A 71,365-nucleotide genomic window follows, 5' to 3' on the forward strand; every position below is an offset into this window, starting at 1 on the left:
TTCTAGTCAGGTTGGGTTTATTCTTGATTCCTTGGGATTTTCTATGTGGATAATTACGTTGCCTGTAAATAGAGAAGGTTTTACTTTTTCCTTTCCAAACTTTGTGCCTTTTATTTCTTTTTCTTGTTTTATACATGCACTAAGGGCTTCAGCATAATATTTAATAGATGTGTTAAAAGCAGTCATCATTTCGTTGTTTATTCCCCATCTTAAGGGAAAGCATTTAGTTTTTTTACCATTAAGTATACTGTTAGCTGTAATTTTTTTTCAGAATTTCCCTTTATCAAGTTGAAGAACTTCACTTCTATTCTTAGTTTGCTGAAAGTTTTTTTCATAAAGAAATTAAAATTTTTTTTCAAATGCTTTTTCAGCAATATTGAGATGGTTATTTGATTTTTTAACCCTGTATTCTGTTAATGTGGTCAGTTACATTGATTGATTTTTGAATGCTGAATCAACCTTTCATTTCTGGGGGAAACTCCATTTGGTCATGGCACATTATTATTTTTACATATTGCTGGTTCCAATTTGCTAAAATTTTAAAAGAATTTTTGCATCTATGTTCCTGACAGATATCGATCGGTCTGTAATGTTTTCCTTGAACTGTTTTTGTCAGATTTTGGTATGGAGGTTTATTTTTTAAATTAACATTTAATTTTAATCAAACATATGCATAATTTAAAAAAAAACAAGTAGTGCTAGAAGGCCTATGTAGCAATTAGAATTAGTTCCAACTATAAATAACAGAAAAACCCAAACCATTTGTGTCAAGCTGGTATGGCCACTCCATTTTGTCTTCAGAGATCCAGACTCATTTTCTTTTTCTGCTTATCCTTAAGGTCACTTCATATTCCAAGATGGCTGCTGGAGCGCCGTTCATCAGGTCCATGTTCCAGGCCATCGTCAAGAGAAAGGGGAAGAAAAGGACAAGGGTGTCTGCCTCTCACTTTTATAGAACCTTTCCAAAAGTCCCACAGGACCCTTCTAATTATGTTTCTTTGGTCATCATTTTATCATATGGCCACATCTAGTTGCAAGGAAGGCTGGGAGGTACAATTTTTCAGCCAGGTATTTACTAAAGAAGAAGAGGAGGATCGATGCAAACTTTATGCTGAGTCAAAAAGGACAGGAAACAAAAAGAGTACATATTGTATAATTGTGTTTATATGAAACTCTATCCAAATCTAATTTATAGTGACAGGAAACACACTATTGATGGCAGGCCAGGACTGAATGCGATGGGGTACAGGGAAACTTTTGGGGATGATAGGAATGTTCTGTAACTTGATTGTGATGATGACATATAAACTTGTCAACATGAATCCAAATGTACACTTAAAATGAGTGCATTTTTGTGTATAAACTATACCTCAATAAAGTTAATTTTTGTAAGTATGGAAAATCCCTATACTTACAAAAATGTAGTGTTATAACAAAGTACTCTTAAATTTTGTTATTTTCCATCAAGTGGCCTTTTATTTGCTGATCTTTACATGATTGAAATCAGAATGCACATAATGACTACGGATCTTGCTTTTTTCACTTAATATTACATCATAAAAATTTTCCATGTTGCTACATTAATTTTCATAATCACCATTTTAAATGACTCTACCATGCTTTGAAAATTAAAAATGTAATATATACTTATAGCAAAAACAAAATTCAGAAATACCAAATAGCACACAGTAAGAACAAAGTCTCCCCCACCCCAAATCTGATCTTCAAATTCCCTTGCTTAGAAGCAGTGGACAATCCAGTTCTAGTATGTATGTTCAGAAATATTCTATGCACATAAGGTCATATATGTGAACATATTTCCCTCTCTTTTTAGACACAAATACGACAATATTAGATACTTGCTTTTTCACACAGCATATCTTTGATACCATCTCAAGTTCACACATTGAGACAGAGCTCTCATTCTTTTTAACCACAGAATACTATTCCATGAATAGATATTCTACAATTTACTGAACCAGTATTGATAAACAGTTTTCCCAGGTTTTTTTTTTTCTTTCTATTACTTATACCACAAGATGCAATGCTGAAGTTTTGACTCAGCTATCAAGTTACAGGAGATGCTACATTCCAAGGAAAGTGCTCAACTGTATGCAAAATTTGCCACAAAAGTAGCTGAAATCTGGTTACATGACTATTGAAAGCTTTCAGCTACACTGAGGACATAAAAGGGTGGAGAGAGAAGAGATTGTGAAGGGATTTGTGAGGGCATCCTGAAGCCAAAGTGATTTTTAAAAAGTCATTAATTCAGAATAATTGAGATAGAGAGGGCAGTCTGAATTTTTAAAAACTAAATTATTTAAATATTGTAAAGCACAAGGGCTTTTATTTCTTTCAAGGATATGTATTATCACTGAGTGGAGTGACAGAAGGTTAAAAAGGAGAGTCCCATGAATCTGCCCCAAGTCACGTGAAGGAAGCACGATTTGAGAACCACTGGTCTGTTTTCCTGTTAGACATGAAGAACCTCAAAACAGCTTGGAAATGTCCAATGCTTTCCCACAGATTAGGGGGCTACGACGGGTTATCTCACTCATTTTTCACTTGACAATCAGGGCCATTTTTAGGATTTCCTCTAGCCCCCCTTTAATGCATTCTCATATGCATTGAATAAATGAACAAATTGTTGAATTCATTTGCTTAGAAATTAGTTTCCTCATCGATTGTGCAAAAGCACACTTTGGTCCCACTGCTATGTTGTCGCAAAGTCTGTGTTCTGCCCACATTGATGATACATTCCTAAGACCTAAGCCAATTCTGACATCAGTTTCCTTCTTGTGGCCCTGCAGGACATGCATTACTCAAGGTTGGGGGAACGTGTGTTCCTGAACAACACTGGGCAATCATTTTTGTTGCCCATTTATTATCACCTCTCCCTGCCCTTGTCATGTGGGGGTGGGGGTGGGGATGGGGATGCAGGAGGATTGACAGAGAAGTTCAGAGGCTGATTTTAGCGGCTTCCCAGTAAATTGCTGTATGGCTTCTCCCTGAGTCATCAAGACAGGGACGAGCGTGAAGGAGCAGGGTTTTCCTGCCAGTATCTGTGTTCTCTCTGGGTGTGAGCAGACATGAATGGCTCTGGTAACCAGACCCACAGCTGCCGCTCCATTTGCATTATGATTTATAAGGCTGGGTCCTGGACACTCAATGGGGAGGCATTTTCCTGGGGTATTTAGGTGAGGAGTTGTTTGACGTGATGACGGTCAGGGAACTTAATTTGGGGCTGTTTCCTCATTTCTGCATTTCTACTGCTAACGCAGTCATAGCCATGAAGCTGGAATATCTACCTAGGGTCCACCTTATAAAGAACTTCATATAGAGTCCTTGGCGTTGCAGAGGAGAGGACATAAAAACAACTAGTAAACACCGCCCTGGCTTTTGAGGAACTGACTGAGGAAGGAACAGAAGCAAAGAAAGATCCTGAGAACACTCATGAAGGAACTTCTGTGCAAATGCCGAGGGGGCATAAGGGCACAGGGTGGTGACCATGTAGAGAACAGAGGGTGCTATGGCCTGGGGTAAAGCGGAGGGGAATTAGCTGTGTCCTCTAGGGAGTTACTTAACTTCTCTAGGTTTCAGTTTCCCCTAGAATAGCATCTGGCTCTAATTGGCATCTGTCACAATTATTATTATTGTAAATAAGATGAAACTGTGGACCAACCAGGATGCTGTCTTGCATATTCTTGCCCACTGAGATTTCCGCTGTGAGGAAGGCCTGCCCTGAGCTCCCTCATGCCTTCAACCTTCGGGTTTTCACTTTGAGATCTACAATACCAGTGAATGGCTGGATGGAGCTCAAGGTGCCACCTGCAGCCAGCAAACAGGACAGACCAGAATGAGGCTGCAGGGTCCACTTGAGGGGAAAACTTGGGACTTCAGCCTCAGGGACAGCATCACTAACTTTCATCCCCAGCCAGCTGGCTGTAACGTGTTGGCAGAATGAGAGGCTGCATGGCGTGTAGTTAAAAGCACAGAGCCAAACTGGGTTCCAGTCTCAGCAGTCACCAGTTGTCTGACCGAGGGCAAGTTATTTAACCTTTTTGTGCCTCCGTTTCTTGATCTGTCTATGGGGATAATAATAGTACCTACCTTGTAGGGTTGTTGTAAGAATCACAGGAGTTAACACATGTAAGATGCTTGGAACGATGTCTGGCACAGAGTAATCACCATGGAAGTGATAGCCATTCTTATTTAGTAGAGCTCCTTGGGAATGAAATTCTGAGTTTTGTCACTCTCTGATAAGTTTTGAGGGGATGACGAGGGTAGTGTGAGGAGGGGGTTGTGGCTGAAGGACTGAGGACAGCCAGTGGGGCAGGCAGAGCCTTTCTCCCTAGTCCGGGGGTCTTCAGGGAAGAGGAGGATAAATATGGCGGCCAGGAGGGAGGAGGACATGCCTGTCCAAAGTCACACAATTCCTCTAAAGGACTCTTACTAGTTTTCTACAAGCATCCACAGGGAACTCGGGGCCCTTCCCAGAACGCTATCCCTTCCTACAGATGGAGAATGGCTGTGTCTCTGTGACCCTTGTGGGGACCAAGCCTGCCAGATGCAGCCTGTGCTTCCCAACCGGCTGGCCAGCCCCTCGGCACGTGCATGGGTGACTAAACCTTACCATGGCGACATCTGGCTTTTCCTACCATGATTTTTCCTCCTTACCATTTCCTTCTTTACTTACAAAAAAAAAAAAAAAAAAAAAATCTTGCTGTGTCATATCTATTTTTGTAAGTCACTTTAGGTTGTTCTTGGAATAGGCAGAGACGAAATAAATAAACTAGTTCCTGGAGTTCTTATTTACCTTTCTCGAGCTTTATATAGTAGCAATTTTCAAATATATTTTTTCAGAGGAATCCCTTTCTAAAAACGGAATATTTCATAGAAGCCTTACATATGTGTTACACATATGAGGTTAAAGCAGGGAAAAGAACTCCAAGACCCCAGTGCCTGGCCACCCCCTTACCACCTGAGGCGTTCTTTCCAAACCCTAGCTCTGAGGACCCCTGGTTGTAAACCACCAGTCCGCTCCATGGAAACCCTAGTTCAAAGCTTAGTATGTCATTTTGATGCAAAAATAAGGAAGTGAAATGGTTTCTTGTGACCTTTGGGACAATTTCCTAATTATTGGTGCACACTAACTGCTAAAGAATGAATACTAGTTAATATCTAACAAGAAAGAAATAGGAACAAAATCAAAAGTCCTGTTTTGTCTCCTGTTAGATAAGATAACCATTGTGAGGTTAGGTAACAATGAGGCCTTAAGTACCACTGATGGAATTTAATAGTTAAATGTGGGTTCTTGATGTGACAAGTATAAGGAAAAAATTCAAAAGTAGTTTTTCATCGATGACCAACACAACCTGTATATCAGCTACTTCAGTTGCCCCCACACCAGTGAATTTCCCATTCCTTAAAATGCCTGTACTTCCCATCTCTCTCCTTTTAAGCTTAACTCTCTCCTCAAATTTCAGTTCCTTTGTGAAGCCTCTTGTGATCTACCTAGTAGTCCAAACCCTATAGCACTTTGTCACACGCAGGCTGCTCTGTATTAGGATGGAGGTCTGGCTTCCTCATTGAGGAGGGGATGTGCTGTCTGAGTCGCTTTGCACCCAGTGGTCAGTTTTCATGAGGGCAGTGGGCACCTGCTAACTGCTACTGATATTCCCTAATTCTTCCTGGTAACTAACACAGTGCCTGTTTCTTAAAAAAAAAAAAAAAAATTTAAAAGTTATATGCCTGTGTTGGTGTAAAGAGAGCTATATTACTATTACACATTAAAAAATTTTCTTTAAGCCTAAAAATTCTTTTTTTTCTTCTGATTTAAAAAAGAAATTAAACATTTTTGTAAGTCCCCCAAAGCATTGTGGGCCCTTGCAGATATATAAGGCCTACTACTTACTGCTATGTGGACTTAGGCAATTCATTCAACTTCTCTGGGTTTTGCTTTCTCATTTGTAAAATGGGGAAAATAATAGGACCCAATCTGCAAGATTAAATGTTGCCTAATACTTATTTTGTATTGCACAGTTAAAAATAGTACACAATGGACAAAATCTTAATTTCTTCTTGTGCTCCCATTCAACCTCAAATCTAGTTTTTTATTTCGTTCTTGGCAAAGACGGGCTTCCTATTTCAAGGGAAAAGCACAACAAGAAAACAGACAAAACCAAATCAAAAGCTTTCCGAGTCATCCAGGGACTCTTGCTAAACACCAACTTGATGAGTTCACAGTAAATGAATCAGAGACTCATGGTTTAGATTTCCGTCTCAAAGTCCAGAGAAGGAAACAGGAAGGCGTGGACTTTACAGAGCAGCTGGCTATATCAGCCTTACTCTGCCAGCTGAGCAAGAGATCAGCATGTCCCAGAGCCCCTCAGACACCTTCTTTCTCTGGGCTCCACTCACATTTCTCATTTGAATGTGTCCTCCTCCAGAGAATAGATGCCATCAAGTGGCCCTGACCAGAAACCAAAGAGTAACCAGAGCACCCCAAACCCAAGATTTTGTTATTGCTTAATCCTTGACTTCCATTCCATTCATTCCCTAGTTGCAGACAAATAGGATTTCTAAGAAAGATTTGGGGGTGGAGGTGGTAGATTTGCTCTGCGTGGATGATGTTTTCCAGGAAACTCAGCTAGCTTCCTGAGAGATGTCATATACTGGAACATTCCCAGTGGCTGGTAGGGGAACTCTGGAATGACTCAAGAGAAGACCTGAACCAGGAAAGGGTGGGTCATGTCCTAAAGCCACACCCTCCTCTAACTTTGTCAAACTGCATCTGGTTTAATTAGAGCTTCAGCCCCTCCACCTCCCAAACCAGGAAGCTTTCCAAGATGAACCAGAAGGCCCTTCCACTCCAAGTCACCCTCACACCTCTAACACACTCATTTGCATATGTGGTTAGCTTTTTATTGACACCTGAGTGACCGGTGAACAGCTTCAGCGGGCCCTCTGATGGACTTGAATGAGTTGGATCACAGCTTCTTTAAAGATCTGCTTGGAGATGCAGCAGATCTTTTTTTTTTTCTTTTTTTTTTCAGTTTCTGTTGTTTTTGTTTTTGTTTTTTTTATTAGTTTCAGGTACATAAGACAAAGTAATACTTAGATGTTTATCATTTATATGCCTCACACTGTGTGAACCCCCCCACCTCCATCCACTATCCCTCTGACATCGCACAGAGCCATTACATTTCCACTGTCTCTATTCCTAATGCTGTACTCCACTTCTTGTAAGTATATACATACATATATACATACATACATACATATATATATATATATATATATATATATATATATATATATATAATTATAGTCGGCATTCATTATTGTTCAGCTTCAGGTGTACAGTGCAGCAGTGCAGTGATCAGGCATCTACATCATCCCTGAGGTGGTCTCCCACATGGGACAAGTGTCCATCGGATACCCTACAAAATCTTTACAACATTATTGATTACATTCCCCAAATTAATTTTCAAAACCCCGTGGCCACCTTGTGGTTAATGACTGTTTTCTAAACCCCTCACCTTCTCCCCTATCCCCACCCCCACTCCCATCTAGCAACCCTCAGTTTTTCCTCTATGTCTCCAAAACTGTTTCTGATTAGTTCATTCACTTATTCTTTCTTTAGATTCCACATATAAGTGAGATCATATGGTATTTGTCTTTCTCTGACTGACTTATTTCACTTAACCTAATGTTCTCTAGGTCCATCCATGTTGTTGCAAATTGTAAGATTTCTTTCTTCTTTATGCCTGCGTAATACTCCATTGTATAAATGTACCACAGTTTCTTAATCCAGTCATCTACCAATGGTCATTTCGGTTGTTTCCATGTCTTGGCTATTGTGTATAGTGCTGCAATAAACATAGGGGTGCACAAAGATTTTTGAATTAGAGTTTTGGATTTCTCCGGATAGATACCTAGGAGTGGAATTGCTGGATCATAAGGTAGTTCCATTTTCAGATTTTTGAGGTACCTCCATACTGTTTTCCATAGTGGCTGCACCAATCTGCAATCCCACCAACAGTGCACAAGCGTTCCCTTTTCTCCACATCCTCGCCAGCACTTGTTGTTTGTTGATTTATTGATGATAGCCATTTTGACTGGGGTGAGGTGGTATCTCATTGTGGTTTTTATTTGCATTTCTCTGATGGTTAGTGAGGTTGAACATTTCTTCATATGTCTGTTTGCCATCTGTATGTCCTTTTTAGAAAAATGTCTCTTCATGTCCTCTGCCCATTTTTTAATTGGGTTTTTGTTTTTTTGGAATTGAGTTGAGTGAGTTTATAAAATTGTGATATTAACCCCTTATCAGATATATCATTGGCAAATATCTTTTCCCATTCAGTATGATCCCTTTTTGTTTTATTGATGGTTTCCTTTGCTGTGAAAAACTTTTTAGTTTAATGTAATCCCACATGTTTATTTTTTCTCTTCCCTCACGCGAGGGGATATATCAGTAAAAATCTTACTCCGGGTAATGTCTGTGAAGTTTCTCCCTATATTTTCTTCTAGGAATTTTATGGTTTCAGATCTTACATTTAAGTCTTTAAGCCATTTTGAATTTATTTTTGTATATGGTGTAAGGAGGTGGTCCAGCTTCATTTTTTTGCATGTGTCTGTCCAGGTTTCCCAGCACCATTTATTGAATAGACTGTCTTTACCCCACCGTACATTCTTGCTTCCATTGTCATAGGTTAAATGACCATATAGGCATGGATTTATTTCTGGGCTCTCTATTCTGTTCCATTGATCTATGTGTCTGTTTTTATGCCAGTACTGTGCTGTTTTGATTACTGTAGCCTTATAGTGTAATTTGATGTCAGGTATTGTTATACCTTGGAGATCCAGTTTGGTTGAGCCCCTAGAGCCAATTTGTCAGTCAGTCAATACACGTGGAGTAATTGGGCACAACCAGCAAGGCCTTTTGCCAGGCACTGGTTAGTGCAAGGTGGTGAGTGATGATGAGGAAAGACCTGACACTTAGAGATCAAGCAGTCAGGAAAGACATAAATAGAAATCCTAAGAGCTCCAGACACAAACATCTACAAACTGACTTGTTAACCTGTGTGGCAAGAGTTCCACGCTGTCTTAATCTAAGGGTCTGCAGGCCAAGGTTCTTTCCCCTCTGCACAAGCAGGCCTTTAAACGGAGCACATATTCTCTCCAATGCTGAGTGGAAACAAAACAACCTTGGCACCACCACCCACCCACTCTAGACATCCCTCCAACCCTGGGGAGCAGAAGGGGCTCCCCGGCCTAACGGAGGCTACAGTAGTCCCCCTTTACTTGCCGTTGTGTTTTCCAAGGTTTCAGATACCTGTGGCCAACCATGGTCTGAAAATATTAAATGGCACATTCCAGAAATAAACAATTCATAGTTTTAAATTGGGCACGGCTCTGAGTAGCGTGATGAAATCTCTCGAGATCTTGCTTTGACGTGTGGGTACGTGATCCCGTGATCGGTCCCTTTGTCCAGCGTATCCACACTCTGTACACTCCCCGCCCATTAGTCACTTAGTAGCCATCTTGGTTATCAGATCAACTGTCATGTTACCACTGTGCTTGTATTCAAGTAACCCTTACTTTACTTAATGATGGGCCCAAAGCTCAAGAGTCGTGATGGCGGCAATTTGGATACGCCAAAGAGAAGCCGTGAAGTGCTTTCTTTACCTGAAAAGGTGAGTGCAGTTCTGTAAGGTATTTTGAGAGAAGGAGAGACCACATTCACATAATTTTTATTACAGTACTTTGTTATCATTGTATTATTTTATTATTTGTCATTGTTGTGCATCTCTTACTATGTATGCCTAATTTGTAAATTAAACTTTATCATAGGTATGTATGTATAGGAAAAAACATAGTGTATACAGAGTTGGGTACTGTCTGTGGTTTCAAGCATCTGTCTACTGGGGGTCTTGGAACACATCCCTTACTGATAAGGGGGGACTGCTATTTAAGGCTATCGCTCTCGTTGCTCAGAACTGGGCACCCTGCCCCACCGCAGAGAAGGGGAGGGGGCACCCCGTAATTGCCTAGCAGGTCTATGTAAGACCCTACCACCCGAGGAAGACAAGATGGGGGCAGAATTGTAGCCAGAGGCTGTGCTTTGTGGTGACCACTATGACCCGCTCTAGTTACTGTGCATCCGGTGAGGGCCTGTGCTGGGTGCTTCTGAGCACAGACATATATAACATAGCCTTCTGGCCATGAGACATCCTACAGGAAAAGTCAGCCCCAAACAGCCTGTATTGAGTGCCAAGTGCCTGGTGCATACAGTAAGTGCCAGAGGAAAAGAAATAATAATGGTAACATTTATTGTGCATTTACTGGGTGTCAAAGCACTATTCTAAATGGTTCATATGTATTTAATTTTTCCAACAACCCATGAGGTGGGTGCCAGTATTATTCTCCTTTTATTGATGAGAAAAAACGAGGCTCAAGGAGATTAAAGAACTGGCTCAGTGTCATAAGTTTTAATGGTGGCTCATAATTTGAACTCAGCACTCTACCTCACCAAGTGCGTGTGCACAAACATACCTGTACATGTGTTTTTGTTTTGTTTTGTTTTTTGGGTTTTTTTTTTTTTGTAAATAATGGGAAAGGACTTTGGGAAAGAGGTAACGGCAGGCACAGACTGACTCCTGTTTGTAACTTATTTTTTATATAAAGAAGGAACTTCGATGGCTGAGTTTTAAAGTAGGAGCATGTCTTAATAGCGAAGAGATCATTGTTGATGTTTTGTTTTGCAATATTTAAGATCCTCAAATTGTGAGCATGCTGAAACTATAATGTAGGAGAGCAGTGGGCTGAGACTGGCTGGCTGGGAGGGGGAGGAGCTGGGGGGGTGGAGAAGAGGAAGGCAGTGCAGGGGAGGGGAGAAGCAGCTCTCCTGAGCGGTGCCAGGGAGTTGCTGTGGAGTCCCAGCCCACTGCACGTCTCGTGTGCCCTGGTGCGGCCCCCACGCTGGGGACAGGGAGGGGGAGGGAGGGAAGGGGGATTCCGGCGGCGGGTGGAAGAGAGAACTCCACAACCGCTTTCCGTGCCCTCGGGTGGGGGTCCTTCTTGGGGCAGCCCTGACCTGGTGGATCCCATCCCCCAAGGGTCTTGGGTCTTGGTGCTCGGAGATGGTGTCAGGCAGGACCCCGAGTCTCCTGAACCACAGCGCCATCTCGTGGCCACTGACAGGTCTCTCTCGGACTCCTCTGGCTCCGGACCTGGCACCCTCCCGGTCAGTGTCGGTGGGCTCCAGTTGGCTTTCTCCTGGGGCAGGGAGCCCAGAGGGGAAGTTGACCTGGGTGCCGAGGCCAGGACCAGATGTGCCGGACTCTGAGAACTGTCTTCGCAGCGGGTAGCATAATGGAAGGAATGATCCTTAGAGCCGGGCAGGCGAGATCCCCGCCCCTTGCTTATGAGCTTTTGTTTCTGAGCCTCTCCAGGCCTCAATTTTCTCATCTGTTAAAGGGCATGATAACGCTGGGTAGAGAATAAATCGCGCAGCCTCTAGAACACTAGCTTCAAGCAGTAGGAGCTCAATACATTACTGCTGGTACCCTCGTCCTCGGACACCACAATAGGTCTCAGTGCTGCTGAAACATGCTGGCAGATGGCAGGTGTTGGCACGCATTGCAAACTGGTAGTGATGCCTTCTTAGTGCCAGCTTAATAATGGGACAGCCCTAGCACTAAATATTTGCCTAGTTTCATCAAATATAACGGTCCAGTTGGCTTTGAAAACCGTGTAAAAATAGCTGGCTATTTTGTTCGTCAGCCCAGGGGGATGCTCCATCGTCTCCAATTTCTCTTGCCTCCATATCTGCTGTAGGAAGCGCTCTTGGAACAAAACCACCCTGCTTCTGAGAGGCATGACAGCAGTGAGGGGAAGGACAGTAGTGAATGGATCGCACAGGCCTGGAGTTCACTCACCAGGTAAGGACCTGGGACAAGTCACTAACGTCTCCAAACCCCACGTTTCTCACTTGTAAGTCAGAGATATTAATACCCACTTCCTTAGGCTTTTTGGAATTGAATGAGATATCTGTGTAAAACATTTAGCTAAGTGGATTTAGCATGTATCAGCACCACCAGCCAACTTATTAAAATACTAGCCCCTGGGCCCCACTAAATCAGTATATCCGAGGCTCATGAATTTGCGTTTCTAATTTGCATCTCAGGAGCTGTTGGTGTAATCTGTCCAGGAACCAAACTTTGAGAAGGACTAATTGAGCACATACTATACCCTGAGTGGTCATTGTCATTCCCCAGCCACCCAAGTATAAATCAAAAGGGAGAATGAGGGGATATGGCGGAATGTTCACCCAAATCCAATCAAATAAAAGCTGCAAAGCTAACATCTAGCTAGAAATAAGGACAGTGCCATTTACCAAGTGTTAATTGAATGTCTTCTCTACGGTACTTTCATGTGCTTTGTTGGGCAGTGCTTCACTCACATGCACCATCTCATGTGATGCTTCTGAAGTATATGATGGTCCTGAGGCAGGGGCTCTCAGAAAGGCTGAGTGGCTTGCTCAAGGCACAGAGCTCTGGGAGGCAGAGCACAGACTTGGTTGGAGTCGGCTGACTGTGATTGGGACCTTCAAGCTGCCGGTCAAGCCCCTGAGCATGCTTGTGGAGGCTGGGTGGGCCCGTGTCACACCTGCCTTGGGCCCTGCCCTCTGATGGCTTCCATCTTTTCTGAATTCTCTGCCCAAGCACTCTCTCTTAACCAGCTCACCCTGCTCTGGGGTCAAGTGCCGAGTGGTCTTCCCTTACCAGGCTCATTGGCTCTGTCTTCTCTCTCACAGACACTTGGTCCTTCCAGAGCACAGTTTGTGTCCTGACCTCTGGCTCTTTCTTCTGGGCTCCAAGGCCTCCAGCAAAAGGAGGAGGCCCTTGGGGTTTGCGGTAGAACCAGGAGGCTCATCCTTGGCAACCAGCCCTACCCAGGCCCTGATCTCAGAAGGAGTAACTCCCTTCCCGTGCTGGGCGTCTGAGAGGCCACAGAGAATGAGCCTCAGTGGTGAGCCACTTTCAGGCCTGCAAGGAGTTGCTGCCCTCCCCCACTCAGTCTGGAGCATTAACTGCATGGACTCCGGGATGCCAGGCTTCCCCCTTCCAGGCCCCAGATATGCTTTAGTTTTTATGGGTGGTAGAAGAAACATGGCCTTTAGAGCAAAAAGACCTGATAGGAAGCAACCTCCGATCTCTGCTACCAAACTAGCTATGGGGACTTAAAGAAGTCTCTTACTGTCTTTGCCTGTGATTGTTTCCTCATCTGCAAACATGGGCTGAGTAGGACCCAGCTCCCAGAACTGCTGTGTGGCCTGAATGACATCTGTGTGTTCAAGATGCTGGCAGCTAATGAGCAGTTAATAACCCCATTTTCCTTCCTTTGACATTTATCTGCCTATGGTGAGCCGGTCCCTGGGGGTGCACAGGCCAAGAGCCAGCCTGCTGGGAGCTTCCACCCCACGCCCTTGCCCAAATAGGGCAATGGGGGAGGTCTGTTACTAGATCTGCTGGGGGTACTGGGTATGGAGGAAAGCCTGCTGGTCCAAGGGATGGGCACCCAGTGTGTAAACTCTGTAGCACGGTGACTAAAGTCTACTCCATGCCAGCTGGGCTTGAGTCAGAGCTAATCGCTTGCTAATGGTTTTCAGAGCTTTGACTTGGAGATGTGGAGAGCAGGGTGACTCATTCCTGTGCCAGCCAGGGAGTCTGGAAGCTCCTCCATCCAGCAGTCTCTGCTTTCAGCACCTTTTGTTTTATGTTCATTTATTCATTCATTCCACAAATACTTGTCAGGAACCCCAGGTATGCTGGGCCCTGGGAACACAGGCCTGGGTGACGCAGACAGACTTGAAGGGGAAAGGACTAAAGATGGGTTGCCTCCCACCCATCCCCACCTCTCCTTGCCAGACCCTGAGTGAGGATGGGGGTAGAGGAGTAGGAGCTTCCCTCCAGGTTCCCAAGGCTCACCTCCCTTTGTCGTGGGGTCACAGAGAAGTCCTGATGGAGGAGAAGTTTCTGAGGTTAATTGATCTGGAAGTGGCTCCGGCAAGGATATGGGATGAGGAAAGAGGAGTCGTCAAAGTTGGTGACTAAGAGAACAGGTACCACTGATGGACAGAGCCACGGAGTTGGCTTGGAGGGGAAAGGGATCAGTGTGGTCTCAATTTAAGTGCTCTCTTGAGTTTCTTTTCTTTTAGGAGATGAAAAGGGAGTCAAGATGCCCAGGGTGGGGATATTGGAGGATAAAACTGAGGATTGAGAGAGGGCAAAACACCCTCACAGAAGCACCCAGAATATATTTGACCAAACATCTAGGTAGCCCGTGGCCCAGCTAAGTTGACACATAAAATTAACCATCACACCACTCCTGTTCCTCTCATGTCTGCCCTCTTGAAAACATCACAAAACTCATCCACCTTGGAATATTAGGGGGCATTTTGTGTCTCAGGAATATTTACATTGTCTCTCTAATGGTGGGATTTCAGAACAAATTTCCCAGGCAAAGGAAGTGTGATTGGGGCCACAGCTGGTGGGGTGGGATTTGGGGGTGGGGGGAGTCCTTCCTGAAGCCCCTGAAGAAATCACAGCACATTGGTATTTCTGCCAGCTAGCTGCTTTCCTTGACCCATATTCCCACTCAGTTTGGTTCACTGCTTTCAGCTTTGCAGTGTACAAAAGTTCATTTCTAGCCTCTCCCTCAGGTTCTCTTTGGCCCAAGAACAGCTGCAAAAAAAAACAACTGTGAAGTAGAGTAAAGTACAGGGAAGAAAACAATGCAAACGCCCTCCTCTGTGAGAGGAAGAGGACCTGGCTGCCAGGCCAGTGGGGAATCAGGAGGTCCAAGAGACGCAGGGAGCCTGGAAAGGGGAGCCCAGGGTGAATGTGTGTGTGTGACTGTGTGTGTGTGTGTGTGTGTGTGTGTGTGTGTGTGTGTCCTCACAGAAAGAGCTGCCGACCGTCTTACCTTCCTCAGGCTCTGGCGTTTCAGGGGTCTCTGGCCACAGCCCTGCCCAAACCCAGCCCTTTCTTTTTTGCCCCCTTGCCCACGACTCTCAGATGCCAGGATCCAGTCTCTGTCCCCGTGCTGCCCAGCAGTCTTCAGGGTGTTGGGGAACCTGCGCTGAGGTAAGACCCAGGAAACACAGGTTCTCCGTCTGGTTTGGCCTCTGCAGATGCCTTCGATTCCTCTAGTACAAAGGGACTCAAAGCTGGTGCACCTCCCAGGTCTCTTCCAGCTCCAACAATGTGTGATGAATTATTTTGGAAAACAGTGAAATTCAGTGAATCCGTGTATCAGGATGTTTCAGGTACAAGTAACAAAACGCTTGGAATCAAGAACTAAGTGATGGAGGCTTTCATCACAGGAAACCCGCAGATCAGAGGGAGGTGGTTACAGGATTGGTGTGGTGTCTCTGAGAGATCACGGAGGACTCCGGCTCTTCTACCTTCTCTCTCTGCCTTCTTCACGGCTGCCACTGTCTCCTCTCATGGTGGCAACAGGGCTGCAGTTTCTCCAAGCTCGCCTTCTCATGTAACAGCTTCTCAAGCAGGAAGACAGGGGGGAGGGGTGAAATCAGTGAGGAAAATCTTTCCCAGAAGTTCTTAGCAGTTTCCTCTTGAGTCTGTTTGGCCAGAACTGGGTAGTAGGTCTAGCACTAAACCAATCAGTGGGCAAGGAATTGGGGCTGACTGATCATGACCCGTCCACATAGGCAGGTGGGTGTACGAACAAATGAAAACTTGGGGCTCTGTTCGTAAGAAAGTGGGTGGGTTACTCAGAGTGCCTGCCACAACCAGGGGGATGCCAGTACTTGTCATTGGGACACAGGTTCAGAGATTCCAGGTGTCCCAGGAGTGTTGGTCGGCTTGAGTGTTGGTGGCCAGCCTCTGCTGTGCCAGGAATGACTGGGCATGGCAGGTACCTATTGTACCTTGGCTCACTGCTGTGGGACCATGCCCATATTATACCAGGTGCTCACGTTCATTAAGAGCCTGGAACCATAACTGCTCACTATAAATATCTGTTCCCACCCACTCCTGCACAATCATAAGATATAATTGACTAATAAGACAATTGCCGATTACTCTTCCAGAGAGATCATCATTTTAAAGGGGAGAGACGGTGTTAAGTCCAAGAGTAAATTTTCCGGTATAGAATCTTGAAAATGTTTTGGGAGGTGGGGAACAGGACAGGTCTTCTAGCCCCTGACAATTATACTTACAGGCTTTCCTATCACAATAGAAAATTTAAAACCCTTTACTTCTTCTTTCTCCCTTGTCAATGATCCTTTGCCTCCCTCTCTTTTAAAAATCAGATTGGGCTGATTCTATCATGCGCAAACTACTGGTTAATCTCAACTTATATTTTATAGAATATAAGTTAGGTCATCTTAATGTATATTAGGTTGATTGATTATATATATATATATATATTTGCTGTGCTCCTAGTGTGGACTTTATATGATATTGACTCAAATCTCATTGGCTTGGGATAGGGGTGATAGGATGTAGTGGTGAGCTGCAAAGCATTGCTAATGGCTTTGGCATGCCTCCATGATGACCACGGCTGTACTCCATAATCCCACACCCATGGGATGAAGCCTCAGGTGGAGGTGGGTCTCAGGGGAAGGTGGCAGGGAGAACCCGGATTGTCATGAATAATGAAAGGGTGTCTCCATACATGAAGTAACAACAAAAGTAGTTTTGTTTATGTTCAGCAGGAGGTATGATGGCTGATTGTTCACTTGATTTTATGTTTTGTTTACTCAATTTTCTCTAAAATCTTTAGGAATTTGATTATTGGTTGTGGGAGAAGCATGGAGGGGGAGAGGTGAACTGTGGGATTAAGTAGTATTTTACAGTTCAACTTTTGTATTTCTGCCGCATAGTGTGGCAGTGTGGCTTCACGAGAGAGGATGGTCTTTGGACTTGATAGGCTTCGTTTCAGATCACCATGTTGTTAGTCAGGATAAGCTAAACTCTCAATGCTTTAACACAGTGAAGGTTTATTTCATCTAAGTCCTAGTCCAGTGCAGATGGCAGAGGTCAGGGTGAAAGGTCCTCTGCTCCAGGCAGTGTTCAGGGACCAAGCTCCTCCCATCTTAATCGCATGGTGTCATGGTGCCCTGGGTCATCCAGAGAGTGATGGGGAGGGGGATGAGGGACCACCTGCAAGATTTTTATGGGCCAGGTCTGGACTTGGCATAAATCACCTCTGTCCCCATTTCACTGACCAGAACTCACTCACATGGCTGGCCTATAACAAAAGAGGGTTGGGAAATGTAGTTTAATGTGTGCCTAGAAAGAAAAGGAGAAAATGGATACTAATGAGTAATAGAAGGTTTTGTCACAATCATTCATCAGCTGTGTAACCTTAGGCAGATGACTTTAAGTCTCTTAGCCTTAGTTTCTTCATTTATACAATGGGAATGATACATGTCTAGTGGGACTATTATAAGACTTAAAGGATGTAATATACGTAACATGCTTGGTATATAGGGTGCACAAATGAGCAGTTTTTCCTTCCTTTGGGTAACCCCAAATACTGACGAGTTGAAAGCTGGGCCTCAGCCAAGTTGTCTATCTAGTTAGGGTAACAAGGAGCAATACACACTGCTCCCTATCGCCTGGGGTGGAGGGTTCAGTTTGGGTGTTCTCCTCTCAGGGAAGAGGGGAGGTGGTCCCTGAATCTTAGGGGAGTTTATCTTAAGGTCTTTTCACAGCATGTGTTACGGGTTTGCTGGAGTATTACCTTAACAGCCAGGAACAACTGTTCTCTGGTTAGAGGAAAGGCCAGAGAAAGTAAATGATTTCCACGGTAGCACCAAGCATTTATGTTAACACAGGTAAAAAATGTTCTGAGGAAACTTAGTGGACTCTTGGAAATATTTTGGAAGAAATCTTTTCTTCTCTTGAAATCTTTAAGACAAGGTCCGTTTCTATCTTTTCTTTTCTTTTTTTTTTTTAAGATTTTATTGGGGAAGGGGGATTTTATTGGGGAACAGTGTGTACTTCCAGGAGTTTTTCCAAGTCAAGTTGTTGTCCTTTCAGTCTTAGTTGTGGAGGGTGCAGCTCAGCTCCAGGTCCAGTTGCCCTTGCTAGTTGCAGGGAGCACAGCCCACCATCCCTTGCGGGGAATTGAACTGGCAACCTTGTGGTTGAGAGCCCGCGCTCCAACCAACTGAGCCATCTGGGAGCTTAGCTTCAGCTCAGCTCATGGGGCCGTGTTCAATCTTAGTTGCGGGGGCGGAGCTCACCATCCCTTGTGGGATTCGAAGAGTCGAACCGGCAACCTTGTGGTTGAGAGCCCACTGGCCCATGTGGGAATTGAACTAGCAGCCTTTGGCGTTAGGAGCATGGAGCTCTAACCGCCTGCGCCACTGGGCCGGCCCCCGATTTCTACCTTTTAGAGTTAGTCAGCCCATTTCAGTTTAGGGTCAGAAGGATGGGCTGTGGCTTCTGGGCCACCTTCCTCTTTCCTGTCCTTTTTTGAAATGGTCCTTTTCTCCCTCTGCCTGGAAATGAGATGCCTAAGTCTTCGTGCCTGAGTTCACCCACCCGAGGCTTCCTCTGAGGTCTTCTTTATCTGCACATCCAGACCACCTAGCCCCTCTGGCCCAGGTCCAGAACATTACGTTCACTTTACCAGCCATACTCAGTGAAGGACGATTAGAAGAGGGTCAGTGTAGGCAGTACAAACGGAAAGGAGACTAGCAGAATGTTGTCATGGGAAGTGCGATATACATAAAATTCCCATTTCCAAAAATGCAGTGACTCCCAGGGCACTCTGCTTTCCAGCATGTACGCTGTAGGGCAGTTTTGGCAGAGCGTGGAGTTGAAGCAGATCTCATAGGCAAGAGAGGAGAAGGGGGAAAGGATTGGTGGCCAGAGGAGTTCTCTTCCTGCACTTTTGCTGGGTCACTTAGAAACCACATGGAACCCAGTCTGTGCTCCTTCCTCTGACTGACTTCCAGCCACATCCCTCCTCAACCCCCAACTGGAGGTCACTCTATTTTTAAATTTCTCTTGGGAAGTAGATTCCAAAATTTCCCTAAGTCTTCCCATCAGAAGAGCCTCTGATTTCCAGTAAATCCAGGGTCACATAGTTTTCTATATTCATTTGCATTCAGTTTGCATAAATTAGCTTGCCACCAGAGTCCTCAACTAGGAGTCAAAGCAATCCAGGAAATTAATGCAAATGAGCTCCAGTTGTTTTGTGCCCCTGGGAGGTGGCAGACGAAGGTCTCAGCCAGAGAGAGAGACAGAGAGAGGGAGAGACCAGCAACTCTGACTTGGAAGCAGGCGGGCTTGCCATCCCCTTGGCCTGCGGATCCTCACCCTGGGCTCTCTGAGAACTCTATCAAAGAGTCCTCTGTTTTTTGGATGCTGAAGCTTTATCCTCAATGTGTTGGAGCCTATGAGAGGGGATTGGAGTCGTGTGGGGGGTGTGGAGGTTAAGTTCGGTGGGACTTGAGCTGGGTGAGGAGGGATCCTCAGATCTGAGGAAAGGTTGGAAGGGAGCAAAGCTGGGGGCAGGAGTGGAAGGAGGGGGACAGAGAGTCTCACTGGAAATGACACAGCCTATGGGGAGGGAGCCCGGGGGTAGAAAAATGAGAGAGAGCAGAGACAAGGAGCAAGCGTAGGTGGGTAAGTAGAGGCAAGTTGATGGGCAAGCATTGCATGGCTAGTTAGAATGGAGAGTGATAGAAAGTTAGTGATCAAAGAGAGTATATGGCCAGGAGGTTCCTCAGGGAACATTCCTTTCCTCCTTTGCCAGGCAGGTGTTAGACTGGGGTTTCTTGGGGGGCTTGGAAAGTCATCCCTTGGGTTTGTCCAGGGACTGTCTGAGATGTCACGACCTGAGAGTGTAGATGACAGATTTTAATGTGGTTTCAGGTGAGACATGACAGCAAGATGGGACTTTGAGTTGTTTTTCCAGAAGAAGGAATAGACCACTCCTCCCACAGCTCATTTCCCCAGTGGCCAAGACACCGCTGAGCCTGAGTGAAAGGTGCTGCCTATGGCCGAGGAGTGGAGGGAAATGGAGTGGTCCCACAGCCAGGGGGAAGGGTGGTACCCAATTCGGTGCACAGTGTTCTGAGCCATGGAGTTTCTTGACTGCTGGCAGTAGGCTGGCCACTCGCCAGATGTAGGGTCAGACACCTTCAAAGGCCAGGCAACCCAAGGTGGGGTCAGGGGTGTGGGCTCTAGTGTCAGACCCCTTGGGGTTTAATCCTGGCTCCACCCCTGGGGGCCTTTGATAAGTTATTTGAGCTTGTCTGTGGCTCAGTTTCTTCACCTGTAAAATGGGAATAATAAGTTTTGGAGAAAGAGCTAAACATAATAAACGCTATATAGTTCTTAGAACTGTGGTGTCAGACAGGAGGCACTCAATAGATACGACTGTTACTACACGCAGCAGCCCCAAATAATATACAATGAAAAGATTGCATAACTTGGGAGAGAAACGCCGGGTGGGCGCCTAGTTTCTTGGCTCTGTGCCCAGTGTGGCAGCTGCTCTTACCCTTTCAGTTCAAGCTGATACAGCCACAGCAACAAGCTGTGTGAATGAGGGCCAGGCATGGGCTCTGGCCAACCACAGGCTGGGAAATGACACTGTTAGCTGATGATGTTTCTTTTTTCCCCTCTCTCCAGGAGGGGAATAAGTGGGAAAAGAAATGGCACGTTTATTGGTTTGGCAGAAAGGAGCACATGGGCTGGAGGGAGGGACCCCAGCAAGAAAAAAGGTGTGAGGCTCTCCTGACTTATTTCTACCAGTCCCAAGAGAGGACCCCTGAGGAGGGTCTGCTAGTCCGGCATCTGTGGACAAGGAGGGACTAAACCTCATTAGTGGTGTTTCTCCATGTCCTGGGCCTATCAGGGAGAGCTGGCAGAGGCCACTGGAAGGTGAGGAGGAGGGGATACATGGAAAGATGGGATACCCTGGCTGCAGGGGAATGACTGGTGGACCACTGTCTTTAGAACAAACATTTATGGAGCCCTTAATATGTGCCAAGGTCTGTGCAAGACCTGGGGACCCAGAAACAATAAGACATGGCCACTCCCCTAAAGGAGGTTACAGGCTATATGAATTAAAGTGATTTCAATCCCTTCTTGTCGACAGAATCCTCCACAGATGCTATTTCTCCCCACTGCCCCTCTGTCCTCTGCTCTCAGGCACACAGACAACCTTGGAGACTCTCACTGTTGTCCCAAGGTGATTTCCCTGACAGCACAGCCACAGCGTTGCACTCTCAGTTTATCGCCGATTTGTAGCGCTGCATATATGGTGGCCAAAAGCACTGAGACGGTGGATTACAAAAAGTTCTGAGAGACTTCTTGGCCGGCTATTTAGGGTCCACCTCATTACTACTCAGGTCTCAGAGCAATGTGCCATCCCCCTGTGTTTTCTCCAGCCCTCGCTCCTCCCTCAGTATCCAACCCTGATGCTATGGGATGTCTGCTGGCCCAGCCTGGGATCCCCACTGTGGGCCCTCACCTCCTCCTGTTTGGGGTTATCAAAGGAAACAGACTTTAATATAACAGAGTTGTTGTCTCGTGGGCCTGGCCATAGAGTTTTCTTCTTGCCCTACATCACCTCAGATTTATCCTCAGCCTGACATTAGTCATTATCAGCCTAAATTAAATTCACCATCCCTGAATGTCCAGAAAATTTCAAAACGGGCTGCTAGCTGATGCTTGAGTTCAGAGAATTCTTGGACTTCAGGATCAGAAAGGATGTATTTGTGTCTGGGGTGCAATGAAATGATTGGAGGGGAGCTGGTTGCACTGATCCCAAATTGCTCCATCCATCTCTGAAGGCTGGGACCTGGGCCAGGGCTGGACAGGCTTCTGGGCACCAGTATTGGTTTCACTCCTTGACCAAGGGGCCAAAAGGACATTGTAATATTGAAACAATGAATGTGAAACAGAAACAAGTGGCTTTAGTTTCAGGAAATCAGAAATGGAAAGCAAGTGTTTCATTCTTTGAGACCCAGGCTATGTTTTGTGCTGTACTAGCCAGAACTTGGCTACTTACTTGAAGTAGGACCTTGGGAAAGTCCCTCTCCTCTCCAGGCCTCAACTTCCTCATATGTAAAGTGCTTCTGGGATTAGTCAAGACCCTTCCGGGCCTGATGTGCTATGGTTCTAGGTGTCCTAGTCATCTATCACCCAGGGGTCAAAGAGCTTGAAGATATGTGGGGAGAGAAGGGAAGGAAGGGACTAAGACGTGTCCAATGGGAATCCTTGTGAGTTTTGTTGACTGAAAGTGGGGAGGAGAGAAGGGAGTACAAAAATAAAGTGAAAAGAGGGAAGAGAGTAAGAGAGCGCGATAAAAGAGGGAAAATATGAAAGACAGAGATGGCCACCACAAATACCTCAGGGCTCCTCAGGTACACCCTGGTCAGGTTTACCTTGTTAGGGTGGGAGGGGGACTGGAGGTAGCAAATTGCATTTCCCAAAGAGGGCCACGATATTATTGCCACCAACCCCCATGCTCTTTGACAATATGATCTTGCCATTTCCCTACAAATAGGTGGAGTCTAGTTCCTCTTCCTTTAAATCTGGGCTGGCCTTATGACTTGCTTGTAATCAATAGGATGTAATCAATAGGAGAAGTTATGCTGGGTGACTTCTAAGGCTCAGTCAGAAGCAGTTTCCACTTGGTTATCTTGGGACACTTGCTCTGAGGGGAGCCAATCTGACTACCTAAGACCTTCATGCTGGAGAGGCCATACATAGATAGGTGCTTCTGTTGATACTCCCTGCTGAGCCTCACCTTCGGGCCACTTCCCTCAGGACACGGGGCATGTGAATGACACTATCTTTAACTCTCCAGACCAGAGTACTCATCAACCTCACCCGATACCACAAAGAGCAGAAGAATTGCCCAGCTGAGCCCTGCCCAAATTCCTGACACAGAAGTATTTGAGCTATAAGAAAATGATGATTGTGTTAAGTCACAAAGTTTGTTTTTTTTAATTAAAGTTTATTGGGGTGACAATGGTTAATAAAGTTATGTAAGTTTCAAGTGTACAATTCTGTAATACATCATCTATATATCACATTGTGTGTTCACCTCCCAGAGTCAGTTCTCCTTCCATCATCATATATTTGATCCCCCTTACCCTCTTCTACTATCGCCTCGCCTCCTTTACCCTCTGGTAACCACTGAAATTATTGTTTGTGTCTATGAGTTTTTGTTTCTATATTTGTCTTGTTCCTTTGTTGCTTTCAGTTTTATATCCCACATATCAGTGAGGTCATATGGTTCTCAACTTTTTCTGTCTGATTTATTTCGCTTAGCATAATAATCTCAAGATCCATTCATGTTGTCACAAATGGCATGATTTCATCGTTTCTTATGGCAGAGTAGTATTCCATTTTCCATCCACATCTTCTTTATCCAATCTCTGATGTTCACTGCAGCTTTATTTACAGTGGCCAAGACATGGAAACAACCAATGTGTCCTTTGATAGACATCGAATTTTTAAAATTCCTTTGTTATAAAGCAAAAGGTCCTGGAACAGGATGGTATGAGGTGTTTAAAAATATAAGCCCCCTTGCAATGAAAAACCCTTTACAAAGTATAAATAAGACTTTTGAAATTTCAAAGATGTTTGAGATTTCAAAACTAATTTGAAAGCCAACTTTTAATTTTGCCTATTAAGGACATTACTACAAAACTATCATTTTCTGTAGGTCACCATATTATATTTTTTTAAACCATATTTTGTCACGAAAAGGGGGAAAAAAGGCAGTCCATCCTATTAGAATGGCTAAAATGAAAGAGATGAACAATATCAAATGTTGACAAGCGTGTGGAACAGCAGAACACTTGCACATTCTGGGTGGGAGTGAGACACAGCACAGCTACTTTGGAAAATAGCTAGGCAGTATCAACTAAAGCTGAGCATATGCACACATTCAATTCCATTCCTAAGTATATGCCCAACAGAAGTTTATGTATATTTTTACCGAAAGATCTCTATATAAATATTCATAGCGGGAGCTGGCCCAGTCGCTCAGATGGTTGGAGCACCATGCTCCTAACGCTAAGGTCGCCAGTTCAATTCCCACATGGGCCAGTGAGCTGCACCCTCTACAGCTAAGATTGTGAAAAATGGCTCTTCCTGGAGCTGGGCTGCGGTGAGCAGCCAGAGGTCGGCATGTGCTGCTGCCAGCTGCTGTGTGCTGCGGCAGCCAGTGGGAGCTGCCACCATGAGCTGCTCTGAGCGGCCTACCGATGATTGGCGACTGACTGCCTCGGCGGGGAAAGGCGGGGGCAGCGCAAGGCTCATAATCCCAGCCCGGGCCAGGGAGCTGTGTCCTACACAACTAGACTGAGAAACAATGGCTTGAACCCGAGTGTGGGGGCGGAGGGGCGGAAGAAAGGGGGGGAAAATGTTCATACCATGTTTCCCCGAAAATAAGACCTAGCTTAACAATGAGCTCTAATGCATCTTTTGGAGCAAAAATTAATATAAGACGTGGTATTATATTACATTATATTATACCCAATCTTATATTATGTTATATAAGACCCAGTCTTATTTTACTTATTTTACTATTTTACTATATTAATTTTTACTTCAAAAGATGATTAGAGCTGATTGTCCAGCGGGCTAGGTCTTATTTTCGGGGAAACATGGTGTGAACATCTTCCTAAGAGCCCCAAATTGGAAATAACCCAAATGTCCATCAACAGCAGAATGAATAAATAAATTATAGTATATTCACACAATGGAATACTACATAATGTATTGAATTATCGCCACATTGAATTATTGTAACTGTAGCAAATTATTGCCAGAAAAATCATGGACAAATCTCATAAATACGTCAAGGAAAAGAAACCAGAGTCAAAGAGTACATACTATGTGAATCCATTTATATAAAGTTGAAAAATGAATCTCTGGTGTTAGTAGTAGTTACCTTTGGGGGTAGTGACTGAAAGAGAATGGGAGGGGGCCTTTTGGGGGTAGGGTGACGTTCCGATTCTTCTCCGGATGCGAGTTATATGGTATTGCTCCTTTTGTGAAATGGCATCGAGCTGTACATTAATGACCTGTGCACTTTTCTGTATGTATGTACTACTTCAAAACAAAAACGTTAAAAAAACAGAGGCAGGACATGATCTCAAAGCAAAGGAGAGGTCTTTAAAAACTGATCTAGTTTTATGAAAAATCTGTATCTGTTTTTAGTTCTCTAATTTCTCCTTGGACCAATGTAAATTGCATAATGGCAGGATCCTGGGGCTGTGAAAATGTCAGTGGGAAAAGATACGATGAGGAGCAGAAGAATTGGGACACTCGGGGTGACATGGTCAGCATCAACTAGGAGCTGTGTGGAGCAGGTTCTTCTCAGCAGCTCCTGGAGGCTGCTGCACTCATAGTTCACACACAAAGTGTCGTGTGCACGCATGTGTGCATCTAGGAAGGTGCTTCCTGACCTTTTGCAGACCATGGCACACGTAGAAAATGACGCCATTGGGATGGCACACTGGGTACCAGATAGGCTCCTGACAGCCAAAGCCGACAAGCCCTGTCCTCTGTGTGCCCCCCAGGATGAGGGGTAGCAATATTTTGGCACACCTGTGGGAACACGTCTACTCGGAGAGTGTGTGGGAAGCTGGCCCTCTACTATACATTTCAGGTTCTCTCAACTTGCCCTTCTGCTCCTGGAGAGCCGAGCTCTGAACACCCCTCAGCCAGTCTTGGATTACTGGCCCCCTTTGCAGTAATGAAGATTGTGGGTTCAGCAGAGGGATGGAGCATTCCAGGTCTCTCCTCTATGTTGTGGCTTCCCCTCCTCTTCCCTCCTTTCCCTCACCCCCTCCCACCTTCCCATACCCCACTCTCTCCCCCAAATGACACCCTGGGCACGCTGCACTTGTCTGCTGTCCATGAACACCTCCCAAGCCCCAAACCCCCCAAGCCCTTTTTTTTCTCCGTCAGGCTGTTCCCTCTGCCAGGCGTACTTGGCCTGCTATCGCTCTGCTCAGACCTCCCCTCCCATTTGAGCACTGCCTGAGGCCACCATCACGTTTTGATTTGTATTACTGGTGTGTGTGTGTGTGTGTGTGTACATTTTCTCGTCCCTGATTTCCTATCTTGCTCATAGTAGGTGCTCAACAATTGTTTCTCAAATGACTTCTAGGCCACAGAGGGACCCTGACACTGACTCCACCCCCAGCCCAATTCTTGCTGGTCACTCATTGTGTCTGAGTCTGAATTTTCCAGCTCCAAGGGGACCTGTCTTGCAGGCCATTCGGCCTGGATGAGACATGTCCTCCTCACCCAGACCCCCAGCTCACACCGCTGGGATTAGCATTAGGCCAACTGTGGTGGGACGAAGGGAAAATGTGGCTGCCCCCGGGCCTCAGTTCTGGCTTCCCTTATTCAAGCACCAGCCTGCAGGACCAGGACTTGACCACCAGGGGCTCTACCTGGCGGCTCTGCCGGCGGAGGAGGGATGTGTGGGAACAGGCCTGCCTGGATGAATAAGGAACGGCTCGCGGGGTCTCTCCTTTCAGAGACCTCCAAGTGCTGAAGCCTGACAGCACCCGTTGGGGGCTTCTCCTGATGTTTTACACCTTATCCATCTAGAAAATACTGTTTTATATCCTAACACATTCATCCTTGCTTTCCCATGAGCCTCTCTTCTTACCACTCCCATTACAGACCAAGTCAGCACAGGGAGAAGACACCTGTCCTTTTGTCAGTTCCTCCTCCTTTAGATGAGTGCTGAGCCTAAACCATAAGCCTCAACCTCTCCTGACTCTGCCCCCACTACTGTGCAGGTTTGGGGCTCCCTTTCACTGGCCAGGATTAATGCAATGGCTTCCTGGAGGGTCCCCTGTCTCCAGACAGCCCCCTGCCCATCAAGTCCCCACCCCGCAGCTGGAGCGATCGTGCTCCCATTAGGTGCTGGCCTTCAGGGTCCTGGACATTCACGCAGCACCCAGGCACCTCAGGATCCAGCTGCCTGATTCTCCAGCCTCATGGGCCTCGTCTCCCCTTGTCCTCCAACCAACAATGCTGAAATGCTTGCAGTTGCTCAACACACTGAGATGTTTCAAGCCTTTGTACTTTGCACACATTCTTTTCCGTGGCCAGATGCTCTCCCCGCCCCTCCTGCCACCACCTCCACCTTTCTCCTTGGTCCCTATACTTCCTCCACCTGGCACAGCCCTGTTCATCCTGAATGCTGCCAATTCCGCTGTGAAGCCTTCCCTCACCCGCAACTGCTTCCCTTGCCCCAGAGCCCTTCCTCTGGAAGGATCCTGTTCCCCGAACATGAGGCTCTCCTCATATCCGTCACTCAGAGTTGTGATAATACTCACGCCTGTCCTGTTTCTTCCACTGGCTCTGTCCCTCCAAGCGGGACCTGTGCCGGCACGCAGCAGATGCTGCATGAAAAGGGTTGCACTGGGGTTGCTCTCTCTCTGCACCATCACCTCCTGCCTTAAGCAAGTCCTTTAAACGCTCTCAACTCCCATTTGCTGATCTGCAAAACGGAGAGAGATGCGAATCAGAAGGGTCACATGCATTAAGTTGTTCAAACGGCTAAGTGCCACGCGCATGTTTTTATTGCATGTTTTCCTTCCAGCCTAGTGTTTACCTGCACTTGCCTGTGTGGAAATTGTAAGATGAAAGGAATGTGATGTGATCTTTTTGTAATTTCCCCACCTTCAGTCCAGGGAAAAGCTGGTCAAGAGTAAACCATTAATTCTGTCTCCCTGCGGCCCCCAGTCTTCTCTGAAGCTCTGGGTTAATGATTCCGGGGTTGTTTTCTTCGCAGGGCCCATTCGTATCTAATCTCTGGCATGTTCCCGCCTTTCTTAAGAATAACTTGACTCACTCCAATAATCCCCCACCCTGGGGCCAGGAGCTTGCTTTGCCAGAGGAAACAGTGGACGTGTGTTGCCTCAGCAGTGCCCCTCCCCGTGCCCACCATGCCCTCTACCAACCAGAGCGACCTCTCCCCACCCCCAGGGTCTGTGAAAGTCACCAACTGTGAAGGCCCAAGCAACGAGGATGCTGTGACCTAACTCATAACCTCCTTCATGTGAGGTTTAAGGATTTGTTTTTGGAACTCCAGAAGAAGGAAGTTCTTGAAGATTTGGTATAGAGAAACCATTCTGAGCCTGGCTTTCAAAAGTTTAATTAGTGGCTGGGGGAGGAGAACTGGGCCCCAGTCAGGAGTGGGCCCTGGAATTCCAGGCAGGAGGTCTGTTTATGGCTGCAGGGTAGGTCCTCTCAGAGCTGGGGACGGAAGCCTGGGAGCCAGACACAGCTCAAGGGTGGTCTGGACACTCTTGAGATAAGGCCAGCTAAGGGCTGTGAGCTCGCTGGAGTTCACAAATGAACTCACAGAGGCTCCCCAGCAACCACACCTCTCCCTACCCTCAATCCAGTAAATTTGGTGCTCATCTCTTTAGAGTTTTGGAATGTGCCGGTGAGAACGCTGATGTGTCAGGGTTTTCTGCTGGCCCAGTCTCCTGAGACTTGTTTGCTCTGCCTCCTCCCCATGCCTGAGACAGGGCTGTGCAGGAAGCAGCGGGCAGAAGCAAAAGTCCCACTGTGGCAAGTTACCTTCTGTGAGTCTCAGTGTTCTCATCTGTAGAACAGGGATATCATTCCTTCTTTTCCTAATAACCTACCAAAGGTTCTTGTAATAATTTACCTTGAATAAATGTAATTTAAAGAGTCTAGACCTTTCAGACATATCACTTCTGTGCATACATCAGAGTGAATATATATAGGGGAAGACATTGGCTAAGATATCTCTGAGGCAACAACGTCATTATAATCGCCATGGTGATTGTACCTCTGATTTCAGAGATATTAAAATGTGAGAAAAAAAATACTCACCACCTTGCTTACGAAATAGAACAATTACCAACAGCACCGAAAGGCTTGTACTCACCAACTTGATCTCTTAACTTTCTGCCCTAGAGAAAACTCTTGTGCTGAATTTTGTGTGTTTACTGTTCTGTTTTTGTTTACATTTAGCAAACATGTATCCTATGCAGTGTATTGTTTGATTTTGTTTTTGAGCTGTTCTCTGGGTGGAATGATACCGTATTCTGACCCGTTTTAAAAAATGTTATGAGAAGTTTATCTGTGCTAATGTGTGTAGCTGCCATTCATTTTTCACTATTGAATATCCCACTCTATTCATATCCTACTGTATTATCAATTCTGTTGTTAGAAATGTGGGCTGTTTCTAGTGTTTTGCTATTCAATTATTTTTGCTAGAAACACTCTCATAGCTGTCTCCTAGACGTGTTTCTCCAAGGTGTATACTTTAGCATGGAACGGCTAGGGCTAAACTAGAGTCCTCCCTTCTGATTGCCAACAAACGCTGCCGCACCCCACCCCGCTCCCTGAATAGCTCGAGTGAGTCCTGTTTTTGCTTTGTCTATGGAAGTTCAGGGAGAGGAATTGTTTATAAAGGACGGGGAGATGGCGGAGGTGGAGCTTCCCAGGTCATAGTCTGACTTTCAGCCTTGGACCTGGGGAACAAGGTCAGAAGGAATTGAGGCAAGATGGATCCCTGCTGTTGGCTCTGCTGGGCACCGGGGAGGTTGGGCTGCCCGTACCTGGACATTGGAGTCTCACAATTAACATCACAGAATCCACTGTGAGGTCACTACTGGGCTCCAGGGCATAGAAATTCAGACAGAATGCAGCACGACATTCTCAGGTGGAACCGTTCTTTATTTAAACTGCAGGAAGGAAAGCTGGACTAGGCTCTCCAGAGATGCTTCCCTGCGCCCTGGTCCCTTTTGCAGCTTCCAGCTCTGGGTCCTAGTAATGGGCTTCAAGGGTCACCGTCTCCGTGGTCTCAGATGTCACACTATCAGCCATTGTCAGCTCCTGGCCACCTGGTGCTGTCTCCTTGATGGCCTCCATGCGGTTCTTCTCTGACGTCTCAGTCAAGATGGCCACATCCTTACCGTGTGGTGAGGCTACGGTCTTTGTAGTAAGATTGGCTTTGATGTTCCTCAAGAAAAAGCTGATCCTGTTGAGTTTCTTGGTTGTGGAACATGAACTTGTCGTGGAGCTCCTCGCCAGTTTGTGAGACGTCCTTGACTCCTTGGCGATGGGGGCATGCCTGCCGCCCCCTGGGCTGCTGTGGCCTTTCTCCGTTTTGTCATCTCTCTGTCTGGCTAAGGACTGGCCAGGCGGTTTTTGGAACAGCTTGTCCCCCTCTGCCTCGTGTTGGCTTTCCGTAGTCCTGCGGTGATGGGCACCCCTGAGAGCTCTCTCCTTTTCCCTCCGCTCCCTTCTGCTCTGGCGGGCTTCAGCCCTGCCCGGGGACACTCGCTGCCGCCTTCTCACCTGTTCACTCAGGCGACCTTCCCTGGGCAAGGTCGAGATGAGAGGTCCTGTGGCTGCCTCATCAGCTGTTTCTCCAACAGTCTTGCTGGTAGGTTCTGCTTTTGCAATTGCAGCGGTCGTGCTGGCTTCTGGAGAGAGGCTAGTGCTGGAAGGACACTCTGAGGACTTGTTTGCAGCACCTGCCAAGGCCATTTTAATGCTCTTCGAGGACATGGTGGCAGCGCCCGCAATGGCTATGCTGGTTTTACTTCCTCCTGGACCCTTGGTAGCTGCCCCTGCTATGGCCATGCTTAGCTGTTCAGGGGCAGCAGACTCGGTTACTGCCATGCTCAAAGCGCCTGCTGTTGGCCCTGCTGCTGATACTTGGTCCAGCTCTGTAGATTTTGTGTGGGGGGTGGCTGCATCGGCCATGGCAGTGGGTTTGTGGAAGTCATATAGGGTCCCCTCCCCCCCAGCAAAAGCTGCAGAGGTGGCCCCAGCCACCTCCAAGGTCACGTGGAGGATTTTGGTGCTGACCTGGTCCTGCTCCCCTTCCCCCTGGAAAGCGACCGCTGCTGGGCAACTCCTGTCACCTTCCTCAAACACAGGCGTGCATGTCGTTTCCTTGGCAGGAGTGGCATGGGTGCCAATGTTAATGTCCCGTGGTGGTCGCAGAAGGTAAATGACCTTTTCCCAATAAGCAAAGAGGTCTTTCTGTGCATCCAGAGGGGGACACAGCTGTAGGTAGCAGGAACGGCCCGTGGCAAACTTCAGACGTAGCTGTTGCTTCTCACGGTCATGAATGGAGATCCGTACAAACTTCAAGGGAAGGAGCCTGGTGAGTTCTAAGGTTTTTGCAGCCTTGTGGCGTTTCTTCTTGGTGACCTGGCCGCGCCCAGCATGCTTTCCACCTCTGGTCGCCTGTCGGGCCAGCAGCATGACGTCTGGTAGTGGGTGGATGGGGCTGGTGGAGGCGACGCCCACGGTCACCATGCCGCCCCGGTTGTGTACATCGATCACCTCTCCCTTTCTGGTGATCTGGATAAAGTCGCTCTCAAATATAGGTGCGTACTTGAAGATGTCATATTCTCCCTTGTGCAGCTGTCGCTGTAGTTTCCCCATGGTGGTATTGAACATGCCCCCACCAGAGCTACTCTGGGGCGTGTAATACGGTAACAGAGACTCACTCTTGTTCATGGCTGCGTTTTCTCATGACAAGCTGGGCTGGCAAGGCGGGGCCCTGGGTCTTCTCTTTCTTGGTCTCGTTGTCAGAAGAGGGAGGAGCGGTGCTCCTGTGTCACACAGATGGATCTGTGGCAGGTCCCTCCACCCCACCCCAGCCCGCCAGCAACCCCTTTGCCTCACAGCGTCCCAGAAGCAGGGGTTGGGGTGGGGGCACAGATGATTGCCGTAGGGATGCTGGAGGGAGCCTGGACCTCAGACTGAACCTCTTCAAGGATGTAGAGATTGTAGAGTGGGCTCCCCTTCGGCCTCACCTCACCTCCGCCTCTGATTTTTTATTTCCCTGAGAGGCTGTGAACTCCCCTCACTCAGCCTAAACCCCCTGCGCAGCCATATTTATCCTCTGCTGCCCTTTGTGACCTGTTACTGTCACACACTCCTTTGTTTCTCACCCCCCAGCTGCCCCCTCAGTGTAGGGCCACCATCATCCCCTGAAACACCCCAGTTGCCTCCAGAGAGGACAGACCCATCCTGCCAGGGGCTCAGGGGGGTACCACAGTAAAAACTGGACAAAATCTATAGGAACAGAAGATGATGGGGTACATTTGAACCATTTGAGCTTATGGTTTACGTTTATTGAATAATCTAGAGTTGGTAGTCTTGGTCCCTAGCTCGTCCTTCTATAAAATCTCAGTAAGTGTTGACATGGTGACCTTTGATAATAACATTAAAAATCGCTTCCTCTAGGCACTGTGCTACGTTCTACACACAGGATCATAAGACTCCATTGAGTTTCGTACTGTTGCTACCATCCTCATTTTACTGAAGTTGGATCACTTGCCTAACCTCACACAAGCAGTGGTAGTGCAGGCAGTATTTGAAGGCAGATCTCGCTGAGTCTAAAGGCTTTGTTCTGAACCACTGCAGCACTTGGCCTCACAAAGAATGCTCCGGCCAACCAAATGTTTTCAAGCGCGATGGAGTTAACGACTTTCCTTAAGAAGACCCATTCTGTGCGTTATTAGAAGTTGCATAATGAACTCTATGTGTGTGTGTATGTTATGCAGAGAACCCAAGAGAGTGGCTGGCCTGAGTTGGGAGTTAACTTACCTAGGGGCTAACCTCAGTTCTCCTCCCCCATTATGCTTGTGCAAACAGTTTGTGTGTGGAAACCTAGAACTCTCTCTTAAGACCCCAGTGAAATGCTGGTGGTGGGGTACCCTGAGACGTAAGCTTCCATTCCAGGCGCCTGCCAAAGGCCTTGCTGTAGAAACTCCTGGCCATGCGGAAATGGTTTGGAAGCCCTGACCCCTGTGGGGAGCATGTATCATTATACCTCCTGCCTTACTGCCTCTCCCACCGGGCGAGGCCACAGGAGAAGTGATTTCTAAATGGTTATTTGAAAGTTCGGAGGAAGACCCCTGTTTCCCGCCCTCTAACCTCCCAATTTGAAGTTATACCTGAAATCAAACCTTAGAAATTCGTTCCTTGAGAATAAAGGCTATCTTTTGCTTAAAATACACACATCTGTCTATCAGTAAATGAATGGATAAACAAAATTTGGTTTATCCATACAGTGGAATATTATTCAGCCATAAAAAGGAATGAGGAATGCATGCTACAACATGAATGAACCTGGACAACATGCTAAGTGAAAGAAGCCAGATATGAAAGACCACGTATTGCATGATTCCATGTATATGAAATATCCACAAGAGGCAAATCCACAGAGACAGACAGATTATTGGTTGCCTAGGACTGGAGGGAGGGGAGAATGGGTTGTGACTGCTTATTAGGTACAGGATTTCCTTTTGGGGTAATGAAAAATTCTGGAACTAGTGGTGATGGTTACACAGTATTATGAATGTACTGAATGCCACCAAATTGTATACTCTAAAATGGTTACAACGGCAAATTTTATGTCATGCGTATATTAATCACCCCTCCCCCACACACATACTCCTGCTCAGAACTCTTATAGTTAAAAATCATAGGTTTCATCTTTAGAAAAGTCAGTTGTGTGACCTCGAGCAAGCTCCTCAGCTCTCTACTTCCTCATCTGTAAAATGGGGATAATAACAGTTGCTGGATTAAATAAGATAATGCATATAAAGTGCTGAGCATATTGTCTCGGTAAATGTTCCTTTTATAGGCATTAGTCCTCAACCGGCCCTTTAAGTTGTGCTGTGAATTCCTTCCTGAGAGCAGTTTTTGATAAGACAGAGAGAATCTTCTGGGGTTAGAGAAGACAGAAGGATTCTCAATGGGCACATCTGGCCTCTCCTAAGCTTTCCCCTCGGGCAGATCCATGAAAACACTGTACGGTTGTATTCAAGAAACTGTTTGAATACAACCAAATAGTACTGTTTCCCCGAAAATAAGACTGGGTCTTTATTAATTTTTGCTCCAAAAGACACATTAGGGCTTATTGTCAGGGTATGCCATCCTGAAAAATCATGCTAGGGTTTATTTTCCAGTTAGGTCTTATTTTCAGGGAAACACAGCATGGCATGGGATGGGGAAGAGAGGAGAAAACTTGGTTTGGGTTTGGGTTTGTTCAAAGCCCATGGGGAGAAATTAGGATTTAATGGAAAATAGCATTTAGCTTTTGGCAGAAAGTGAAGGTTTCAGTTCCAGAACCCCTGTCCTGGGCCAGAACCCTTTAAAGCTCTTTACTCTGAAACAGGTGTCAAGCCAGGTCTCAGGGGAAGGCAATGGGGACAGGATGAGGACAGGAGAGAGGGTGGGCTTCCCATCCATTCAATGTGACATAACCACAGAGGCAGCCCAATGAAAAGACATTGATTGTCAGCCTAGGTGCCTGATTTTGGAGGAGGTCCCATCCAAGTTTGCTCTTCTAGCTAGATACCCCCAACTTTCCCTCTCCGTCGAATGTAAAACAAGATGAACTAAACGATTTGAGGGTAAATACATATTCATCCTTTTTTTTTATTAAAGTATGAAAACATAAACTTGGCTACAGAAAACAAAACCATTTTTAATGCATTTGTTTAAAGAACGTACAGTTCCATTAACCATACACAGTGCATTTCTCAGATCAATTTTTCTTGCCATAGCCACCAGCCCCTTCCTTCCTCTCCAATCCATTATCGCCTATGGCAGCTTAACACTTGGCACCTATGCCCATAACCAGAGGGTAAATGCAAGGAATTTTTCCCCTCCATCAGGATAAGGGAAAGATTATCTCCTAAAGGAAGGGGTGAATGGTACTTCCACCAGATGGCTCTTTACAGATTAGGAACTACCCGTGATATGCAATTAAAGCAGCAAAATTAGGACACCTGTGTCACAGGTGATAGTTTAAAGGAACCATACACAAGTTCAAAGGAGCAGGCACATTTGTGTGCACAAATCTTAACATTTAACGAAGCCACTACCTCTCTGAAGAACAGCATTGGTAGCAGGGTAGCCAATTCTTATTTCTCGCCTGTGAGTGTTAGGTAAGTGCACAGGCAAAGAGCAAGGGAGCCCGGCTCTGCTCCAGACCTAAAGAATCACATGCTCTGGAGAGTCCAGAAAATTAGGTAGAATAGTTTTCTTTGAATTATCACACCTGTCCCCTCTAAAATTATTCTTTCTTCCTTTTCATCCCCACCCCTCCTTTTCTGATAATTGAAATACATTTTTTTGCAACCATGAGACACACATTTGGATATCATACTACTACATTCCAGGGACTACTTCAAGAGTTCTGTGGCAGAACGTAAGGTGTCCATGGCTCAAGGTGAACAACAGGTGTGTGTTTGAGGCTTATGGACATTCAGTGAAACTGCTAGTGGAGATATTCAGCAATTCAGATTTCATATCAGAATTCTATCTTAACACCAAACAGTGGATCTAACCGATTGATTTGGTGCTGTGTTCCTGGGTTTGTTAATGAGAAATCGAGCGTCAGATGCCACAGACTGAGGAACAGGGTTGAAAGTCAACTGCCCCAGCTAGCTTACCCCAGAGAATAAAGAAGGACAGTGGGGAATAGCCAAAGCTAAATAACCCCCTCCCTAAGCCAAGGAGAGGAAAGGGATGGGAAGTGACAAGCTCTCAACAACCAACCCATGAAAAAGAACAGAAACCAGCACAACACTTAACGTTTACCGTATCTTGGTTCCAATATTTATTATATGGACAGGTTAGGAAAACTAGGATAAATAAGTAATATTTTTCTCTTACAGAAAATTGTAATGATACTATTGAGTAAGTTGAAACACTCTGAGGATTTCACAGAAACATCAGAATTTAAACAAACAGTAGTAGCCAGCGTCCTCGTGGCCAGTGCGAAGGACCTCTCACAGCTGTACATGCTCTAGGCCAGATTTCTACAAACATCTGCATGACAAAAACAATGCCATTGACATCCAATAATGCTAAAGCCTAGGCATCACCTTGCCTCAAACCTGTCTCCAAAGCAGGTGAATGTGGTTTTCTCCTGCAAGTCAAGGAAAATGAAATATTCTTTGGCTCTTCCCACCTAGAAATAACGGCGGACCTAAGTCACTGAGCGGAGAGTCCTAACCTTTGGAAGATGGACTTTCTGCTTTCTTCCTGTGACATGATAACTGAGTTTGCAACAGAGGACCTGCAGCGGTGCCCTTGAATTTTGTGTTAACGCCCGGGTGCCAAGGGAAAGGCGGCCTTCTCCGTTGGCACAAAACTGCATTGCTGGCCGGCAGAATTCTGTTTTCCTGGAGCTGACAAGCTCTGGGAAACATTTTGTAAGACACTACATGTGGTGATAGCCCTCACAAACTCTCAGAAACAGATCTGAGGAAAGTCATGACAAAATCACACCAGTGTTGTTGGAACAAACATCAGGAGAGCACAACGCTTAGTTATGAAACAAACGCCTTGCACACAGTGTGTCCTGTACATAACAGCATATTTGCTAGAAGCACAACCCTGGCCATTGCACAACGTTGCTAAATGCCATTCTCACTCCACGTCCCCTACCAGCGACTGTGGCAGTGGCAGTGGAGCAGGTGGCCCCACCCCACCCACCCAAGGTACAGGCACTTCTTTTGCATGAATCCTAATGGTGGGAGTCCTGGTTTTTGTAGAATCCAGACGAAGGCAGGCAGGACCCTAAACCAGGGGCCATCAGGACAATCCAAGAATGGCCGGTATGTAAAGGCCTAAATCCTGGAATTGAGGCAAAAAATGCCCTTGTTCTGGTCCGAAGTCCACTGTGGGGCAGCGTGGAGAGGCCCAGCTGAGCCACCGAGCCCTCCCACCTCCATGGTTCTTTGCTGCTGGGATTCGAGAGGTGCACAGGAAATCAGAGCTCCAAAGCTGCAGGGTTTTGGATGTAGAAGGATGATTCGATGAGGACTCCCCAATTGCCCCCAGAATCACAGCTGCTTAGCTCTGCAATGTTCCTTCTTTTATCTGTTGGATAAAAAGGTTTCTCTCATCTTCTGGAGTCCTCCCGTTCTGAGCCCGGACAATACACGTGGGCCGATGAAGATTCAGCATATATATCAAATGCTGCTTCTCATTCTTGAGCTCCTCAATTTGGGCCTTCAGTTCAGCATTCACACTCTCCAGCTTCTCCGACTCCTGGGGGACAAGCAACAGAGTTAGTAGGAATGGAGCCAAGGTCCAGCAAGGAGGAGGTGGCCACAGGGAGGTGCCTGGGACACATCAGGGCTCATCGAGCTGGGAATGGCTGCAGAGGAATGCCCTGGGCTCCATGCTACAGTGCCCCACAAAACCGGGACAGCAGCATTAGGTTTGGGAGAATCCAGACTCTGGAGAAGCCTTTGAACTTGGAGGCTTCCCCAGAGATGCCTTTGAGTTTCCACTCAACATTGAGGCAGGTTGTGACTCTAACAGGAATGAAGCTGCAGTGAAAAACAACAGCTCAGAGAACTCCTTTGCCCAAGTCCAACAGCCTGTGTGCACGTCTTCGGGACCTGCAAGGGCCTTAGGGGCTGGGAGAAATCCAAACTCATGGTGCTTAGTCTTTTGTGCGTCACGAATTTCACTGAGAAGCTCATCTCCCCAGAAAGAATATATATGGCAACACGCAAAATGTCTTAATTTTCACTGACTCCCTAAAGCAACCAACGGAACCCTTGGGGACCTGTGGAACCTGCGTGAAGACTCTGCCCTGGCCTGTCCACACCTGGGGGAAGGCACATAATCACCAGAAAGACTGTACCACGGCCGCCCTGCCTGCCACAGATGCCTTTCCCTTGAGAAAGGGGAGCTGGCTGAATGCAGCCAGGAGCTCAGACTATTGGACGAGCCAAGGAGAAGGGCTGCGGAGTTAAGAGCTACACAGGAACACCAAGAAAGGGTACCCACTGCTTGTGGATTAAGGAAATAACTTGTTTGAAGAGATTAATTAAAGGCTTTTCATGGTGAGCCAAATGAGAGCTGGCAGCTTCCTTTTCTTAGGAAAATGAGTAAAGGAAGCCTCTTTAACTGGATGACATGTCCTGTAGCCTGGAAGTTGCTGGACGTGTATGGACTGGCCGAGACTGCGGTGGTTTCTAATTCACACACCTGCCTTTTATACATCCAGAGTCACATTCATTGTGCAAACAGCTTTGTAATCTTCTCATTCAGCCACTGGTATCTCTGCTACCCAGCTGCAACACCCGTCTTGGGAAAACACTTCTGGGTAGGGGCCGTTTTAACTTCCCTTCTCATAGTTTCACGAGGTTGGGGGGGGGGGGGGCAGACATGAGCAGGAGAGGAAGGGGCGAGCAGGCACTCACTTTTTGCAGACACTCTGTCTTCTCCTTCTTCTTATTTCGGCACTTGGCAGCTGCAATCTTATTTCTTTCCCGTCGCCTTTTTTTCCTTTCGTCTTCTTCAGGGGCTGCCTATAAAATTCAAGAGGGACATGTTTAATGGGAGGCAAGAAATGCGACCTGCCTCAAAAACACTGCCTTTTATTGCAGCAAAAACTGGCAAATCAGGGCAGCCCTAATGCTAAAGGACCCAGAAGGAATACAGCCCTAGACTTCTGTGTGAAATCTCACTACACACATACACCTTTAAGAATGAATGATGAAAATCAAAGAACTGTTAAAATTACATGGGCGATATTGGTAAATTAAAATTGAGCTGATTTTACAAATGCATTTGGATTTTGAAATAAGAGTTTGATATTCAAATGGATAACTATTGGTGATAACAGTACTACTTTAGAGCAGGAAACAGATTCTGCTTGGGAAACACGTCCTTTCCCCTTGAAGCGGGAATGACCTCAAGAGCATCACCTCGCCACTCTCTCCCCCTAACTCTTCTCAGCCCCATTCAGCTCGGTCTTCACCTGGAGGGCCAGAGCGGCTCCTTCCTGAACTCAGGAGAAACCTGGGGGGCTCCTGGAGAAGAGGAACCCTAACCCGTTCCCCACCAACCTGGCCTGATCAGCCCATGACGGTGCCAATGGTGTGTGGTTAACTAGAACCAGCCATTGATTCATCTTCCAGTTAAATACTGATCTCTTCCTCCGTGCCCCACTGTGAGCCGGGCCTGGCACTCCTCAGAGAACAAAACCCTGTCCTGCCTTAGGATCTGGCCCTCTGGAAGTTCACTCTGATCCTGACTTCGTCTGAAGACTGATGGGGAATCAGCAAAGTCCGGCTGCTGGATGGCGCGCAGAGACCAGAGTCCAGCCGGGATGAAGCAGTCCCAGCAGGCTGCGTGGGTGATGGCTTAGGCTGCTAAGATCAGACCTTGTCATGTCACTTATCACTGCTCTGGACAGTGGCAAAGGGCATGGGAGCCACACCTCAAACCAAAGAGACCCTGGCATGCCATAATCACCTCACCTCTGACTCATTACTAGTCCTTTTGGATTAAATGACACTGACTTTGCTTGAACTGAGATGGAAGGCCTTGCAATTTAGAGAAACGAAGACCAAGGGGGAAATATGATGAGAGAAATCCCCCCTTTTACGTCCTGGATCTCAGAACCACACAGGCAGACATTTGGGTTTAGACTAAATTGCCTCTGAATCCCAGCTTCACCACCTGTGAGACCTTGGCCAAGCTACCATGCTCTTTTGGAGCCTCAGTTTCCTCATCTGTAAAATGGGATCAACAATCTCCCCTAGTAGGGTTGTAATGAGGGTCAAATTCGTGAATATATATGTTAAGTGCTTTGCACAGTGTTCAGCTTAGAGTCAGTGCTATGTAAGCTTTAAACCTCACCATCAATATCTTCATCAAGAACTCAAAACGCTAGTATTTCCTTTACCACCTGACAGGTATTTTTGGATAGGTGGGAGAGGATTCAGGTTTTTCTCACATGAGGAAGTACTGGAAAGCAGAGCGAATCTCAGAGTCACACACTGTCAGAGATGGAAAAGCCTTTCTAAAGCCCATTTAATTCAATTCCCTCAGTTTATTAATGTGGAAATGAAGAATGCAACCAACAAATAAATACTGATCTATTAGTCATAGTAACAGTGGCCGGTAGCGGTAGTGCCCAGGGAGGCCCAGGGATCATCGGCTCCTGGTCAGCAACCAGTAGGCTACAAAACCCGGATGTAAACCCAGGCCTTTGGCTCTTGGCCTGTGTCTTCTCCTGGCCACAGGTGCCTCGTTCCACCTGGCTGCCTTCCCAGAGGTGACCGGGACCTGGGGAAAAGGCTCATGCTGCCCAAACACACAGGATGCCGATGGGTTTCACAGGCTTGGTGTCTCCCTTTAAGTGGAGAATTACAGAAACCAAGCGGATCAGGATATTCAAGGAGGTCAGTTGGTGTACTCTCTTCCCAGTAGAAAAATCTACTTGTTAAGCTGAGCTAGCATTGGAAGGTCGCTTGGTGAACACAGAATCACGGATGGGTTGGGTGGTTTTAGGAGTGTTTCCACAAAGCAGGCTGCCTGCTTCTTCCTCTGGAGAACCCTCCAATATCCTTCCAAAATGCTCTCTTTCCTTCTAATGGGGATCCTACTACTTCCATTGCATCCTGTTATCTCAAGATATTTAATTAAAAAATTAACAATGCCCTTGAGTGTCCCATGATCCACCCTGCACTGCTCAGTGTTGGACTGGGTACCGAGGACCTCCCCTGAGGTTAATTAGGCCCAGCCAATGCCCCTAATGATGTCTTATGGCTACAGCATCACACAGCAGTCCCTGCTACCAGTCACTGAGCTATCAGCCACGTCCTCTGCTAGACCCTTAACAAATGTAATCTAATTAACCCTTAGAGCAGTCCTATAGTGGAGTCATTACCCCAACCCCCTTTTATAGAATCACAGAGAGTCTTAACCAACTTCCTTTAAAACTCAGTTTCTTTTTGGCCAGTTCCACTACTCCTTGCCCAAATGCAATGCTCATGCTAGGTAAGTCAGCCTGGCACACTCCCATCTTGCACCCATGTAGGAATGGCCAACAAAACAGCTAAGACCTCAGCTCTGAAGTCCTTGAGCCACCACAGCCTCACCAGCAATCACCTCCCAGACTTCTCACCATGTCTGTCACTCCAGGGGTCTTACAAAGGGTTGCCGAGTGGGGAGGAGGACAAACGTCAGAGACAGAAGGGAACTTGGAGCAGAACCTGGTGCCAAGGCTGTGAGCATGACACACGGCTGTACGCGTGGCTGACTGGTCCTTGCTCCACAGTCTGGCCACCTGGGTCCTTGTAGTGATGAAAACAAACACTTGGTGCTTCTTCAAAACGATGAGACACGGCAGGTGATCTCATACAAACAAGCCCATGGCTTTAAGTGACCGCCATACGCATACATCCAGCTCTACATCTCTGAACTCCAGACCCACGTATCCAACTGCCTCTCCCAAGCTGCCGCTGGGATGTGGAATAGGATGGACCCAACCCCTACAATCCCAATCTCAGCAGCAAGTGGGCGCTCCATCCTGACAGTTGGTCAGGCTGGAAATTTTGGAGTCACCCTTGAATCCTCCTCCACTGGGAGCCATACCCCACGCCCAATCTGTCAGTAAATCAGCTTTACCTACAAGACAGATCCAGACAGCCCCTCACTGCTCCCACGCTGATGCAGACCCTCCTCTGCTCATGTGGATCACTGCGACAGTCTCGTTTCTGTGCTCTGCTTCAGCTCCTGTCCCTACTGCCCATTGTTAACATGACAGCCTGGGGGATCACTTGAAACTGTAAGACCACGTCACTCCTCTGCTCAGAAACCTTCCCATCTCACTCTGAGTAAATGGCCGTATCTTTATAATAGTCTATAAGGCCCAGCCGGATCTGCCCTCCACCTATTAGCTCAGCTCCAACCTCACTCCCCAGCCCACATGGCCCACATTGCTACTCCCCTTAGGCACCAAGCATACTCCCCACTCAATGCCCTTGTTCTTGCTCTTTTTCCAGATACCCAGACGTCCTCCTTCCTCTCCTCCTTCGTTCTATCAGTGAAACATCCCCGACCTCCTGATTTAAAACAGCATCCCCACCTCTACTCCACTCTGTTCCCCTGTGCTGCTGTATTTTTCTCCTTCACCCCTGTCTCTCATAGTATGTATTTACTTCTTTTGTGTATTATCTGTCTCTTCCCAGTAGAACGTAAGCTTCCTGAGGGCAGTGGTTTTGTTTAATTCACGCTGCAGTCCCCTGCCGAGAGCATGCCCGGCACGTGACAGGTGCGCAGGTGTGTGATACATAAGTGCTGAAAGAACCAGCACTTGTGGTAGAACCTACCTGGGCTTTGGTGACTGACATCTCAAGAGGTCTGCTGCTGACGGTGACCGACTCTAGTGCAGAGGACATCCGGTGGCAGAGGTGCTTGTTCTGGATGGCGAACCTCAGCTCTTCCTTGACAAAGGGTGTCAGGTTAGCAAAATCCTCAAACACCAGTGAGCCAGGAGGGGACAGGCAGGGGACGATGGCAGAGGCACTGACTTCCGAGGCAGAGACCTGGCCTGGGTGTTGAAGCATCATTTTGCTGAAAGACACATTGAAACCCAAACTACTTTAGGGACTTGGGGGCATGGGACCAAGTCCCCCCACACCTGCAACCTCCAACCCAAGCCCCATGCCCAGGGGATGTCCCGTCAGCTCTTGGTTCTGTTTTCATTTCACGCCACCCTCAGCTTAAGTAAAACAGGTTCTTAAAAAACACAGCTCAGTGATGTGGATAAAATGCCTAAGTTTACCAGGGGTGGCGTTTCAGACTATTTTGAATTCACAAAAGCATTAGTTTTGGCTGGTATGCACATATGCAAATATAGCCTCAAACAGTCCTGAAAGAGGAAGAACATTAAAAAAAAAAAGGAAACTATTACGTAACCCCATTTCCAGTCTCTTTCTCAAAAAGGAACTCAGAAGTCATCTGAAATCAAGTTGGATCTGCCAATGAGTGGCAGAAAAGCAAGGAGTGGGGGACCCCTGAATTTAGAAAATGTATCTCTGACACTTCACCCTTGGAAAGTTAGATCCAAGTAAATGAGAATGAGGATGGTTAACTGTCGCAGGTGTGTTTCTGTGAGCCAGTCCTCGGCAGGGGCTGGGGGATGGGGATTCAGGTCACGAGGGACTAGTAGCCCCTTTGTAAAGTTGAGGTTGGTGAAGCAAAGACCTCAGAGTAAAGAGAAGGGAGGAGCTAAGAATTTGGATCTCGTCTTGTTCAGCCCTGTGCTGTGGCGAGGCTTGGTCAGGGGCTACAACGGGTCTGGGTCTGGCTCTGGCACTAAGAAGCAGTGTGACCTGAGCTATCTGAGTCTCAGCCTTCATCTGGCAAATGGCTGAGAGCTCCCGCAGCACTGGGACTGGGTCTCCTGTCGCTCTGTCCCAGAGCCTGGCCCAGTGCGTGGCCCCGGCTGCTCCCAATGCCTGCTGACCACTAGAGACTGCCTGACTGACTGAATACATGAAATGGGGAAGCAGCCGTCAAAGCAATGGCTTCTGAGGTCCGTCTACCTCCATCATTCTACAGCCAGGGAATCCAGAGAGGCCACAGGAAAATAAAGGGTAGAAACAGTAATAGTTTCATGGTCCCAATTTGGAATAGCCCCCTATAAATCTCTCCCTGCCACATACTCCCTCCAGCAGCAGTTGCCCTCCCACATCGCCACAGCCAGTTATCCAGGGGTGATGAGCTTGGGGACTGTCTAGGCAGGGGGTCCCCTGAAGCATTCCTCTCAATCTGGGGACCTATGGTCTTTAGCCTACGCCAGCCAGACAGGAAGACCTTTGGCAAATCGCTAACATTGAAGGAGTGCCTCCTTCATACCAGACACCTTATGTGCATTATCTCATTTAATCCTCATGCGAAATCAGTGAGTTAGGTCCTAGCCCCATTTTATAGATAGGGTAACTGAGGTTTACACTTGCTAAATAATTTGCATGAAGTCATAGTGTGAGGCAGAATCAGGATTTGGAATCAGGTTTGACTCCAGAACTCATGAGCTTAACTTATAGAATATTATTCCACATTGCAAAAACAAAAAACCAGAGCAAATTTTTCTTGGGGGGGGGAGGGGCAGGCATGGGAGCGCATGGAGGTCCTGGACTGAAGCGATGGAGGGAAGACTAAGCACAGAACCACAGGGAAAACTTAAACTCTAGGTAATGAATTGCTGATCTCTCTAAGTCAGGTGTACACGCAGGCTGCTACCTGCTTTCTGGAATATGTATAAGTGGGGTTTTTTTAATCCACAAAATTCCAAGACTAGGGTCAGAAGCCCCACGTAGTCATATGTCATCATTATACCTCCCAAGGCCTCTTCTCCTCTGTAAAAGAAAGCTAATAACCATCACCCTATTTTCTCACAGAGTTGTGCAAGGAGTTGAGGAAATAATACATGAATATGGCCTGGAAAACATAATGCCGCTAGGAGGTACGTTCTTCCTGGGCCTCCCAGGGATCTCTCCAGCACAGGGTTAGTTCTCTGACGGATGCTCTGTGAGGTCCAGGTGGGAGGGGGGCTGGTCACTCACTTTGATCTCAAACACTTCTGAATAGCACACTGTGACCTCTAACTTCCCTTTAAGATCAGAGATAGACTGTTGGAGGCCAGTATTCCAGGCCAATGAACGGCACCGTTGACTATTCAAAGAAAACCAGGAAATGTATCTAACTCTCTTCCGAAAGCCCTGGATCATGAGTTAGAACTGATGTTCTGCTATCATTTAATCCTACAACCTTAGGACGCTGGGAGGGTTCTTCTCTGGCAGGTGGTCAACTCTGACAAACCAGCTTTCTACAGACAGAGGCTTCAGATTCTCCCAGGCATTCATGGTTTCCCACCCTTTCCAACTTCATTAAAAATCTAGTAGTTCGGGGTGGAATTCCGAGCTACCACTGGGCTGGCCGCTGTTTGGAGGACCAGCAGGTTCCCCTCTACATGGGGAGTTTGATTTCCATAGCAGTTGAGTGTAGTTCCATTTTCCCACCCCACTAAGTTTATTAATGAGCTCTCAAGGCTTGGGGTCTGCTGTTTGGGAACATTTTTTTCTTTCTTTCTTAGTGTAAATTCAGTAGTCCTGATGAAAGAAACTGAAGAATGTCAGTGGTGTGGAATGTTTTTATGAAAAGGATTGGGTGGTCTTATTTGGGGACAGAAATGGCTTGTAAAAATGTTAAAAGCCTTTCAGAAAGTAAAGTAGTTGTAGCTGCAGAGATCTGGGCTTTCTCGGCACTGGGCTAAAGCTTAGTTTCTTGAGATACTTTCTAGTTACTTCTTTACTCAATTCTCTTTTAAGGTATGATTCAGCCCAGACTCAGGCAGTGCCCCTAGAAGGAAAATGAAGTTAAACCTTCAGGTTTTTCCCCAAAAGTTGAGAATCTCTAACATCCCCCTCACTGAAAAAAGAATACATATGTTTGGGATTTTCTGAGTTGACTTTCTGCATTGATCTTAAAATTGTCCAGACTTGCTACAAAGGACATTTTGCTTCTGCTTCATTGTCTCTGATCAGAAATCATGTCATATCACTGATACTAATTTCATCATTTTCAAGAAAGTGAAACTTAACTCATGTATTTCTTTAACTGGAAATTCAGATCCTAGATTTTATTTCCTAGTAGCTATGAACAACTGCATTGAATTTTCACTTTTAATTTTCATCTCTTTCCACTAAGCGCTGCTCGTATCGGTCTTTTGCTAACTTCATATGTTGGTCTTTCTCCCAGCCCACTTGAAGACGGGAGGTGTAAGGCTGGGCTTCAGGCTCAGACTCTATGCTCCCATGCCCTATCACTACCACTCACAAGCTGAGCACCCACCAACCAGCCACTCATGCTTTCAGGGCCTCTGTCTCCTGGTCTGTGAAATGACACCAATACAGCCTGCCCTGGTTCCCTCACAGGGCTGAGTTTCACGAAGGTGCGTTTACACACATCCTGGGTAGTCATTACTACTGTGATTCCACTTTCCCCATTTCAGGTAGAACTCACAACGTTGTTGTCAATGCATTTTAGCTCCATTAATCAGGAAGTAATGGAACCCTCAAGAAATTCCGGTCAGTGCAGCCTCTTTTGCACTTTGATTGACCTCCAGGCTCCTGACACCCCAGGTCAATTCCACCCCCTCTATTTGCTGGCCCCAGCTTGTCTCCACTGGTCTTAAGAAATAACTAGTTCTCACTCATGAAACCATTTCTGGTTTCTGTGGTATCCTGGCTATGTACTTCCTCCTCCCAAGGACAGTTAACACTTGAAGCCACTGATCCCGCTCCAAGCCCAGCCAATCTGAAAAAAGGAAGACATCCTTGGCTTTATCGTAGGGGATAGAACACCTAATATTAGAATGATCTAGGTCAGGTCTTCATTTGTAATTGAGTAAAATGAGGTCCAGGAAGGTAAAGTGACTTGCCCAAGGGCATAAAACTGGGGAGTGGTCTAGCCCAGGCCAAGCTGCTGACCACCCACCAGCTGCTCATTTTGCTTCATCACCAACAGAGCTCCAACCAACAAGGCAAATGGAGAACAGAAACACTGACCAGGTAGAAGAGAGGTCAGTAGTCAAGAAACCTGGTACCCACCACAGAGGAGGCTTTGACAGGACTAGACAGGGAAGGAGTATAGAAGAAAGAGAACAAGGAAGAGAAAGGGTCAAGAGGGAGAGAGAGAGAGAGAAGGGTGGGGTTAAGACAGGAAAGACCCAAAGGCTGGGATGACTGCCACAGGTACTGAGTGTTATATCTTACCCACGCTGTGGGCCTAGAGTGCTACCTGCCATGTTAGCTCTGAAACCAGCCAGACAATAACAACTGCAAAACTCACACCCACCGCAGTCTTCGTCTGGAATATCCTCAAAGCAAGAAACTATATGCTGTAGCATTATTCTACAACACATGCTAAATGCAAAACATGGGGACAGTAATATCAATTTCTCCTTCATTTAAAGTTGGGGAGGCAGAGGCCACAAACAGATGTGACTGTCACCCACACCAAAATAAGTGCCCTGGAAGACGTGACAAACAACACAATAGGCTCACAGTGTGGATAAGACACAGCACCTGTGGCAGCCCCCTTCCCTTCCCCCACCACACACACACTTTTTTTCTCCATCAGGGTTTAGCAACTCCTTTACTTGTAAGGAAACATATGTGCTCTAGGCAATGAAATTAGAGAAAAGAAAGTGCTTAGGAGGAAAAAAAGTAAGTAGATGAGCTGAAAATGGGGTGTGGGGAGCAGAGGAGAACCAATCCAATGGAAAGAAAGTTGGGAAGGGAAGAGATGCCCCATGGAGAAGTCACCCTTTCCCCATTGCCTCAGAGGCTGGTCAGTGACATTAGATAGAAACCCTCCGCATTCAAGTCCCCTGACTGGCCCCTTTCCTTTCAGTCACCCCACTCTAGAATCTAAAAATCTTCTGGCCAATAAGGACCTTAATGGTTATCTGGTCCAACCACCACCTCGCGCCAGCAAACCCGCGGAGGGACCAGTAGTGTCTACGTGCCCCATCTTCCAGCCGGGGATACTGAGGCGCAAGGACATCAAGTGTAGTGTGAGCTCTCAGGTCCTGGCCACTAGACCATAAAGCCAGTCTCTCAATTGTCTGCACAACTGGCTTCGCACCTTCGCTTCCCCCACAGCGGGTCTCTAGGTACGAAAAGCAGAGAAATCCGCGAACCCGCCAGAGGAAGAGCCAGAATCACAGGTAAGGGAGTAACGCGTGAGAGACTTGGGACAGGAAATCTCAGACCCAGGAGTCCGACACCAGCCTGTCCCGGAGCCCTCTCGGTCTTCCGCCCCAAGACAGCTACACGAGCGCTGGCCACTTCTAAACTTATCGCAACGAACTTTTCGCGCCAGGCTCCCTGCGCTGAACTTGCTGCCTGGCCCTCCCGGGTGCGCAGGGCGACTCCCAGCGGCCGCTCCCGCCACCTCGGTTCGCCTGTCCAGTCTCCATTCATTCCGTCCGGCCCCTGGCGCAGCCCTTCGGCGAGCCGCTGGCCTCCGCTGCCCTCTGCGGGACCTCGGGAAGGCTGGGCTCGGCAGTGCCAGTGCCCGGGCACCAGGCGAGGGATGGACGGGACAGCGAGCAGGAAGGAGAGCCTCGGACATCCCCGCGCACCCACCTTCCCACGCTCGCTCCCAGCCTTGTAAGAAAGTCACCAGGGCGGAGAGGAGCAGTGTTCCCAGCCCGGCAGAGAAGCGGGAGCCCCACCTCTCGGTCACCGAGAACCTTTCGCGCCCTGAGTCAAAAGAGAAAGTGAGTTCTTTGCGAGAAACTTTCTGAAGCTCCGAGAAGCAGCGGCGGCTGGGAAATATTCAGCCAGAGTTCTTTCGAAGCAGGAGGCTGGGGGCCTGGGTCGGGGGTGGGCGCAGGGGTCGCGGGACTGGTTACTAGCCGGGCGCAAAGGGAAGGAAAGCGAGCCACCCTCGCCGCGCTCACTCACTCGGCTTCCAGCGCTCACCTCCGGTCTCCACTCGGGGCGGCCAGGGTCTGGAGGGCGGGCGGGCAGGGTCGGGGCGGGGTCGGGATGCCTGTCGGTAGGGCTGGCGGGCAAGCACCGGGGACGCACGGCCGGCGCGCGGGTTGGCGGGTCCGCTGGGGCGGCGACGCCAGGAGAGCGCTGTGGAGTGCGCGCCTCGCTGTGTGCGACTGTGGCTGAGAGTGCGTTGCATCACCCCTTTTATAGCGCTTTGGCTGGCGCCGCGCCCGGATTACTCCAGTCTCAGGCTGACGTAATGCTATTAATAGCTTCCTCCGAGAACCAGCCGAACTAGGCAGGGCAAAGGGAGGAGGGATGAAGGCGGGGCCATAGGGGAGGAGGGGAGAGGTGGGGACTGGTGATGCAAGCTCCGGGAGGAGCGGGCTGGGGCGCGTTCACTCGGTCTCGCGCGCTAGGACACACACCCGCCCGCCCTCTCTCTCCATATCAGGACCGGAGTCGCCCAGGCTGGCCGCCAGATGTGCGTACTCGCCTCTGCGTGTTCCAGGCATGAGCCAATGGTGCCCAAGCCAGCGGCATGACTCCACCGCGCTGGCATCTCTCCCTCGGATAGGTTGTGGGGGAGGGCGCTCGTGGGGGAGAGAAGAAAGGGGTGGGTCCTGGCTGCAGCCCAGACTAGGTGAGGCTGGGAAACGTCCTTTCTCTAAAATCCGTAATCATTTTCTGGAGTTTCAGGAAAATACCCCCTCCCCTGCCAAGCGCCTCCTTCGCAAGTAGGGGGTGGGGTAGGAACAGTAGCCTTAGCCTCTGGTGAGGGAGAGGTGCCCAAAGGCACCCTACGGTGAACCCACACAGTTACCGCCAGGGATGACCTCCGTGGCGGGAACCGCGAGAAGTCTTGTGGGTTAACCCCAGCGCGGAGGGCAGCACTCTGCGGGCACCAGGCGCTCGCAGCCCCTGCGCACCCTACAAGAGTGCACAAGCGGGCCATCCCTGGAACGGGTTGGGAGCCCGAGCCCGAGGCGAGGGTGGGACCGTATGGGCTAGAATTTTTTAACAACCACAAAGCGTTTGAAATTGACTGTGAAACGAACAAGACCCTGGAAAGACGAGAGACCTGGAGAAATCATAGGCATCTCTGAGCGACCAAGAGTGGGGCTGAAGCCTAGAGGCCAGGGAGAGGAGAAGAGAGAAGGTGCTTTGGTTTCTGCGCGCGGGGCTGGGCGGGGGTCGCCTCGCTATCCCGCATTGTTTAGGGAAAAGCCCTCTTCGGCTTTCGCGTATTTTTCTGCGCCCAGAGCGGATTGGGCTGGGACGGAACCGCCTGGACTGGGGCCGCAATGACCGCCCCCGAAATGAGGCGCGGTAGCAGAAATTCCTTCCGGGAAATTCCTTCCAAACCCGGGTGGCGGGAAAAGCTGGGTCCCGTGACCCCAGATTCGAGCCGAGGCTTTAGCAGAACTGGATTTGAATCTTTAAAATGAGGTTTTGGTTCGTATTCCCCGACTTTAGTTGTCTCGGCTTCAAGAGTGGCAGAACCGGGACCTTCAAAACGGCCCATAGACGAGTATGTGTGGACGCCAGTGTGGCCCTTGATGTTTCTGAACCTGCCTCCCGCGCCTCCTTGCGCGTCCGTGAGGTGTGGGGGCACAGCTGGCGGCAGAAACACCTGCTTCCACCTGCCTCTTAGGAGAAAAGCGATCGAAGATCATAGTTTGGTAATTTGGGTAAGAACTACAGGGTCTCAGAGACCGGGTCTCGCTCGCCCGCAGCCCCACTCCAGCGCACCTGCAGCCCTCGACTGTTACGGTCATGATGGAGGGTTCAATCAGTCTGTCTGTCTCTTCTTTACACACACACGCGAGTTTTGCACACACACACCCGGGAATCTATGACCCTTTCCGCAGCCCCTCCGATTGCCGAGCAGCCTGGAGCAGAGAGACCCTCAGAGCTGCAGATAAAAAACTGTCTCCCGCACCCGGGTTCCTCTCCCTCCAACCCGAGCCTCATACTAAACACCCCGCTCCGGCCCCAAGCTTTGGGCTTAGGACAACGCGGAGGGCGGCCTCGGAAGTCCGCTCCGTACCCGGAGGGTTCGGGAGCCCCGGGGTTCCACGCAGGATCCGCCAGGACGTTTCCTGACAAGGTTTCCAGCGGCGTCGCGCGGGAAGCGTGGAAGCGTGGGGCGGTTGTTTTGCTTTACTTTTCGCCATGGTAACGGCTCTCCCAGCCCCACCTTCCAGCCCCCACGCCCACAGCCCGGCGGTCCCCGCTCCACACCCGCACACCCGCCCTCTTGAGGAAGTGTCCGCTGGTAAACCCCGGGGCAAGCTGGCAGGTAAACCCCAGGCGTCGGTACAACCCAGAGACCATAAAGGAGGGCGTCTGTCTATTTAAATGAAAGTTGTTTGGGATTCTCCACTTATCTGTTGTATCTTCTTAGCTACTGCCTGGAAGAGACTGCGCACCATTATAAAGTGAAACAAGGAGATGGGGGAAGACATGTGAAATCTTTATCCCTCTGGGAAACTCCTGCAGAGATCTTCAACCAGTTTACATTTAAACTATGAGCGGTTCATACACGCAAGCCAGAGTTGTGGAGGCTGAGTCCTGTCCTTAAGGGGAAATTAAACTTCAGGCGTAGGGTAAACAAACAGACCAGCGTGCACAAACCAATGCAAGAGAAGGGTAATTAAGACAGAGAGATTCACATCCCACCCACCCCCACCCCCGTTACCATCGTGCCTCGGGTTTCTCTTAGTCCTGTTTCGGTCTAATAATTCTTGGTTTTGAATCTCCAAGTCACACCTGGATAGAAAAGTTCTCAGCTATTCATAGGAGTCGGAACCAGCGGGTCTCTCTGCCTAACTCTCCCACTGAAACTCTAAAAGCGTTAAGAATCTAGAAACAAAAGTTAAGTCCACCCCGTCGTGAATGAAACGCTTATCTAAGGAAAACAAAAGGACTCCTGCCTGCCTCCCTGCCCCCAACCCCCAAGAGACCTGCGTGTGAAATGCCTGGCTAATCGCAGAGACTGGGGAAGTGGAAGGGAAGAGCCCCAAGGTCTGTGCAGCCCGACGAGTGAGCAGTATGTGAGTCCTGTGCGTCCTCAGTTTACCCTGCCCTTAGTTGTTGCCACCCAATGTCCAATGCGCACACACTGTGGCCTCTAGAGGAGCAAGAACCGCTCCCCAGACCAAAATGCTTCCCTGCACCAAAGCAAACAATGCCTCTGCCTCCTGAGAAGGAAGCACGGGCTCGGATTATTTAAAGGGTTCATCCTCAGTGAAAGAGGGTTAAGCAGAGACTTGAATATTGTTGAAGCTTCACGCTGGAGAACCGCCTGGGGAATCTACATTCAGACCAGCCTTGGTGTGTTTTTGCTGAGTGAGATAAGAATTGGAAACTTCATGCTGGGGCATGTGCGAAAGGAAGGGAAAACAGTTAAAAGGGGAGGAGATGGAACTAGGCAGCTAAAAACAGTCCACTCGTGGCAACCAAGTCTAAACACCAAAACATTGCAGGGAGCCAAAAAAAAAAAAAAAAGTTCAGAGATATTTAAAGATTTTAGCAGTTTCTTAGTCCAGAGAACAGTTCCTTCCCATTCCCTCCTCCACCCCATTACTCTTCCAACATTGTGTTTGCTCATAAAGCTCTAGAGAGGCAAATTAAACACAAGTTAAAATCAGTCATGTAGTCAATTTTAACCCACTTCACCTCAGAAAAAGTGTGGGGTGGGCTTTCTTCTCTGTTCTGCTTTCCAAAGCCCACACTATAAAGTCAGTTGAATGAGGAGATTACTAATTTCACAATCTTCAGAATGGGCCTCCTCAGGAAATGGGAAGCGTGGCACAGTGGGCTCTGAAATGTGGGAAACGGTAGTTTGATTCTGGATTCAGCACTTCGCACCTGTATTGCCTTGGATAAGTCATTTCACTCTCTGGGTTTGAGTTTCTTCAGCTGAAATATGGCACTAATAGTAGTACCTAACGCATAAGTTTATTGGGATGATTCACTGAGAATGGGGCACACAACCAGTCCTCAGCAGTGGTGTCACTGATTATGAATCAAGGACGGCTTTCGGGAGATACCCCTGAATCTCTCCCAGAGCCCATTCTGTCCCCTAGTTGTGTGACAAACAATTGTGGGCGAAGTCGAGCTATATTCAAGAATGACCATCTTCCCAGGATTGGGTATAAGACTCCACACAGAAAATAATGAGAGTGGTCCCTGTTCTCCACTCTCAGCAACTTGGGGACACACAGAGACTCTCTCAGTGCAGGGTGGACCAATGGCCCAGTGCAGGGGAGCAGGGGATTTGTGTTCTGGTCTGGTTCTGCCTTTGATATTCTTTTATTTTTTTAAATAATTTTTTAAACACATTAAAAAAAAACACCTGTTGTATTTATTTAAGTGTATTTTTCCAGGACCCATCAGCTCCAAGTCAAGTAGTTGTCTCAATCTAGTTGTGGAGAGTTCAGCTCACAGTAGCCCATGTGGGGATCGAATTGGCTACCTTGTTGTTAGAGCACCGCACTCTAACCAACTGAGCTAACCGGCCATCCCGCCTTTGATATTCTTGAACAAGGCACTTCTCACTCTGAAATGAGGGGCCTGGGCTGAGCTCTGAGGGTTTTGAATGGAGACCTTCCACTGGAACCATCCTGCAAGCCCCTGGCAACCTCTCCTAAGAGACTAGGAGGGAGAGAAGGCATGGGGGTTGGGGGAGGCACTGAACAAGGACAGACCCATTTCCATCATCTCTTTATTTTCCAACTTGACTCTCAAACACAGCCTGTGGTCCTGACAACCTTCTCCGTCTTTCTCTCTCTCTCTCTCTCTCTCTCTCTCTCTCTCTCTCTCTCTCTCTCTCTCTATCCCCCCCCTTCCTCCTCCTCTTCCTCAACATGTCCAAAAATTTTTACCCATGGACCCTTACTAGAGAGGAGGCTGTAAAAGCACCCCAGGTGGGGATTGCATCTTTGAGGACCTTCTCATGTGGAATCCATCTTCAACAGCCATAGACACCCACCTTGGACCACAGGACCAAAGCCCAGGTAGCAACTATTCCCATTTAAGAGTGGGGATCCTGGAGCCCCAGGTACCCAAAATGATGTCATAGCCACCAGAATATTAGCAGGACTCGGGAGACCTGAGACCCACTGGAAGGTTTTGCTTTAGCCACCCGAGTGGCTCACACAAATCATAAATGCTTCATCTGTGTTCTAGTCTGTAAAATAATAATATTTAATATCATCTCCACCCAAAAGGTTATAAGAATCAATGAGATGACAGATGTGAAAGTTATTTGAAAATAATGAAAAGAATCATACTTTTAAATATTCCTTTGGGGGAAATTATATATATATATGTATATATTTGTGTATATATATATATACATATATATATATATGTGTATATATATATATATATATATATATATATATATATATATATGTAAATTTTTTTACCATTATAAAAGTATGGGAAATAGGCAAGAGAAAAAAAAATTACGCATAATCTCAACCCTGTTAGCATTTCAGTGTGTTTCTATCCAGTCTTTCTTCTCATGCATATACTTTTTAAAAACACACTTGTGATTTGAGATGCAACTTTGAAATTTGTTCTTTTGCTGCTTATTCTGAATTGTATGCAGTCTTTATTACCATCATTTTCCTCTCCGAAATATTTTGTCATATTGTGAAATGTAGCATACATACAGACGATTATAGACTGTATATCTTCATTTGAGTAATAAAATAAGCATCGAAAGCCCACCACCCAAGTTCAGAACTAGACCACCCCCTCCAGTACTTAGAAGCCCCCTGCAACCATTCCTGGTCACATCTGCCTCTCTCCAGCTCCTAGAGGTAACCACTCTCCTGACTTTTATCACCAGTGGAGGTGGCATGATTTACTCAGCCATTTCCCTACTGTTAGCATTTAGGTGTTGCCAGTATTTTGCTAGAGTGTTGTATAAATTTAAATCTTTATTATGGAGAAAAGGCATCAGATTTCATCATTGCCCAGGTTGCTTTAAAGGGGCTAGAGAACAGGTCTTGCTTTCCTATCTTCGAGTGCTACACGAGGCATCGTGGAAAAGGGAAGGACTGTGACTGCCTGTGACTGTGACTGCCTGTGCCTTTTCCTTGTTTCCTAACATCCAGACAAAAATAGCCTGCAGGCACTTTACCCCCACAGAGCATCACCTCTAATCCTTCCCCTCGCTACGTTCCCATCCCCTCTTAGTTTCTCTTTGTCCAGTCTGCGGCATGGGTGAGTGGTACAGGGGCAGAAGAGCGGAAGCAATGCTTCTGCCATGTCTTCTGGGCAAAATGCTCACTGTGGCTCATGAAGCGTCTCAGCTCTGAAATCTCGGTGCCAGCTCCGAGACGTGGCTGGCATGGGTGATACCAGTTCACTGGTTGCCACCAGAGCAGGTTCCTGGAGTCTGGTGGTGCTGATTCTCCCAGCAACAAGGCGCCAGAGCCGAAAGGGCCGTGGAAGTCATAGACTGCCATCAAACAGTGTGAGCGTGCCCCTGGGTACACTAGTGCCCATCAGAGCCAGGAGGTAAACAGAGGGGATCTTGCTGGAGTGTCTGCCTTAATTAATAAATGTTTTAAATATCATTTGATATTAAATATGGATATGTTGACTTTAAATATGTCACACAAGAATTTTTAAGGAAGGGAGAAGCTATCAAATACATTTTGGGCTTGGGACAGGCAGCTGAAAGTCATACTCCTGGAACCCTGGGGGAAATAGTGCCATCTCTTCTGCCTCTAAGTGTAAAATAAGATCAGCAAATGCTGTTGTGTAGCACTTGCTGTGTCCAGACTGTGGGCTGAGCCCTTTACATGGAGTCAAAGCCTTTGATCCTCATAACAACTCTGTAAGGTAAGTACTGTGAACATCTCCATTTTAGCAATGCGGGAACTGAGGCACAGAGAGGGTAAATAATTGCCAGAAGTTGCACAGCCCCCAGGCAGCAGAGCGGGAACCAAGCCCAGGGAGTCTGGGTGTGTAATCACAGTACCTACTTCCTCTCAGCTCACGGGAAAGCTTGGGAAGCTCTGGTGTGGCTCAGGGTCCTCATTTGATGGGTGGGGAGATTGAGCTGCGAGAGGAAAAGTGGCTCTCAGAATCTTACACTGAAAGGAACCTTAGCAGCCGGATTTCTGAACCCCCATTTTGCCCTCTGCCCCAGGAGATGCTCCATTTGGGAAGATTGGGGCTATGGTGAGGAGCAGCTGATTGAAAGAGCGACTGACATTTCGGGAGCTAGTGGCCGGCCATGCCTAGCATCACTGGAGCTGAAAAGGAGAGAGATGGAGGGGTAGAAACCAGGGATGGCTGAAAGAACCTTGGACCTGCACTCAGATAAAACAGGGTTCAAATCGCCACACTGCCACCTCCTATTGGGCTTTGGGTGAGATCTGAAACCTTAGCACCTCCTGTAATATGAGGATAATACCTATCTTACCAGGTAATATTGAGGATAAAAGAACAATGCACCCTCAAGGCTTCCACATAGGAGGTATTTACTAAACGTTACTTTTGTCCTTCCTCACGCCTTACCTTTGAAGCTGACAAGTCACAAAGAACATTCACACATCAGAAATGTCTGGATCCAGTGGGAAGCTCTATCTCTTAGGCTGACTTACTGATTTTTAAAACAAAGTAAAAAAAAAAAAATCAAAATCAATATGAGGCCAGGTCATACTCGGTAATTACTATTTACTGAGCACATACTACATGCCAGTCACAGTGGGAAGCACTTTTAAAAATATCCAGTATCTTATTTCATCCTTATAATAACCCCATGAGGTAGGTATTATTATTTCAGTTTTACAGATGAGGAAAGCAAAGCTCAGAAAGGCTAAGAAATTTGCTTGTTGGCACTTGTTTCAAACCCAGGTCTGACTTAACTTCAAAAGTTTTAAGCTATATTGTCCCCCAAAGCTTAGAGAGCTTTACTCATGCCTTATTTTTCTTTGGCCTTGCCCTCACCTTTGTTGAAAATGGCATGCCTGCTTTACCAAAGACTCATTGAATGCATAGAACCTTCTAGAGTTGACCTTACCAGGAAATTCATACTCCTGAAGTCCCAGAAGTTTCCCACTTGACAAACTCCAGATCCCTGTGCCCTCTGTGATACTGTCATGTCTGCCAAATTTGCAATTAGTCCATAATTTGCTTTAACCACAACCTAAGTCCTGCTATTGACTGAGTAAACTGAGTAGGGCTTTTGGGATTTTTATTCTGTTTCCCAAAATATGATGAACTGAAATCATCTGATGATGAGCTTGTACTTGAAACTGGAGTGCCTGAAGGTGGAATGAGTCACTGTGAATTTATACCTGTCAGTCAATCCTTCAAATGGTGTCCTGTTGCCAGATCCTGATTAGCCATTTTGGGGGTTACAAGGACAATCAGTATAAGAGGGAGTTAGTTTAAAATCATGTTTAGGTGGCATGAAATAGTATCCAGCACATAGTAGGTGTTCCGTAAACATCTTTATTCAGCAAACATTTAATGAGCACCTACTATGTGCTGGGTCCCGTGTCAGAAGCTGCAGAACACAGTGGGACTTCCCTGCCCTGCAGGTGCTCACAGCTCATGGGGAGACAGATTTTGACAACAGACAGTTACAGGCTGATGTAATAATGGCTCAAGTGGAGCAGGAAGGCTCTTCCCAGGAGAGCTGGCAAAGGCTGACTTTTGAGCTGGATGTTGAGGGCTCATCATTTTATGGGCAGGAGAAGAGGGAAGGCATTCCAGGCATAGACAGAGGCATATGCAGAGGCTATGGGTGCCAGGAAGACGGGGGCTGGGCCCTGTTCATTTCTATGCTGATTCCCATCTCCTTGCACTACAGGCCCATGCGAGGCCCACTGTAAATGTGCGTGCAATGAATAAAATATAGAATTGTGAAAACCTGTAGCACATTTGCAGGATGGTGATGCAGCTGCTGAGCAGGATTATGCGGGGGGTGGGGAGCAGGAGTTGGGGTGTAGGTGGTGAGGAGGGGACAGACTGTGATAGGTCTTGAAGGTTGTAATAGTCAGTTTGGATTGTGTCTTAAGGTAAAAGCAGAGAGGTGGGTCCCAGGGTCTTTGAGCAGTGGATGGACACAAGGAGATGTTGAGGAAGACTGCTGGGGCAGGGCTGAGGGTGGACTGGATGGGAGAGGAAGGTGGGCTGGATGGGAGAGGAAGGTGGACTGGATGGGACAGGAAGGTGTACTGGATGGGACAGGAAGGTGGACTGGATGGGACAGGAAGGTGGACTGGATGGGAGAGGAAGGTGGACTGGATGGGAGAGGAAGGTGGACTGGATGGGACAGGAAGGTGGACTGGATGGGACAGGAAGGTGGACTGGATGGGAGAGGAAGGTGGACTGGATGGGAGAGGAAGGTGGACTGGATGGGACAGGAAGGTGGACTGGATGGGACAGGAAGGTGGACCGGGTGGGAGAGGATGGGCAGAGGCATCAGGAAGCAGCAACACTGGTTGAAGGCCAGATGAACTGAGAAGACAGTGGTCCAATTTCTGTCGTTCATTTAAAATAAAAATCATCCACAATGGCGTCCGATGGCTCAGTTGGTTAGAATGCGAGCTCTCAACGACAAGGTTGCTGGTTCAATTCCTGCATGGGATGGTGGGTTGTGCCCCCTGTGACTAAGATTAAAAATGGTGACTGGACTTGGAGCTGAGCTGCGCCCTGCACAACTAGATCGAAGGACAATGACTTGGAGCTGATGGGCCCTGGAGAAACACACTGTTCCCCAATATTCCCCAATAAAAAATTAAAGAAAAAAAGTATCCACAAAACACAATGCTCTTATGTATTGAAAGTAAAATAGCTTTTTTTCCCCCTAGATCTTTTCATTGAAAAATTCAAGATTCCTTCATTAAAGCTGAGCTCCTCTCATTTGGGGGGATGCCCCCACTTTACCAGTGCCCTAAGCGGGTGCCTGGTCGGCCTCAGGAGTGAAGCAGTGCTGCCTGTACTGGGGTGGGGGGCAGTGAGGTGAGCAGGACAGGATGATTTGGGGAAAGATCCAGGCGGCCCTCTTTGGATTTCGGCACCAGCTTGGTGTCAGGACAGACTGAGAAGGAAGGGGTCCCCTGTCTCAGGTGTTACAGAGCAGAGTTGGGGATGAGGTGGGGAGGGAGCTGATTGATATTGTAAGAACTAAGGGCTGGAAGAGACTAATAGGTTTATTTGGGGACAAACACACTGTTTAGCAGTGGGATGTCAAAGGAAGGCGTGGTCCCTGGACATTATCATGCTGGGGACATCAAAGTAACAGAGAGACTCAGAGGAGAGGGAGGAGAAGGAGGAAGGGTAGCCAGGCTGGTTCCTAGGGCTCAGTGTAGCCTGTTCTAGATTATTGGGAATTTACTGCTAATTACCAAGTACCATGTAAATCTGCCCGCACTGGTGCAGGGCTCTCATCTGTATTTTCCCTCAGGCATTTGACAATAATATTGAACCTAACTCAACAATAAGAAAACAAACAACTTGATTTAAAAACGTGGTCCAAGAACTTTAACAGACACCTCCCCAAAGATGATACACAGACGGCATGTAAGCTATGAAAGGATGCTCCACGTCGTATGTCATCACGGAAATGCAAATTCAAACAACCAACGAGGCATAACTACACACCTATTAGAATGGCCAGAACCCAGAACACTGAGGACACCGAATACTGGGGAGGACGTGAAGCAACAGGAACCCTCATTTATTGCTGGTGGAAATTAAAAATGATACAGCCACTTTGGAAGACAGTTTGGTGGTTTCTTAAAAAAACTAAGCATACTGTTGCTATACAACCCAACAATTACAGCTCTTGGTATTTACCCAAAGGAGTTGAAAACACACATATTCACACAAAAACCTGTACATGTACATTTGCAGCTGGAAGTAACCAACATGCCTTTCAGTAAATGAATGGACAAATAAACTGTGGTTCATCCAGGCCATGGAATATTATTCAGCACTAAAAAGACATGGGCTATCAAACCATGAAAAGACATGGAAGAAACGTAAATGCATATAACTAAGTAAAAGAAGCCAATCTGAAAAGGCTACATATGGTACCTTCCTCTCAGTTTTGCTGGGAACCTAAAACTGCTCTTAAAAAAAGGTAGCCTTAATAAAATAATAATAATAATGTTGACCCCAGGTAGCTTTCTGATAAAGTGGTTATGAGCAATGTAGTTGTCACCAAGTAATTAGGAGAAGTCAATGATCCTTAGCGTGGCATATTTGAGAACTCACAAAGTAAACACTCATTTAAATAAGAGTCTATTTTTTTCCCCATATGCTGCTACTGTTTAAAAAGATGTTTACAAAGAACATATAACTTAGTGAATGCTATAGGAGAAATATAAGTTTAAAAAGATACATCGTAAATATGGAACAATCACACTCAGTAAAAACTATAAATAAACAACAAATACATGAATAGAGAAAAAAATAAATTGCCATAAAATTTTAAAAGTGTTTCAGTTTGGTTGGTGGATATGTGGGTAGGTGATTTTTGTTCTCTATTTATATATTTCAGAATTTTTCAACTTTTCTATAATAGGGGCATGTTAATTATGAAAAGATGAAAGTGTAAACTTTATATTATCATGAAGGCAAAAACTAGTATCATCCAATGCCTTTCAAAGGGTATAGTTGCCTACTTTTTTCCAGTCCGGCCTCTGAAGGATATTAAGGACTGAGATTCCATCCAAATCAAATCCTAGCTTAATCATATCAAGCACTTTTTGAATGCCTACCATGTGCCAGGGACTGAGTGAGAAGGGATACAGGAAAGAATAAAACAGTTTCTAAGGTGGGCAATGGGATGACTAACTCATTCTCAATAAACTTAGATAATTTTTGTCCTGCTAAACCTAGCATTGACTGACATCAAAAAAACAGAAAGAAGTCCAAAGTGTATTCATCTAGAATTAAGAATATTGGGTACGTGGAAATGACCTGGGTCTTGGGTTCAAGTCCTGATTCTGCATTAAGAATAACCGTGGGTACTTTTCTGAGGGTCAGATTCTTTCTGTGTTAATCAAGGAACCTGTGCTACGGAGATGGCTCCAGAAGGCAGCAAGAGTCCCAGCTCTGCACTCGCTGTCCTAGGACATTGGAAATGGAGCTAGGAAGGCCTGCTTACTTTCTTGCAGTATGGATAAGCTGGGGGGTGGAGGGGTCGGGTGGAGTGGGAAGGGGGATGTGTTTGTGTGTGTATGTGTGTGTCTTTGTGTGTAGTGTAACTTAGTGCCAGAATATAACAAATTATCCCAAACCGGAAGCTTCTAGTATTATAAATTCTGAAATTCCTTACAGTTCTGTGATTTTAAGCTCTGTGTCCGCAATCAATGATGATGATGAAGACGGCGGTCATGGTGGAGATGTTATACTTTAAACGCCCCTTTTCTCCTGTCAGCATTCCCTTTTGACCAAGGGTTCTACAGAAGAGACATTGATGTACCTGGTCGCTGAGGAGGCCCCATGTTGTCTCTGTCTGCCTCAGACATACTTGTTTGGACGTACCATCTCTTTCCCTCCATTTCCAGCACAGAGTCTTAGGTTCTGTTTCCTGATCTGAAAAGTTGCCACAGCCACATAGGAGTGCTGTCAGGAGTAAATTAATTCACTTATTCATCAGATAGTTGTTAAGGACTTACTACCTGCCAGGTGTTGTTCAAGGTGCTGGGAATTCAAGAATGAACAAGGCAGACAAAGGCTCCACACCTGCACTTAGGAGATACCCAAACATTAATTTCTCCTCTTGCATTTAATTTAAATTGAAACAAGCCTGTGGTGGAAAGCCAAAGAGATTCTCAATTCAGAAGAATGAGCGTTGTCTCTTTAGCATGCCTTTAAAGAATTTGGGTGCAGAATGTTGACTATTAGCTCATGATCAAGATGCTGGAGGAAAGCCACCATCTTTCCCCCCGCCCCCCCCTTCATGTTGACCCTGAAAAAGGACAGGCTAGGTGAATGGGGACCGTGTACTTTCATTCTGACATAGAAAACTTTAGTTGTAACTTTCAGATGCCCCACAGCATACTTCTCATCGACTCTATGGCATGTCCTGACACGTAGAACCAAAGGAAACAGCAAATGAAAATGAAACAATGTTCCACCTGAGTCACTGTCTGTGTTTCTCTTTTATCACCAAAGCAATGAACTCCCACACAATTGAGGCTTGTTCTATTTAAGTTTTAAAACGTCATCTTTGTAATTAAAGCACCCTATTATGGCTATAAAGTAAACAATCGGAAAACACGTTCTTAGAAACATCTCTCTGATTCATAAATATTTGGGTGGTGAAGTCACAGAGGTGGAATGTTAACTTTGCTAACATGCGGATGATATAGATCAGCAGATGCTAATATTACACAGTGAAAAGTTAGCCTAAGTCTGCAGTGGAAACGGAAGGTGGAAAACTGGGCAGTTTTTTTTGGAATGGTCATTTGGAATAATGTAAGTTTAAGAAACAAGTAATTTTTCTAATGTTGTAATTCACTTGACTTGTGTTTATTAATTCATTCAAACAATATTTATCGAGTGCCAGCCTCCTGGCTTGGTACACTAGGTGCTTTTCTGTCTCTGTCTTTCCGGTTCAGTGGGGGGCCGCGTCCCAGCAGCGCTCATAGCGCTCGCCACTTGAGGCGCTAGTGGTTTCATTTTTCTCGTTAAGTCTTTCACCTCACTGCGTTGTCTATACTCATCAATCTGCTTGAAATTTCTTCCTCCTACCCCCACCCCCAGCCCTCTCCATTTGGAAAACTGCTATTTTATCTTTCAAAATTCAGTTCCAAACTCACTTGCTCATGTATGTAATGTAATGTTAGTCACATCCAGGATTAACTATGTAATTTGTAATTTAAGTGAAAATGCGGATCCCTTTGTTCAAAAAACATTAAGAATTTCAATTGCAGGATTAAACCAAGGGTGGGATCTTTTAAGAGCGGGACTGCACAGATGGCAAGCTCACGACGCCAGCTGTGGTCACACCTTTTCTGTGTTCCCATCATTCTTAGTGGATATTGTTTCTTGACCGTTCAGCATCTATCCACCCGACCTGTAATGGTTTCCCGGTTTTCCTCTGGGAAGGAAAAGCTATTCCCCTCACATTCCTGGTCCTTGTGTACTGAGTGACCAGTCAGAGCAAACCATGCCATGGGCCATGGCGATTGGTCCAGGAATGGGCTGTGGACCCAATCAGAGCCAACCAGCTGCTGGAAGCATCTCACTGGGGCTGCTGGAGACCAGCTCTCTCACTTCCCTGCGGGACTTGAATGTGGGGGCTGTGAGGCAGGGCTGCTGGGGTTGCCACATGAAACGAGAGATAAGGGGCAGAGCCACATGTACCGTGCAGTTTTTAGTTATGTGAGCTAGTAAATTCCACTTTTTTGCATAAGCCATTTTGTACTGGGTTTTCTGCCACTTGCAAACAAAAGAGTCCTACAGGAAACACATCTATTTGGTCTTTATATACCAGTTTTTTTATGTGTGTTCCCCCGTTATTCTGTGAGCGCCATGGGAGCAAGCAGCCTGTTTTGCTCATCTTACCATCCCTACTGCTTGGGATAGGGTTACAATATCCTTTTGTTTTTTGTTAAATAAATAAAATGATTGTGATAGTAGATGGTAAAACAACAGTTGACAGTCTTATCTCCGTGAACCTGATTTTCGTTGTGAAATTTAACTGGTCTGTACAGTCAAGATGACTGTGAGCCTCTGCGACACTTCCATTCATTTCAGTACATGCTAAGCCCGACTTCCATTCATTTCAGTACATGCTAAGTCCGGGTGACCAGGCACTAGATTGACAGGTTAATTCTCCTCCTGGGTGCTGGCAACTCTCTCTTCTTTCTCCCCTGTTAGAGGCCTGTGAGGGGCTTCAGCCTACAAAGCACATTCACACCCACTAGCTCCTACGAATCCCATACAACCCTCAGCTCAGACCCGGGCAGGCTGGGTTTTCTCCATTTTACTAACCAGAAGTTGAGGGAAGAGTCTGAGCAGTTTTGTCAAGACCTAGAGCAACGCTGCCCAATATGCTAGCTACCTGCCCCCAGTGGCCCTTGAGCACTTGAATGTGGCTCATCCAAGTTGAGATGGGCCGTCAGTGGAAAATACACAGTGGATTTGGAAGACTTCATACAAAATAAGAAATGTAAAAGAGCATATTGCTAATTTTTACACTACTTACATGTTGAAATGATGTTTTGAATATATAGGGTTAAATAAGATATATTATTAAAATGAATGTCATTTGTTTACTGTTATTAATGTGGCTACTAGGATATTAAACATTACATATGTGGCTCACATTTATGGCTCGTATCTTATTTCTATTGGATAGCTGATATAGAATCTAGCCTGCTGGCTCCTGCTCTGTTTCTATCTATAGACCCAAGCTCTCCACCTCTCTCCTGCCACCCTCATCTGAGGCTCTTCTGCCCCATTGTTTCTGCTCTGTCTTCTCCCTCCTTGTTCCTCCATCCTTTTTCCCTAATAAGGCAAAATGTGTAAGAAGTAGACTGACTTTTTAAGTCTGTCACTTTTTTGGCCTTTGCTAATATTTAAGGGCACAAAATAAGCACATCAGATCTGAACTTTGGAAAATTGTCAGTTTTTTTGTGTTTTTTTTTTTAGTTCATATTCTCTGAATCTTTATTTTTTTTAAAATAACTTCTCTGTATTTAATTTTAAAAGAAAAACAGTGAGCCCTGGCTGGGAAGTTACAATAAAGTATATTCTAGTCCTTGCCGATCTTTTGTTATGTTCATGAAGGTACATGTAGTCTCCCTGGCATGTGTCTGAGCCTCGTCCATCATTTCTCCAGCCCCCATCTGCAGGGTCTGCTGGCCAGCTGCTCTTCAGCCCCACCGAGCCCCAAGTTAGGGGAAATACATGGAATTCAACTCCAGGAAGAGAGTGCCATTAGACAGAAGGAACACTCATTCTCAGTAATAGCTTCGCCCTCAGGACAGGCTATCAAGGCAGGTGGGCGAGGATTCCTTTTAGGTAGATCTCTGTGGCTCTGAGTGGGTACCCATTTGTAGGCAACTCAAGGACCAGCTGGAAATAGGGAACCATCTTGGGTGACATCTGAGAACTTAAGAATTCTGGGAGTGGCTATTCAGCATCACAGATTGAGTAGAGATGGTGGGGGAGTTTTGAGGAGCCTATGGAACAAATAGAAGACAGTTCCAGGACTGCACATGGTGACTAATATAAATACAGACACAGAGAGACACAGACACAGGCTTAGGATCACTTACAAAGACTTAAGAGCACTTATTTTTAAATGCGACGTTATAAATGGATGGATCAGACGCCGCAGCACCAGAACTCACGGATCCATTTTATATCCCTGGAACTGGGACCACCAGACACCATGGGACTCTTATTGTGATGCAATAGGTGGCACACAGCCCACCAAGGGAATTGAACCTGAATTTTCCAAAGCCCCTGATCTGACCATTGGTTTTCAGGGAATTTAGGGGATAGAGGAAATAATTCAACAATGCTATGAGGCTAAATCAGCCAAATCCAGAATGGGGGCATTCTATGGGACAAGTTACTTCATTTCTTCAACAAATAAATAGCATGAAAAAACAAACAAGGAGGAATTATCATAGATTCAAGGAGACTTAGGGGACATAATCAACCAAATGCAACATGTGGACCTTGTTTGGCTCCTGATTCAGCCAAATTAACCATACAATGACACTTAAAGAGATAATTTTGGAAAACATGAAGATAGGCTGACTAATTAGATGCTATTAAGAAATTATTGTTAATTTTGTTAGTGTGCTGTGATTATTATTTAACAAGTCTGTAGCAGTCTTTAAAAGGAATGGAATTCTGATACATGCTACAGTAGGGATGAGCCTTGAAAACATTATGCTAAATGACATAAGACAGACACAAAAGGACAAATATTGTATGATTCCACTTATGTGAGGTCTCTAGAATAGGTAACTTTATAGAGACAAAAAGTAGAACAGTGGTTACCCAGCGCTATGGTGAAGGGAGAATGGGGGGTTATTGTTAATGGGTATAAAGTTTCAGGTTTAGATGATGAGGATTATTCTGGAGATGGATAGATGGTGGTGATGGTTGCACAACAATGTGAATGTACTTAGTGCCGCTGAATTGTATATTTAAAGTTGGATAATATGGTCAATTTTGTGTTATGCATACTTTGCCACAATTATTCAAAATAGTTAGCTGTTAGAGGTATATCCTGAGATGCCTGGGATTTGCTTTAAGATACTCCTTCCCTCTCCTGTGTGGAAGGATAGGTAAAATAAGATCGCCAAAATACCAATGAGGATTTATGTGCACATGTTTGAAATTTGCCATAATTAAAAAGTGTTTAAATGACTGCAACATGCCTGACTCTTAAGGGTAAATGAATACAGTGCAAATGTGTGTACAAACGTAATAGCTCAGCTGATTGAAAGGAGCCTGAAATGGACAGGGAGCAGGGCTGTGGAGAGTACCTGCATTCTCCATGACTAACCCATAGGCCATTGCTGTCTAAAATGGGCTTGATTTTTCAAAACTGCATCCCTCAATGACAGTGTTTTCCTGACCTCTGCCCTTGCTGGAACATCGAATGCCTTTCTCAACCCGCTTGATGAGCTTCTGGATTATATTTTCCCACGGGTATAAGTTAAGATATCACTTTAGAATTTTCCCTACAATGGGGACCTAGTGGCGATTATTGAATACAATTAAGGAACCTCTATGGAGCAACCAGATAGTACGGGCTGCTGGGAACTCTTGGGAGGGGTCTTTTCTGCCTATAGAGCCTGGAGAGGCTGCAGTGGGCGGGGGTCTCCTTTAAAGAAGACGAGTCTTGACGATATCCCCTTAAGAAGGCCAGGAAAGGCATTCCAGGTAGAAGAATCAGGATATAGAAAGGCATGGGAATAACAACGAAGTATCTCTCCCTCCAGAAACAGACAGTAGCCAGGTGTCCCTGGTGCAAGAACACAGAAGGGAAGAATATGCTGGAAAAGCGAGCTAGGGTGAGATTGTAGATGCTCTTATATGTCTTGCTATGAATTTCATTCTTCAACAAATTGAGAGCCTCCTGAGGGCCACTGTCTTTGCAAAGGTGGACAGTGTCCTTTTCCCTCTTAAGAAGTGTGGTCAATAGTAGAGATGATGAAAGGAAATGTACTATCCACAGCACAACCTGGGACACCAGCTTTGGGGTCCAAAGTTACTTGTTACACCTTGAATCTCTAATCTTCCTTTAAACCCAGCTTTGTGATGTGTGTGGGACCAGGGCAAATAAGAAAGACCTGCTTAGATAATAAAAGAAGATTCTAGACTATAAATAGGGCTTGGTCCAGGAAACCAGGCCCATTCTAAAGAGACATTTCTTACTTCTGTGCAGTCTCTCCTTATTATCTAAGTGGTTGGCGCACTTACCTGGTAGCCAACTGTAAGAGCCACAAAAATACATTATCCTGCCCTCATAATGTTGCCCATATCCAATGCTCACTTCGTAAGTCTCTCAGCAAGAGATCCATTAAGTTTATATTACCATTTAAAGAAGTGCCTGGAAAATGTGCAGCTTTTGAATGAATAATAATAGAGATTGCCACTGAAAAATAAACACCTGTAGTTATGGCTCCTGTGTTTACATTGAATTGAACTTATAAAAAATGTGTGCTTTTTATTATAATTATTTTAGATTTCATTTAATTTTTAAAACGTGTGCTCTTTAAATCTATTTTTCCCTTTTACAGTTTTTGAATTTGAAGTATTATATGCACAAGATTTTAAAGAATTCAGTAATATGGGAGTATATATCAAGAAAACCAACAGGGCTCACCCCACACTCATGCCACTTTCCAGAGACTATTACTTTCAACTGGCTCTTTGAAAAAATTATTTTAAAAAATTATTGAGAATGTTTTTAAAAAACACAACAATTTCTTGTTTTCAAAAACAGTTAGACAGTAAGACATTGTCTTACTTTGACTCACCTCCATAACATAGGAGGATTTAGCCTCCTAATTCCTGGCCCCCTGCTTTCTGATTTATAATTTAGTTCTTCTACTTGTTCCCTCTGTACACTTGTGTGATATACTTAATCCTCCATTTCTTCTTCCATCTACTCAGTACCTTTTGATTTCCCACTATGTAGGCTGAGATATTGGCACAGCGCCCCTCTTTCCATCTCTCCCCTCTACCTCCCATTATCTGCCATTTGTACCTTTATATCAAGAGTGAAAACATCTGCAATCAGCTCTGTCATCACAGTCAGGTCTCCCTTGCTTCGTGCAGAGGTGGATTTCAAGAGTGGAAAGCTGATAGACAGTGCTTGCATTATTGACCATGTGAATTTGGATTCCTGCGTCGCCCAGGGCCATGCTCCGATCATATTTCCTTCTCTGCCAGCTCCAAGTCACCACCTCTCTGCCACTTAAAGGAGAACACGCCAAGCAAAGCCAGTCACGTGGATTCTCTCTTGGGCTCAAAATGACGCAATGTTTCGGTTGGGTTCAAATTGGGACAGTCATTTTCTTTTAAAAATATAAATATGTCTTCATAGTCACAGAAAAATATCATAGCCACGTATTACCTGTATTTTTGAAAAGGAAATTGCTGCCCAAATATGAAGCCACCTAACATGTGGCATCATTTTGAGCATTTGAAGGAGGGATGATGCGGATGGTGGAGGAAGAAAGCTGAATCCAAAACATTCACAGTTAGACGTCAATAGATAGTGTCCGAAATGGAAAAATGAGCAGTATAAACACATTGTTTCTAAACATGGAGAAGAAACAGCTAAAAGAATGGAGAGTAATTGCTTTCGGGGAGTGGAAATTGGGTGGGGTTGCATGGGCTGGGAGACTGTTGATTTTTCGCTATGGAGCCGTTAGCATTGTTGGGCTACTTAGAGGTCACCTGTCTTGATTCAGATTTATAAGTCGTCCCTCTGGATGGGGGCTGTCTGTGAGCAGAGGGGGGAGTGTGTTGAGCATCCCCGAGTTCAGGATGTGCAGTCTCACTTAATCCCCTCGTTTTCATCCAAGTCCATGCCCTGCCTGGAATTTTCGTGTCCTGAGCCTCTCCAGTTTCAATTTCTCCTTAAAAGAAGATTTTCAAGGTGGGAGGGGTAGTTACCTGCCTACAGGGAGGAGGGGAGGCTGCTTGGGGGGGTCACTCCTCTTGATTCAGATTTGTAAGTAGTCTCCCTGGGTTCAGCTGCAGCCCTCACTCTCACCTCCCACCGTTACTGGTGCCCCGAGATGCTGAGCCTCAAAGGGATCTGTAGAGAGACCTCCATTCCCCCTAGCAGGCACCTCGCTTGGACTCCTGCTTTGCTAAATTAATTACATGTGCCCCATCCCAGCCCCCCTTTCCATCTTCCACAATTCTATTGACATCTCTTGTCTGCTGTTATTATCCTCCTGTTCTTTTTGTCCTTATAAATTAATATAGTTTTAGAAATCTCTTTGGGGTTATTTTCAAGGGGCTTGTGGGGAAGCAGAATGGGGAGATACATGTATTTTCAAATAATTGAATGCATGAATGAACGAATGAGTGAATGAGTGAATGAATGAATGAACGGCTAATGCTCTGTTTTAACTAAAGGTGCTCCTAACTTTAAAACGGAAAGGCTGCATTTTATTCACCTTTTTCTGCCCTCTGCTGTGAGTTCACGTTCCAGGGTATTTACCTGTTGGAAATACTTTGTTCCTTGGCCAATGACTGTTTCTCTGAGCTCAGCTGTGGGCTTCTAAGTGTGTGGATTGGTCCTGAGAGGCCCAGGCTAGAGACTATGGTCTGCGTCATGTAACCCACCCCTCTGGCAGCAGCCCCAACTTCTGCAAAAGTCCATTGCCAGCCAGTTGTTTGGGATGCAAAACATGTTTTTCTATAGAAAAATATGATTTTGCATATTTTTCTATAGAAAAATATGATAAAGGAATGTTTTAGTTCCCAGGCCAGCTTTCAAGAATCTATTTAAATCTCGTAGGGATGAATATTCTTTGTTTCCTAATATACTCACCCCCAAATTTAGTGAACACCAATAATGTCTGACTTGAGCGTTATGTTATAAGATCCTAACAAACGCAATCTTGTAAATACATCACTTTGTTCAATTTTTAGCTTCCATTATTTTTAGCTTCCAAATGGTCATCTCTTTTCCAAACAGAACCCCCTTTGTTTCTTTTTCCCACAACTCACCTGCCCTGCCTTAAGAAAAAAAATGCAAAGTTTATGTCAGGGCCAATGAAAATGTTCATTTGTCAGACATTAAGTTCTAGAAGATGCTCGTTGCACCCTCGGAGCTCCTCTGCCCAGTGGAGGGCCAGCCATCAGAGGGAGTCGCTCACTGCTCCTTCCCAGCACTGCAGTGACGTGGATGAAATTGGGAATAATTAGCTCTTTGTCAGCTCTCTTTCGGATTCCTAAGGCTGTAGCACTGACATGAACAAAAAGGCACTTTTTAAGGCTTACCGCCAATAACTGTTGGTTATTTTTTGCCTTCTCCCAACATGCAAAGGTGGTTGCAGCATGTTGCCAGAGCAGCACTTCCTGTGTTTATTCTCTTGTACTGATTCACTTCCAGCTAGCAAAGAGCGTTGCTCTCACTCGAAAGGAGGGGATAATGCCTTTGCAGTGGACATTGGAAACTCTCACCAAATTAAGTTCTTTGGCACTTTCTCCAAGGTTATTCTGGGCAGGAATATCATCCAAGATGGCCAACTCACACTGATGGAGTCATTTGTTCGTTCATTCTTTCATTCACCAAATGCTCAATGGTGGCTTCCTATGGGCCAGGTACCGTGCTCAGGCCCGAGGAGGCCCTCCTGGAGTTCCCTCTGCACCTTGAGCAGCAGAGAGGAAGAAAGTACTGTGGCCGCAAGGGACTCTTCCCTCCCACTGTCCTCCCCCACCCCAAATAAAGTCCTACCAGCTTGGTAGAGAAGAGATTATCAGAGGGACAGGCAGGGGGGCTGCCTCTGTGGGTCTCCCCCGCATCTCCAGTCAAGCTCTGGGGTCAGAAGATAATAGGAACTCCATGAAAAGAGAGGAAGAGTGGTGGCGTGGCAATAGGGCTTGACCGTCTGTGGCCTCAGAGACCTGAATTTGAATCTAAGCACTGCCACTAGCTATATGACTCTGAGCAAGGGGCCTGGCTTCTCTGAGCTTCTGTTTCCTGGTTTATAAAGTGGGACCATACCTTAGCAGGTGGGAATGGGAGTAAAGAAATAATGTTATTTATATCACCAGCTCAGTGGTGTTGGTGTTTCCTCCCATTTCTCCTAAGTTTGAGTCTCATGGCAATGCCTGAATTACCTGCCTAAAATCACTCGGTCTCTTTTTTTTAGGTTAAAAAATGCTGCTTAATTTCTGTGCAGGGAGAGCTGTCAGGGGTTTTGACTGCTAGCTAAAAAAATGTTGCAGACGGAGGCTTCCAGAATCCTCCGCGTAGGAGACAGATCTTTTCTCCCCAGCTTTCTTTCAGGCATTTCCTATTACCGACTTGATTCTCTTGGGACGTGCATGGCTAACGGAGAATCTCATGACCAGCTGAGTTTTTTCTCCAGCGCTAATGACCGTGACTAAAATAGGACGTTATAGGGGAGAGCCCACACAACCCTCCCTTCGGAGAAGTTCTGAAGGCTGCACTGCTTTACAAGGGTGCAGTGGGTTTGAGATCTGTTGGTTGGTGAACCTACTAGTCTCTATAAACCTCACAATGTGTAAGTGGAAACACAGTATGCAAGCTCACTGATACAGAATTAACAGGGTTTGGGACAGAGACTGGGAAGGAGACCAGAGGGTGGTGCAAAATGAGGGTTAAAAGAAGTGAGGTGAGTAGGGCTGCCAGATAAAGTACAGGATTCCTAGGTAAATTTGAATTTCAGATAAATGTCAAATAATTTATTAGTATAAGTATGTTCCAGGCAATATCTGATATACACTTACACTAAAAAAATTTTGTTTTTA

General features: G+C 46.4%; 2 protein-coding genes across 4 annotated transcripts; both read right to left on the reverse strand.

Annotated features, from left to right (window-relative positions):
- Positions 1-29,800: 29,800 nt before the first annotated feature.
- GARIN4 (golgi associated RAB2 interactor family member 4) lies at positions 29,801-31,553 on the reverse strand. The gene has a single exon (XM_019738018.3). The coding sequence runs from the start codon at positions 31,551-31,553 to the stop codon at positions 29,844-29,846; it is 1,710 nt and encodes a 569-aa protein (XP_019593577.2). The 3' UTR covers positions 29,801-29,843.
- Positions 31,554-35,643: 4,090 nt separating this feature from the next.
- ATF3 (activating transcription factor 3) lies at positions 35,644-48,583 on the reverse strand. 3 transcript variants are annotated; one of them, XM_074322158.2, is made up of 4 exons: positions 48,365-48,583; positions 42,196-42,443; positions 38,279-38,382; positions 35,644-37,112 (listed from the first exon to the last, which is right to left on the reverse strand). In XM_074322158.2, the coding sequence occupies exons 2-4, from the start codon at positions 42,437-42,439 to the stop codon at positions 36,915-36,917; spliced, it is 546 nt and encodes a 181-aa protein (XP_074178259.1). In that variant the 5' UTR covers positions 42,440-42,443; positions 48,365-48,583; the 3' UTR covers positions 35,644-36,914. The 3 variants fall into 3 exon arrangements, with proteins under 3 accessions (XP_074178259.1, XP_074178258.1, XP_019593681.2); XM_074322157.2 differs by having other exon boundaries at positions 48,347-48,556; XM_019738122.3 differs by having other exon boundaries at positions 36,780-37,112; positions 38,279-38,386; positions 42,200-42,443; positions 48,365-48,497.
- Between the last annotated feature and the right edge of the window lie 22,782 nt (positions 48,584-71,365).

The sequence above is a fragment of the Rhinolophus sinicus genome, chromosome 11 (genome assembly GCF_057876585.1).
Source record: "Rhinolophus sinicus isolate RSI-liver-muscle chromosome 11, RSI-T2T, whole genome shotgun sequence".
Classification (NCBI taxonomy): Eukaryota; Metazoa; Chordata; class Mammalia; order Chiroptera; family Rhinolophidae; genus Rhinolophus; species Rhinolophus sinicus.

Excerpts from the sequence above, each read along its gene's own strand:
- GARIN4 (XM_019738018.3), bottom strand. The coding sequence starts at position 31,553 with ATGAACAAGAGTGAGTCTCTGTTACCGTATTACACGCCCCAGAGTAGC.
- ATF3 (XM_074322158.2), bottom strand. The coding sequence starts at position 42,439 with ATGATGCTTCAACACCCAGGCCAGGTCTCTGCCTCGGAAGTCAGTGCC. Across the intron at positions 38,383-42,195 it reads AGTCACCAAAGCCCAGGTAG|CCCCTGAAGAAGACGAAAGG; the intron begins GTTCTACCACAA and ends TTTTATAGGCAG. Across the intron at positions 37,113-38,278 it reads AGACAGAGTGTCTGCAAAAA|GAGTCGGAGAAGCTGGAGAG; the intron begins GTGAGTGCCTGC and ends CTTGTCCCCCAG.